Source organism: Mobula birostris, chromosome 20 (assembly GCF_030028105.1).
Source record: "Mobula birostris isolate sMobBir1 chromosome 20, sMobBir1.hap1, whole genome shotgun sequence".
Classification (NCBI taxonomy): Eukaryota; Metazoa; Chordata; class Chondrichthyes; order Myliobatiformes; family Myliobatidae; genus Mobula; species Mobula birostris.
Genome location: NC_092389.1, coordinates 9,226,555 through 9,292,115, shown reverse-complemented (window position 1 = coordinate 9,292,115; position 65,561 = coordinate 9,226,555). Strand labels below are relative to the sequence as shown.

General features: G+C 41.4%; 2 protein-coding genes across 5 annotated transcripts; one reads left to right on the top strand and one right to left on the bottom strand.

The window, feature by feature from the left end:
• Window positions 1-5,477: 5,477 nt before the first annotated feature.
• LOC140212773 (coatomer subunit delta-like) lies at window positions 5,478-51,834 on the top strand. 4 transcript variants are annotated; one of them, XM_072283997.1, is made up of 11 exons: window positions 5,478-5,646; window positions 13,645-13,752; window positions 20,677-20,940; window positions 25,238-25,417; window positions 34,484-34,683; window positions 36,313-36,471; window positions 43,408-43,573; window positions 47,574-47,721; window positions 49,641-49,749; window positions 50,099-50,303; window positions 51,201-51,834. In XM_072283997.1, the coding sequence occupies exons 3-11, from the start codon at window positions 20,743-20,745 to the stop codon at window positions 51,288-51,290; spliced, it is 1,455 nt and encodes a 484-aa protein (XP_072140098.1). In that variant the 5' UTR covers window positions 5,478-5,646; window positions 13,645-13,752; window positions 20,677-20,742; the 3' UTR covers window positions 51,291-51,834. The 4 variants fall into 4 exon arrangements, with proteins under 4 accessions (XP_072140098.1, XP_072140096.1, XP_072094214.1 ...); XM_072283995.1 differs by lacking the exon at window positions 13,645-13,752; XM_072283996.1 differs by lacking the exons at window positions 5,478-5,646; window positions 13,645-13,752 and adding an exon at window positions 7,384-7,401.
• A 3,549-nt stretch (window positions 51,835-55,383) lies between these two features.
• LOC140184915 (interleukin-18-like) lies at window positions 55,384-63,718 on the bottom strand. Its single transcript, XM_072238114.1, has 4 exons — window positions 63,374-63,718; window positions 61,362-61,511; window positions 57,747-57,904; window positions 55,384-56,168 (listed from the first exon to the last, which is right to left on the bottom strand). The coding sequence occupies exons 1-4, from the start codon at window positions 63,384-63,386 to the stop codon at window positions 55,971-55,973; spliced, it is 519 nt and encodes a 172-aa protein (XP_072094215.1). The 5' UTR covers window positions 63,387-63,718; the 3' UTR covers window positions 55,384-55,970.
• Window positions 63,719-65,561: the final 1,843 nt, after the last annotated feature.

Sequence of the window (65,561 nt, the reverse complement as noted above, 5' to 3'; positions counted from 1 at the left end):
TTACCTAGTTTTTTGAACCTTTTGTAAGCTCTTCTTTTCTTCTTGACTAGATTTCCAATAGCCTTTGTACACCACGGTTCCTGTACCCGACCATCCTTTCCCTATCTCATTGGAAAAAACCTATGCAGAACTCCACACAATTATCCCCTGAACATTTGCCACATTTTTTCTGTACATTTCCCTGAGAACATCTGTTCCCAATTTATGTTCCCAAGTTCCTGCCTGATAGCCTCATATTTACCCTTACTCCAGTTAAACGCTTTCCTAACTTGTCTGTTCCTATTCCTCCTCAATGCTATGGTAAAGGAGATAGAATTGTGATCACTATCTCCAAAATGCTCTCCCACTGAGAGATCTGACACCTGACCAGGTTCATTTCCCAATATCAGATCAAGCACAGCCTCTCCTCTTGTAGGCTTATCTATATATTGTGTCAAGAAACCTTCTTGAACACACCTAACAAACTCCACCCCATCTATACCCCTTGCTCTGGGGACATGCCAATCAATATTTGGGAAATTAAAATCTCCTGTCCCACCTCTTTTGCCTCCCTGTCCTTTCTGAAACATCTAAAGTCTGGCACTCTAAGTAACCATTCCTGCCCCTGACCATCCAAGTCTCTCTAATGGCCACAACATCATAGCTCCAAGTACTGATCCACACTCTAAGCTCATCTGCTTTGTTCATAATACTCCTTGCATTAAAATAGACACATCTCAAACCCTTGGCCCTTCTCTATCACCTGCCTATCCTCCCTCTCACACTGTCTCCAAGCTTTCTCTATTTGTAAGCCAACCGCCTCTTCCTCCGTCTCTTCAGTTCAGTTCCCAACCCCCAGCAATCCTAGTTTAAACTCTCCCCAATAGCCTTAGCAAACCTCCCTGCCAGGATACTGGTCCTCCTGGGATTCAAGTGCAACCCGTCCTTTTTGTGCAGGTCACTCCTGCCCCAAAAGAGGTACCAATGATCCAGAAATCTGAATCCTTGTCCCCTGCTCCAATCCCTCAGCCATGCATTTATCCTCCACCTCGTTCTATTCCTATACTCACTGTCATATGGCACAGGCAGTAATCCTGAGATGACTACCTTTGTGGTCCTGCTTCTCAACTTCCTTCCTAACTCCCTGTAGTCTGCTTTCAGGACCTCCTCTCTTTTCCTGCCTATGTCGTTGATACCAATATGTACCACGACTTCTGGCTGTTCTCTTTCCCACTTCAGGATATCGTGGACACGATCAGAAACATCCCAGACCCTGGCACCTGGGAGGCAAACTACCATCTGTGCTTCTTTCCTGCGTCCACAGAATTGCCCCTCTGACCCCCTAACTATAGAGTTCCCAATCACTGCTGCCATCTTCTTCCTTTCCCTACCCTTTTGAGCCTCAGGGCCAGACTCTGTGTCAGTAGCGCAGCCACTGTTGCTTCCCCCAGGTAGGCCGTCTCCCCCAACAGTGCTCAAGCAGGACTACTTATTGTCAAGGGGTATAGCCACAGGGGTACTCTCTAACCTCTGACTCCTGTCCTTCCCTCTCCTGAATGTTACCCACTTATCTGTCTCTCGAGGCCCCGCCTGCCTATAGCTCCTCTCTATCACCTCCTCACTCTCCCTGACCAGACGAAGGTCATCGAACTGCATCTCCAGTTCCCTAACACGGTCCCTAAGGAGCTGCAGCTCAACGCACCTGGTGCAGATGTGGCCATTTGGGAGGCATTTTGTGTGTGTTGTTTGGATTCTAGCATCTGCAGATGTTCTGTTCTTTATAGTTTCCTGGTTTCTGTTTAGAGCATTTTTAAAATGGTGGAACAACATTGGCTATCCACCAATTCTCTAGTATTTCTCCTGTTGCTAAGAATTTTTAAAATATCTCTGCTAGGACCCCAGCAATTTCTGATTTGCCTCCCGTAGGGTCTGAGGGAACACCTTGTCAGGCTCTGATATGCCTCAGGGTACCAAGCACCTCCTGCTTGGTAAACTGTACAGGGTCTATGAAGTTGATGCCACTTTGCCTCACTTCAATAGACTCAGTATCTGTCTCCGAAATAGCAAAAGTTCTGTACTTGTTTTATGTCTTCCCCGTTTATTCTCAGCCTGCAGATAGGATTCTCCTTCTTTTTGGATATCACCATACATTCTGTCTTTTTGCAATTGATTGATAGACCCATTTTTGCACTTTCTTCAACAACTACATCAATTAAGTTTTGCAGTTCTTCCTCCGTACTTGCAATTAACACAGTGTCATCCGCATATCTGAGATTATTGATGTTTTCACCGCCAACTTTAATTTCCAAGATGTCTCTTATTCTTTGTAATATTGTTTTACTGTACACATTAAACAAATCAGGGGAGAAAACACACTCTTGTCTAACGCCTCTTTTGATTTTCGTAAACTGACTCATTTCTCAGTCTATTCTTACAGCGGCAGTTTGTTCCCAGTACAGATTTCTGATTAGGCGGAGGGCTTTCGAATCTAGATCTAGAGTTTCCTGTAGTATTTCAAATAACTTATTGTGCTTCACTTTATCAAATACTTTTTTATAGTATCTTGATGGGAACGTAGAAAGGATAAAAATAAGATTAGTGTAAAAGGATGCCTGACTGTTGGTATGGATTTTAGTACTATTGTTCTGTTTGGTGAGTTAGCAAGCACCAAACAAAAATGGTTAATGTTATGGTACCTTTGCATTCATGTAAATCTCATTTAATCTCATTTTTTCACTTTCAGATTCAGACTGTATTAATATTTGACTCATTTTGTTTGCATGGCAAATTTTATACTTTATTTTACCATTTTCAATGGTTTTGATCCGACATTTTTATTCATTTTGGCATAATAGAGATTTCATTTTCTCAACTACAAATAAAGTACTTAATGCAAACATACGTTGTTATTTAATGTTCCAATGTTTTGGACTCAACTATGTGTTTTTCTGCATTTTCAGCACTAGCACAGGTTTTCATTTTAAATTTTCTTCAAAAAAACACAAAAATATTCATTGCAAATTTATCCTTGAAATTCTTTAGTATTTTAAGTATTGGGTAAAGGTACAATTTTAAATAAAAATACAAATATTTGTAAAAATATACAAATACAATGAAGACTATTAAGATCTGGCTGGAAGGTGCTGACTCTGCTCTTCAGCACCAATTCCAGCACACAGACTGGAGCACATTTGCTGCCCGTGCCACCACAGACTCTCAGATTAACATTGATTTATACACCAACTCTGTCCTTGAGCACATCAACAAGTGTGTAGATAGAGTGACATCACAGAAACAAATAAAAGATTTCCCCAATCAGAAACCATGGATAAACAGAGAAGTTTGCCTCCTGCTCAAAGCCAGAGATTCAGCCTTCAGGTCTGGAGACCGGGAGGCTTACAGCTCAGCCAGGGCCACCCTGAGGAGGGGAATCTCTCAGGCTAAACACATATACAAACAGAGAACTGAGGAGTATTTCAACTCCCCGGACCCCCGGTGCATGTGGCATGGCATACAGGTCATTACAGACTTCAAACCACCTAGTACTGTGCCCCCTCCCAGCTCTGCTTCCCTCCCTGATGAGCTCAATTACTTCTACGCTCGCTTTCACCGAGAGAAAAGGAGGTCACCCTCAAAGCAGATCTCCCACTTGGTGAACTGCCTCTCTCACTTTCCACCTCCGATGTTTGTGCCACCCTGAGCAGGGTGAATGTACGGAAGGCAGCTATTCCGGATGGAATACCTGGCCGTGTGCTCAGAGTCTGTGCAGGGCAGTTGGCCGAGGTCTTCACGGGCATTTTTAATCTGTTCCTGGCCCAGGCAGTTGTCCCCACAAGCTTCAAGATTGCCACCATCGTGCCAGTGCCGAAGCATTCCACTGCCACAGGCCTAAATGACTTCTGTCCAGTTGCATTCAACCCCATCATTGCAAAGTGCTTTCAGAGACTGGTTCTATCATATCTGAAATTCTGTCTGCCCACTACGCTGGACCCCCATCAATTTGCCTATTGCACCAACAGGTCAACAGACGATGCCATCTCCACGGCACTTCACTCTGCCCTGACCCACCTGGACAGCCCCAACTCTTACGTCAGAATGCTGTTCATTGACTTTCATTTGGCATTCAATACTGTGATCCCCTCCAAGCTGATCGCCAAACTTCGCCAGCTTGGTATCAGTTCATCCCTCTGCAATTGGACCTTGGACTTCCTGACTAACAGACCCCAATCAGTTAAGTTAGACAACCTTTCCTCCTCCACTCTCAGCCTGAACACCAGCATGCCTCAAGGCTGTGTGCTGAGCCCTCTTCTGTACTCCCTTTTCACCTATGACTGCGTTCCTGTACACGGTTCTAACTCCATGATCAAGTTCGCAGATGACACCATGGTGGTTGGCCCAATCAGAGGGGATGACGAGATGGCCTACAGGGACGAGATCCTGCACCTAGCCGCGTGGTGCACCGACAACAACCTGGCCCTTAACACCCCGAAGACCAAGGAGATTATTGTGGACTTCAGGCATGCCAGGAGTCACACTCACATCCCCATCTACATCAACGGATCTGTAGTGGAGCGTGTATCAAGTTTCAAATTCCTTGGTGTCCACATTTCTGATGATCTCACCTGGTCCCTGAACTCCTCCATCCTGATCGAAAAGGTACAACAGCACCTTTATTTCCTGCAGGGCATGAAGAAAGTTCACCTCTGTCCCAGGATACTGATGGACTTTTACCGCTGTACCATTGAGAGCATACTCACCAACTGCATCTCAGTGTGGTATGGCAATTGTCCCGTATTGGACTGCAAAGCATTCCAGCATGTGGTGAAAAACTGTCCAGTGGATTATCGGCACTTTATTGCCCACCATTGAGAACATCTACCATAAATGCTGCCTAGGCAGGGTGAAAAGCATTATCAAGGATGCATCTCACCCTAACCAAGGACTTTTTACTCTCCTCCCATCCGGTAGGTGCTACAGGAGCCTCCGCTCCCGCACCAGCAGGCACAGGAAGATCTTCTTCCCTGAGGCTGTGACACTGCTGAACCTCACATCACAGCGCTAAGCAGTACTGCACCCATATTGTACTGGCTCAGTATTTTTATATTTGTGTGCTGTAGCACTTTTTATTTGCAGTTATTTTGTAAATAGCACTATTCTTTGCATTTCTGGTTAGATGCTAACTGTATTTCATTGGCTTTGTATCTGTACTCGGCACAATGACAATAAAGTTGAATCTAATCTGATCTAAAAATATTATATATGTTGGAAAACTTTGTTATTGGGAAAGGGGCAATTTTTAACTAAAATTACAAATACCCTATATATTGCAAAAGCTTATTTATATCGGGAAAACGTGCAATTTAAAAAATAAAAATGCATATATTTCAAATATTGTAAAGACCATTAAGCAAGTCACTCTATTTGCACTTTTGCGCTACGTGTGCAATAAGTAGGAATTTGCTTGCGTCCTTTGACCTGACGGGCTGTGCGCTTCCGGTTGGAGACGTGGCTGCCGCTGCCATATTCCGGGCGCTCGGTAACGCTGTGGAGTTGCTCTGCTTTCGTGCACAGTTGTCAATTGTGGTGTTTACGGCCGTTAGTTGTTTTTTTCCGGTTAAAACTGGTATTTTAACGCCTGTAAAGAGGCCCCCCGACGTCGCGAAAATGGTAAGGAATGGAAGCGTGTTTTTTTGAGTTAGCGCTTTTGGTGAGGAAACTGAATCGGGACTCGGCCTTTGCTAGGCCACACTGACTACAAAGAGTTTCGCCACTTCCTTGACTATTACCGGCCTACACTCTCTCCTACTCTACGAAATGGTTAATAACGATTGTTATTTCAACTATTTTTATGCAGCTTGTGCGTTTTAAATAGTGGGTTATAGAGGTCATAATTGTGCTTGTCTGAAGAATTGTGTAAAATATGGAACCGATCCTAGACTCTTCCCCTTTTAGGAAAGGAGGCGCTTTTATTAAATTCTTTTTCATTTTGTTTTGTTATTTGTACTTGTGTAGAACTGAACTCCAGCCCGTTGTCAGGGTTAGGTTGAATAAGGCTTTCACGTTTTAATCACTTGCTTCTTCAGCATTTTCCTGATGCTAAAAAAAAATTAAGTTGCTCTGCAACAGGATTTTTCCTCTCTAGACAGGCCGCGGTAATCCTCTAACAGTGAAAGATTCTGAAATATTGCAGCTGTTGCTGTATTTCAATTATTGTTTTATTTTGGATGTTTGTGCCTTTTTAGCTTACTACAAAGGATCATTTTCTGTTTTGAACCCTTGCTCGCCACAACCCTCATCCCTTGCACCCCTTTCAGCATAGACTAGGGTGCTGATGTAGCAAAAGGACTGTCAGTTTTTTTTCCACTTGTGTGGATATGACACATCATCATATAGCATTCTGTAAAGGTGGATCTAATCCTGCTGAAGATAAAAGTAACAGTTTGAAATTGAATGTTAATTTATGTTACAGGCCGTTTATTTTTTAAGAATGTTAATTTATGTTGTAAAACAGGCTGTTTAAAAAAAATTAAGTTCTGAATTTAAGATGTAATGCCTTTATTTTCTGTCACAATTTTATTCTTGTAATAGAAATGTATGGAGATGACTAAATACTATCTGTTTGTCACTTGAAATAATGTATTTGTGATACAGTGATGGTGCTTGTTCAATACAGTCCAGATATTTGAAATTATGTTTAGATTGATTAAAAGCCACAATTTGGAACTTTAATAAAAGGATGCAGAGCTAGATTTACATATTTAAACTTCAAAGATCAAATTATTGCTTGTTTGTAATTCTAAATTGCAAATGCTTTTCAGCAGGAATTGATGTATATTTTTGCTTTATTTTAATACTACTGTTGTTTCCTACTATTCATGGCAAATTTAGATGGCTCCATGGCAGCATTGTTCATTGTATTGGTATTCTAATTGACATTTATAATTCCTAGTTGGCCTTTAAAAGTGTGCGAACTACTGTAAATATTTTCAAGCAAGTGCTCTTTGTCAAGTTTTCTATTTTTCTTTTTTAAAACAAACCCTTCAATTATTTTTCTGAAACCATTCTGAAATGGATTTCCTGCTGAAATGCTGAGCATCAAGTTTATAGGTTTGATGCCTGATTTGTATGATAGTTGTATCTCATCTGAAAGAATAATTGGCCAAAAGTGTCCCCTGCCAGTCTTGGCTAATATTTTTAAACATATTTGATTTTGCAGTGATATTCTACCACTGAGTTTCTACAGTATTTGAATAGCCTATTTCTGCTAGAGGGATCCAATGAGAAAGATGTCAATTGAGTCAAGTACTGAAGGGTTGTTGCCTTCATAGAACAGAGCACAGGAAGAGGCGTGATCTGTATCCCTCTGTTCCCTCCCTTTGTGCCTGTTTAAATGTTATCATCACTTCTAGCTGCACATTCCAGGTACCAACTACTGTGTGTGTTAAGAGAAATAAACATTATTCGTCTTAAGCATATGTACTTTGGTATTTGACATTCTGATCCTGGGAAAAAGGTTATCTATCTTGTCTGTGCTTCTCTTAATTTTAATCTACTTCTATCAGCTTCTGATGCTCCAAAGAAAAGAATCCAAGTGTGTCCAATCTCCTTTTGTAGCTCATATAATTTTAATTCAGGCAGCATCCTCATGAACCTCATCTGTACCCTCTTCAAAGCTTCCACATCCTTTCTATAGTGTGTGACCAGTACAGCATACAATATTCCAACTGTGGCCTAACCAAAGTTTTATACAGCTGCATTATGACTTTGCTGCCCTGTTCAATGAATGCAAACATGCCATACATTTTACCACCTCATCCACTTGTGTTGATGCTTTTATGTAGCTAAGGACATGCAAATCTGTACATAAAATCTCTCAAGATCTTTCCATTTACTGTATACCATCTGCTTGCATTTGATCTTCCAGTATGCATCACCTTACACTTGTCTAGATTAAACTATTTCTCTGTCCGTGTTTTGGACTTGTCAATATCCTGCTCTAACCTTTGCCAGTGTTCCTCACTATCCATATCTACACTAATTTTCCTTTTGCTTACAAACTTACTAATTATGCCACCTACATTTTCATCTAAATCATTAATATATATTGCATATATCTATGATGAAGTCAATTTTTATCCAACTCCCCATGGTTTCTATGTGATTAATCTTTCGGACCAGCCTACCATGGGTGACTATGTTAATTTGTATACTAAGGTCCATGTGCCCTACTCATCATTCCTCTTCACTTCAAAAAAGACAATTACATCTGAGAGACTAGAGCAACAAGCGATCTACTGGAGGAACTTGGGTTGAGCAGCATCTGTGAGATGAAAGGAATTGTCAAACTTTTGGATCAAAACCCTGAATCAGAATGGAGTGTGTGGGGTGGCAGGAGAAAGGGAATAGTGAGAGCAATGGACCAAGGTGAAGGGTCAGCCAGGACACCATACGTGCATACACACTCATGTATACCTACAAAAAAATTTTCAGTAGTTTCATGAAAGGAGCAACCTTGGCTATTCTCCAAGCTTCTGGGTACAAAGGTCTCTGCTAGGGCCCTCTGCCTTTAACTCCCTCAGTATCTTGGAATCAATTCTATTAGGCCTTGGAGAATTGTCCACTTTAATGATTTTCAAGACATCCAGAACCACTATCACTTAATATCGACATGCTCTTGCACAGGGTTTCTCAACCGGGGTTCCACGAGATATCATGATAAAAAATAAACATAGTTTCTTAAAAAAAACCTTCACAACATGTGATGCTAGCGCTTGCAGTTGTTGGCAGTGACCAGGCAGTCCTGGTAGCAATCTCAGCCCAGTATGATAGTGCACAGTAGGACCGTGTTTATTTGGTTAAGTCTTTTCTCAGTTTTTGACGTGAGATGGGGAGGTTGATAATTGGTGAACGCTATATTACACGGAGGGTAGGACGGTAGGCTGATGAGCGTAAAGTGCATTTTCTGAGCATTGAATGGACTCGCCCAACTTGGACTGTCAGTGTCTTCCTCCCAAATTACCTCCCCAACTTAGCCTTGCGCGTTGCTGATTGTCTTACGGAAGCGAGCAAACTACCAGTGTAGTGGAAAATTGGAGGGAAATTTTCATTCCAAAGATGGTCCAGTATGGCGATTTTCTTTTTTCTCCCCCTTTTTGAAGAAGAGGTGAGATGGAAGAGGAGGATTCTAGGCCTTGGCCTACGGACAATTCTGATAAGGTTAATGATGAAGAATTGCAATCTTCTGAGTCATTTTACTGCATTAGTGCAACAACAGACACAAAAAAGTCGGTCTTTACAATGAAAGCTACTTATCAAGGGGTTTTACGTGGACTGGTGATCCAAGTTGTCTGATTCCATTGTGCCTATTCTGTGGCAAACAACTTACAAATGTAGCAATGGCTCCAGCAAAGTTGAAAAGACACAACTATAAATCACTGCCAACAACTGTAAATCACTGCCATATATTTAATTTTATTGTTTTAAACAACTGTTGGAATCTCAAAATAAACAGATTAAAGCTTTTGAAAATAAAGTCACAGTCAATAAAAGGTCTCAGGAAGTAAGTTACTTAGTAGCTTTAAGACCTGTTCACTAGAAATTTTTTTTTTAAATGAAGACCTTGACAAAGAACACATCAACTTGGAAAAACTGCAGAACAAAATTTAACAGTATTCTTCCTCCCTTTTAACACAATTGTATGACTGGGTGAAGGACACTTTCTCTGAATCTTCTGATTAGCCTGAGAACTTGACTTTGAGAGAAGAGGAAGACTTTTCTGAGCTGCGCTCTGATCATGCACTCAAGATGACATTTATTGACTTGCCCCTGGGCAAGTTCTGTATTTCTGTTCCTGCCATTCATAAGAAAGCAATAAAGATCTTGCATCAGTTTTCAACTTCTTACATGTGTGAGCAAGCTTTTGCTTGTTAAGCAAGCTTTAAGAACAAGGATAGAAATAGTCTCATTTCAATTGAAGGTGAAATCCATGTGTACTTATCTTGAGTTTGACCCAGAATTGATACATTTATCATGTTTGCCTCATGAGTTTTTAAAATTTATGAAAGGGAAAGAAAGATTAATTTCAAGAAGGGTAAGCCAAAAATTTATTCTCTACTCAAAAGAACATTTGATAATTATTTATGTATTATTATATCTACAACTTACTGATCATGCTAATGTACCATGAGCTATAGATATAATTTATATGCAGAGGTTCCCTGAGACCTGAAAATTATTTCAAGGGTTCCTCCAGGGCAAAAAGGTTGAGAAAGGATGCTTGAGTATATTGATTTGCCCCTCTTCAAAGCTTGCCATCTTCTATGTCCTTTTCTTCAGTCTACTAATGTAAAATACTCATTTAGGGCCTCACCCACTTCCTTTGGAATTCTTTATTAATTCACTTCTTTGTCCTTGACTGGACTTTCCCCAGCTATTGTTTTGTTCCTAACATATGTGTAAAGTGCCTTGAGATTCTCATCAATCCTACTTTCCAAGTACATTTCATGGCCCCTTTTAGCCACCTTAATCCCTTGTTTAAGTTCTTGTTTCTTTTATACTCCTGAGGGTATTGTCCAATTTCAGTATCCTTTTTTGCATCTTTTTTTAAACTAAACTTAAAACATAATTTGTCGTACAAGGTTTCCAAACCTTGCCATCCTTTTCATCCTTGACTGCATGCTGGTCTTGAATTCCAACCACCTGGGATTGAATTTGAACCAGCTCACCTTTGAGGGCTGTCAGATGTGGATTTACTCACAGGCAGCCAACCTACTTTCTCCTAAATCCTACCTAAATACTATTGTAAAGAGAATCCTACCTAAATATTAAAGAGAAGAGGTTGGCAATACAGGATTCTTTTCTTTGTGTCATTTGTAAAATGCGTTGGTCTTCATGACTGAGCTTAGTTGAACAATGGGAATTTGTATATGGATGCAGGGCAGTAAAATTCATTCAAGATAACCCTGAAGTTGTAGAATTGCAGGTTAGGCTCAAGGGCAAGGTAGCAGTTGCTATTTTTGTATTCCTGTCATGCCATAATATCAGGAGGAAATGTTTAGTGTTATAATTAAGAAGGAACTTGATAATGTTTCACAAAAATTTGAGGACTGTGAATGTCAAACCATTGTTATCAGTGCAGATTTTGATTTTTTTGTAAATATGAGATGTGGACAGGTAGCTGGGTTTACATATTTTGCTTTGCATATATTAGATGACTGCTAAAAGATGATGATAATCTGACTCTGAATTTATCTAGCTGTGTTAATTAACTTTAACAAAGCTGCAAAAAAGAAAAATATAAGCTTGCAATATAATGGCAAAGTGAACCGCCTAATATCCAGAGCAGCATATAATGCAGATGACCCTTTTGTTGTAGTTGAATAGAATAGAACATTGGTTTCTCCTTCTGGGTGAAAACAAAATTCTCTCTTCTCCCCCTCCCCCCCAATTCCCCACTCTGACTTGTACCTCTTCTCACCTGCCTATCCCTTCCCCCGGTTCTCTTTCCTCCCCCTCCCCTTTTCTTTTCTCCCATGGTCCATTCTCCTCTCTATCAGATTCCTTCTTCTCCAGCCCTTGATTATTCCCACAGTCCTGACTTCACCTATCACCTTCTAGCTATTCTCCTTCCTCTCCCCCCACTTCTTTTTATTCTGGCATCTTTCCCCTTCCATTCCAGTCCTGAAGAAGGGTCTCGGCCTGAAACGTCAACTGTTTACTCATTTGTATAAATGCTGCCTGACCTGCTGAGTTCCACCAGCATTTTCTGTGTGTTGCCTTAGGTAGGATAGATTTTACATTCTGAGAAAAGGTCTGTATTATGATAGTTTTTTCATAACCTCAAGCTGCATCATGTATGGATGTCAAGAAATGTAGCGGTTGGTGGAGAATGATTTTTTTTATTCTTTATCCTGTATGGTAATGTACAAAAGTCTTGTGCATCCTAGATTCTTAATATAAATTTTGTTTTAGATGATCTTTGGTCTTCTAAATTAATGTGCCAGTAGAAAAGAGCAAATTTTAGATTTCCAAACACTCATTTTCCAAAAAATTAAATCTTAGGGAATTTTTTGTATTTAATTAAAGAAAGTAACATATTACGTAATAGACCACTTTTCAAATAAAAACCTGATTACTTTGTAGGTATATACCCCAGTGCATGATTAAACATAGAAAACAAACAGGATGCTAATGATCAATGACATTATGAGTTGAATGAACTAAACTGATTAATTGAAACAGGAATCAAACTGGGTGAAGGACAACCAAACTAAAAGGTGAGGGTGTGCCAGATGTGACAGTTTGCTCTTCAAATCATCAATTTTTACACCATGGCAAGAGTGGGCATAGCAACAAGACACAAGGTAGTCATCCTGCATCAGCAAGATCTCTCCCCAGCAGAAATTTCATAGCAAGCAGGAGTTTCAAGATGTGCTGTCCAAGCTCTTCTGAAGAAGCACAAAGAAATGGGCAAGGTTGAGGACCAGAAACGCAATAATTGGCCATGTAAACTGAGGCAGCGGACGAGATATATCAAACTCTTGTCCCTTCTAAATCGGAAGAAGCCCAACATTGCTTTCGACGCTGAACTCACAGAAACCACTGGAACCCAAGTACATCCCTCTACAGTCTGGAGAAGTCTTGTCAGAAGTGGTCTTCATGGAAGAGTTGCTGCCAAAAAGCCATTCCTCTGAAGTGGAAACAAAACCAAGAGACTCACCTATGCACAGAAACACAAAGACTTGGGTGCTGAACAGTGGCAGCATGTGCTTTGGACTGAGGAGTCAAAATCTGAGCTTGGACAGTTTGTCTGTAGAAGAGCTGGAGAGCGCTACATGGATGAGTGTCTGCAGCCAACAGTGAAGCACAGCGGAGGTTCCCTGCAGGTTTGGGGCTGCATTTCTACAAATGGAGTTGGTGATCTGGTCAGAATTAATGGAATCCTCAATGCTGCGAAGTACAAACAGGTTCTCATCTATCACAATACCATCAGGAAGAGGCATCTGATCAGTCCCAACTTCACTCTGCAGCAGGACAGTGAGCCCAAGCACATGGCGAAGATCATGTGAGATTCTGTGGATGAGCTAAATAAAGACTGAAAGATGCTCATTTAATGGATTATGTTCCATTAGTGTAAATATTAATAAATTTGCTCTGTAGCTAGAATGTGGAAGTTTTGACTAAACACCAATGTAATGCCCCAAATCCCCAAATGAAATGGGGTCATAAGGGTGCAGGTTAAAGGATAAAATTTCTTTTGGCGGCAAGATCAAATCTTCTGGTGGAGGAGCATTTTATATCCACCCAACTTCTAGAATTCAAATTTAACTGCTCCTATCACACATATTCCATTCACTGATGGTGATTCTATTTTTCTTATCTAAATGTTGGAAGGTTGGAACATGGTTGAGACCACCTCCTAATATTTTGTCTTCCAGTTTGCTGTCATTGAGACAAGTTAACAGTGATATAAAATATGCAGTTCACATCGAAGTACTTTTTAAAAAAAAAACATTTGTAAAAACACCTTTTGCACTGTCTGGACTGAACATGCAATTTAGTGATTTAGTAATTATTGAGATTTAGCTTCAATATTGCACTGTTAATGTAGGTAGTTTTGTGCCCTCCCTTTTATCTTAAACTTGACTGTTTGTTTTCGGATTGGAGCTCCAGATTCTCAGAGTTTGTTTAGGTGGCATCATCATTAATTGAGAGCATGATGGAAATGAAAGCAAGTCATTCTCTGGATCAACATGTTCTTTGCAGAGTAGAAAGGTCAGTAAGTAACAATTTAAGAGATGCATAAAATTAGAGTGTTTTAGCATATTAGTGACCCAACCTGAATGTATGCCAGCCAGGAAAACTATTTTCCAAAAATAGAAAGGATGATAGTGATAAGGAGTTATACTTAAAACAAAATTCTTATTGCAGTTTTTGTTGAAAGGTGGTTGAGTGTGTTAGATGTCACTTTAATAGTAATTTTCAAGAAGACACCACTCTGCTCCGTCTAGCGGAATTAGTCCTTACTCTTAATAATTTCTCCTTTGTCTCCTCCCACTTCCTCCAAACTAAAGGTGTAGCTATGGGCACCCGTATGGGTTCTAGCTATGCCTGCCTTTTTGTTGGCTTTGTGGAACAATCCATGTTCCAAGCCTATACTGGTATCTGTCCCCCACTTTTCCTTCACTACACCGATGACTGCATTGGCGCTGCTTCCTGCACGCATGCAGAGCTCGTTGACTTTATTAACTTTCACCCTGCCCTCAAGTCTACCTGGTCCATTTCCGACACCTCCCTCCCCTTTCTAGATCTTTCTGTCTCTATCTCTGGAGACAGCTTATCCACTGATGTCTACTATAAGCCTACTGACTCTCACAGCTATCTGGACTATTCCTCTTCTCACCCTGTCTCTTGCAAAAATGCCATCCACTTCTCGCAATTCCTCCATCTCCGCCGCATCTGCTCTCAGGATGAGGCTTTTCATTCCAGGATGAGGGAGATGTCCTCCTTTTTTAAAGAAAGGGGCTTCCCTTCCTCTACCATCAACTCTGCTCTCAAACGCATCTCCCCCATTTCACGCACATCTCTCACTCCATCCTCCTGCCACCCCACTAGAAATAAGGTTCCCCATGTCCTCACCTACCACCCCACCAGCCTCTGGGTCCAACATATTATTCTCCGTAATTTCTGCCACCTCCAACGGGATCCCACCACTAAGCACATCTCTCCTCCCCCCCCCCCCCACTTTCCGCATGGATCGCTCCCTACGCGACTCCCTTGTCCATTCGTCCCCCCCCCATCCCTCCCCACTGATCTCCCTCCTGGCACTTATCCTTGTAAGCGGAACAAGTGCTACACATGCCCTTACACTTCCTCCCTCACCACCATTCAGGGCCCCAGACAGTCCTTCCAGGTGAGGCGACACTTCACCTGTGAGTCGGCTGGGGTGATATACTGTGTCCGGTGCTCCCGATGTGGCCTTCTATATATTGGCGAGACCCGACGCAGACTGGGAGACCGCTTTGCTGAACATCTATGCTCTGTCTGCCAGAGAAAGCAGGATCTCCAGGTGGCCACACATTTTAATTCCACATCCCATTCCCATTCTGACATGTCTATCCACGGCCTCCTCTACTGTAAAGATGAAGCCACACTCAGGTTGGAGGAACAACACCTTGTATTCCATCTGAGTAGCCTCCAACCTGATGGCATGAACATTGACCTCCCAAACTTCTGCTAATGCCCCACCTCCCCCTTGTACCCCATCTGTTATTTATTTATATACACACATTCTTTTTCTCTCTCTCTCTCATTTTTCTCCCTCTGTCCCTCTCACTATACCCCTTGCCCATCCTCTGGGTTCCCCCCCCCCACTCCCCCTTTTCTTTTTCCAGGCCTCCTGTCCCATGATCCTCTCATATCCCTTTTGCCAATCAACTGTCCAACTCTTGGCTCCATCCCTCCCCCTCCTGTCTTCTCCTATCATTTTTGATCTCCCCCCTCCCCCTCCCCCTTTCAAATTTCTTACTAGCTCTTCTTTCAGTTAGTCCTGATGAAGGGTCTCGGCCTGAAACGTCGACTGTACCTTGTCCTAGAGATGCTGCCTGGCCTGCTGCGTCCACCAGCAACTTTTATGTGTGTTGCTTGAATTTCCAGCATCTGCAGATTTCCTCATGTTTGTGTTTTTAAATTCACTACTGCAAAGCCTCTTCTGTGATGCCTACACTGAAGAAGTTTGAATCTTCTTTTTGACGGGAGTTCAGTGAAACCATCTCTCACTGCTCCCCATCTGTAATTTCTTCGGATATTCAACATTTTGTCTCAGACTCGCTATCACAGCCATATATCATTTCTTGGAATGTGCCTCCGCCGCCAACTTACTCCAGTTGGCTTTAGGATTCGTTTCCGAGCCTCTCAATTTGGACCTTCTGAGGATCCCAGGTACTCACATTTTATTGACTCTGCCTCTCGTCGCTTCTCCCGTCAAGCTCTGAAGGCGACTCTCTCCGCCATGAGGAGGTACTTGGTGTCCCTATCCCAGACCCTTCCACACCTTCGGGACACTTTCTTCGCCGTCTGTAATGGACCTGCTCGTTATTTCATCCTCCGTCGGATTCACGCCTGCAATCGCCGTTTTTTTGACTTTGTCATGTTAGGCAAAGATCACAAGATCTTACATCTTACATCTGCAAACCCCAGAGCCTGCTGGCCCTGACGCTAGCAGGCATGAACTTCAGATTGCGGCCACTGCCATTGATCTCGCCGGCTCCAACACCTCAGGGCATATTCAAAACCCGGACTCCAGCAACAACCATGGACACCTTCAAATCGATTGCGCGACCACCAACTGCGACTCCAGCCTTGAACTCCAGGCCGGGTCTTTATGTGCTGCTATTGTGACTCTCGTCTCCCCTTCCCCCACCAATACTCTGCAACCCCGTCTCCTTCAGATCCCATCGTCAGCTCCTGGGCCCTCAGAGGCTCCATCGTCCTCTCACCCCAATCCTCCCCTCAACATTGACACCCCCAGCCTCCCCCCTCCCCCCTCTGATCCCAGCTGTCATCCATGCCGGGTCTTTACCATCCCCTTTGACCTTCAACTCTCTGAGGCAGAACGCTCTGTCCTCAGTAAGGGCCTCACCTTTGTCCCCCTTCGCCCACACCTCAGCAAGTTCAGCGTTCGCCATGACGTGGAACTCTTCTTCCGCCGGCTTCGTCTCTGAGCCTACTTCTTCGGCAAGGACTCTTCCACCCCCACCAATGACCCCTTCTTCTGTCTTCAACCCTCCTCCTCTTCATGGACACCCTGCTCTGGATCTCTTTATTGCTAACTGCCGACGGGACATCAACTGTCTCGACTTCACCGCACCTTGTTCCCATTCCAACCTCACTCCTTCTGAACGCTCTGCTCTCCACTCCCTCCGCACTAATCCTAACCTTATTATTAAACCCGCCGATAAGGGGGGTACTGTTGTATTCTGGTGCACTGACCTCTACCTTGCCGAGGCACAGCGACAACTTGCGGATACCTCTTCTTATTTACCCCTCGATCGTGACCCTACTAGGGCCGTTTCTACCTCCTACCCAAGATCCACAAACCTGCCTGTCCTGGCAGACCTATTGTCTCAGCTTGCTCCTGCCCCACCGAACTCATTTCTGCATTCCTCAACACAGTTTTATCCCCCCTTGTTCAATCCCTTCTTACCTATGTTCATGACACTTCTCATGCTCTTAAACTTTTCGATGATTTTAAGTTCCCTGGCCCCCACCGCTTTATTTTCACCATGGATGTCCAGTCCCTATATAGTTCCATCCCCCATCAGGAAGGTCTCAAAGCTCTCCGCTTCTTTTTGGATTCCAGACCTAACCAGTTCCCCTCTACCACCACTCTGCTCCGTCTGGCGGAATTAGTCCTTACTCTTAATAATTTCTCCTTTAGCTCCTCCCACTTCCTCCAAACTAAAGGCGTAGCTATGGGCACCTGTATGGGTCCTAGCTATGCCTGCCTTTTTGTTGGCTTTGTGGAACAATCCATGTTCCAAGCCTATACTGGTATCTGTCCCCCACTTTTCCTTCGCTACGTTGAAGACTGCATTGGCGCTGCTTTCTGCACACATGCTGAGCTCGTTGACTTCATTAACTTTGCCTCCAACTTTCACCCTGCCCTCAATTTTACCTGGTCCATTTCCGACACCTCCCTCCCCTTTCTAGATCTTTCTGTCTCTATCTCTGGAGACAGCTTATCTACTGATGTCTACTATAAACCTACTGACTCTCACAGCTATCTGGACTATTCCTCTTCTCACCATCTCTTGCAAAAACGCCATCCCCTTCTCGCAATTCCTCCGTTTCCGCCGCATCTGCTGTCAGGATGAGGCTTTTCATTCTAGGACGAGGGAGATGTCCTCCTTTTTTAAAGAAAGGGGCTTCCCTTCCTCCACCATCAATTCTGCTCTCAAATACATCTCCCCCACTTCATGCACATCTGCTCTCTCTCCATCCTCTGGCCACCCCACTAGGAATAGGGTTCCCCTTGTCCTCACCTACCACCCCACCAGCCTCTGGGTCCAACATATTATTCTCCGTAATTTCCGCCACCTCCAACGGGATTCCACCACTAAGCACATCTTTCCCTCCCCTCCCCCCCCCCCCGCTTTCCGCAGGGATTGCTTCCTATGCGACTCCCTTGTCCATTCGTTCCCCCCCCATCCCTCCCCACTGATCTCCCTCCTGGCACTTATCCTTGTAAGCGGAACAAGTGCTACACATGCCCTTACACTTCCTCCCTCACCACCATTCAGGGCCCCAGACAGTCCTTCCAGGTGAGGTGACACTTCACCTGTGAGTCGGCTGGGGTGATATACTGTGTCCGGTGCTCCCGATGTGGCCTTCTATATATTGGCGAGACCTGACGCAGACTGGGAGAGCATTTCGCTGAATACCTACGCTCTGTCCGCCAGAGAAAGCAGGATCTCCCAGTGGCCACACATTTTAATTCCACGTCCCATTCCCATTCTGATATGTCTATCCACGGCCTCCTCTACTGTAAAGATGAAGCCACACTCAGGTTGGAGGAACAACGCCTTATATTCCGTCTGGGTAGCCTCCAACCTAATGGCATGAACATTGACTTCTCTAACTTCCGCTAAGGCCCCACCTCCCCCTCGTAGCCCATCCGTTATTTATTTATATACATATTCTTTTTCTCACTTTTTTTCTCCTTCTGTCCCTTTCACTATACCCCTTGCCCATCCTCTGTGTTCCCCCCCCCGCACTCCCCCTTTTCTTTCTCCCTAGGCCTACTGTCCCATGATCCCCTCATATCCCTTTTGCCAATCACCTGTCCAGCTCTTGGCTCCATCCCTCCCCCTCCTGTCTTCTCCTATCATTTTGGATCTCCCCCTCCCTCTCCCACTTTCAAATCTCTTACTAGCTCTTCTTTCAGTTAGTCCTGACGAAAGGTCTTGGCCCGAAACGTCGACTGTACCTCTTCCTGGAGATGCTGCCTGGACTGCTGCGTTCACCAGCAACTTTTATGTGTGTTGCGTAAAGAATATAGGATTAGACCATAACCGTTTATTCAGGCGGTAACATCAGAGAAAGCAGTTCATCAATCAGAGGGCAAAGGTGTAGAAAGCAAAACATTTTGCTGCAGATCAAGTGGAAATTTCAAAACGTGGTTTGAAAATACTTCTTAAATCCTTTATCAAAAAAAAAGTAAAAAGTTCAAAGGTACATATATATGAGCAAATATTATTTTACAATAGCTGAGGATGGAATGACCATTCATATCAGTTTACAATGGAGCCATTTTCAAGCAAACACGAGGAAATGTGCAGATGTTGGAAATTCAATCAATTCCCCCTCCTGTCTTCTATCATTTTGGATCTCCCCCTCCCCCTCCCACTTTCAAATCTCTTATTAACTCTTCCTTCAGTTAGTCCTGACGAAGGGTCTCGGCCAAAAACGTCGACTGTACCTCTTCCTAGAGATGCTACCTGGCCTGCTGCGTTCACCAGCAACTTTGATGTGTGTTGCTTGAATTTCCAGCATCTGCAGAATTCCTCTTGTTTTCCTATATTCTTTATTAGGGTTATAATCCTATATTTGCTTATCAGTGGAAGTTATCTTTTACCCCTGAATCAAATACTTAATCTCAATTATCGTTTAACCTTCTATATTCACGTTAATTGAAACCCAGTCTGAAAACAAGCCTTCATTTAACCCTTGGCTTGCTATCTTTCTGATAATTAGTGCCAATTTTTTTTTCCCTGGGTTTTGATTGTAGTCAGAATTACATGAAGTACTCTGGTGGCAGTCTAACCAGAGCTTTATGCAGCTGTTGCAGGTTTCACTGTGTTCTCTTGCAGTTTGATGTAACAGCTGTTCCACTGTTTTATTTCTGTTTATTAAATTCAGGGCTTGTAGTTGTAGAATTTGAACTAATGTATAACAGGCATTTATAAGAATGTTTCTCTATCTTCACATTATAGGCCATCCCTACGTTATCCCCACGTTCTGTCATTTAAAAAAAATCACAGAACTTGCCCAAAAATTGATAGAAAATTGTTTTCTTTCAGAATTTGTGATGGAAATGTAGTTAAAGTATAAACACATTTTTTCAAAATTTTTTTAACAAGTGAGTTGACACATCTTTGCATTCTGGAAAATTCCTATATGTACGGTTTTCTAGGAACACAACCACCCCTGAAGAGGTGAGGCAGATGTTCTCAAAACTTTTAAACATCTGGACAAATACTGGATAAGTGCAATCTTAGGAATTATTAGTAGGCTATCAATGTGGATTTTATCCTCTTCACCTTTATCTTTTTTTTCCTCCTCCCGACATAAAGTAGTAGCCTAATTTAATGTGATGAACATGTGATAGCAACTTAATATTTTTCATAATATTGAATAGTTGTGCTCAGGTTTGTGCACAAGGGTATGTTCCAAACTTAGAGCACTGCTTTAGTGCAATAGAATGAAACAAAATGACAGTCCATAATGAAGTCCTTTCCATAGGAAAGAACTTCGGGTTATATTGCTTTCATCTGTCATGTCATAAGCTTCCTCTTTTCCTGGACACAATGCTATATCTGAGTTGGGGAAGAAAAGTTTATCTAATCAATGCCATTTTTCTGAGTTTATTTCAAGCTGTAATTTATTTATTTATTTTTTGCATTCCACCCTCCACTCTAGGTGCTGTTGGCTGCAGCTGTTTGCACCAAGGCTGGGAAGGCAATTGTGTCACGCCAGTTCGTGGAAATGACAAGGACCCGAATTGAAGGCTTGTTGGCAGCATTCCCTAAACTAATGAACACTGGGAAACAGCACACATTTGTGGAGACAGAGAGTGTGCGGTATGTTTACCAGCCACTGGAAAAACTCTACATGGTGTTGATCACAACCAAAAATAGTAACATCCTGGAAGATTTGGAAACACTCCGTCTATTCTCCCGAGTGGTAAGACAAATAAACAAGCTAAGGATGTGCACAAACTTGAATGCGGTGAATTGATTTTCAGAGTACACCACTGCATTAATTGGTGCTAGTCATCCCTGACAATTGGGAGACCAGCAAGATAGACTTGTCAGTTCTGTGGGGCTACAGGCATCTTCTCCCACTTGAGAATTCAGATTAAGGCCAGATTTCCAACTCGTGAAATGTTCAGGTTAAGAACAATTCATAAGTTTGGAACCCTGGATGTTTTGTACAAATGAACTTGTAACAAATCCAGCTAGAAGACTGTCATTGCCTTTCTTACTGTGCTACATGTGAGATGTTCAAGGGATTTTATAGAATGATGTACCTCATCCAGTACCAGAAAAAAAGTTTCCTTTGTTTGTAACAGGCTTGGTTGAAAGTGTTAGGTGAGAGAGGTCAGTAAGGTGCAGTGGGAGTACTGAGGCTGTTGGCAGTGACAGTATTGAATGGATCAGCAGAATTGATTGAAGTTTATTTTTTTTAGTATATGCTGGCAAGTTTTAGATGACTTCATGTATAACACCAACCAAATGATTACATTGGCCATCTTGCCATTCCTGTGAATGTGGAAAAAAGCAAATAATACTGAACAACAATTTATTTTTTTTTTTTTTTGGAAGTGTTGCTTCAAGTTTTTTTTTTGGTTATGATAGACTGCTTGAAGCTGAACACAACTGTCTTTTCAGACTACTTGTATCACACTGGGATTGGGAGAAATAAGAAATTAACTTTTATTGAATATAATGTGTTTAATTGCATAACAGTGCTGATGCTTTGCAATTGTTCAACTAAGCTTAAAATGTTTTGATGATTTTTATTTGTACTCTGAGGCTTTTCGCTAAAGTGTCCAATAATAATCAGCCAGTATTGATGGATTCTAATTGCCCTGATACTGTTTCTCCATGACCGCAATGTCCTGGTGAAACCTTTCACATTGCTCATCACTGACAGCGCCAAGATTTGCGAGGAAGATGTCTAAATGGGAGTGCAGAAAATGAATCTTTCGTGACATGTTGCATTTCGTGGTTTTGTACGCTTGAAACGTTATCAACCAGCTGCACGTAGTTTGGTGCTCTGAAGTTGCGAAAAAAATTTTCAGCAGCATCCTTGAATGCCTTCCGTGTGATTTTCTGCAATCCCACGAGAAATTCTTCGAATTGCCTGTCATTGATGATCTGTTAGAAATGCCTTCCTAAATCTTGGCATCAGTTATTCTGGGGAAACATCTGTCATATTTAAATCCTTCACAGAAATTTTTGTGCCTGGTAACAACAGATTCATTTCAACCTTGCAGTATTGAACCCAGTAATCCTACTTTTACCTTTTGACAAATCCAAGTCTCTGACCAGGTCATTTAACTCAGATTGAATTATCAGATGAGACTCACTCGACATAAGGGGTTAAAAATCTGTATCAGTGTTGTTTTCCATTCCTGGCTTGTGCACCATGGCATCTTCATTTGCCTCCTCGACACTCCATGTCTCTGGTGTCTTCAGTATCATCATGTGGCACAGGTCTCACGGGAGATTGGGGTATTTTTGGCAGAGAAACCAGACATACTGGTCAGACAGAAGGAGCAGTCTGTCACATGATCCTTTTGCTCTCACTATCATCAGGGCAGCGAACGGCATTGACTTCCAAGTACCTCTGAGCCAGGCTCTTAAAATCAGCAGTGCATGTTGCGCAACAAGTCTCAGGAGCCCAGGCCTTGTCTTGGTCTCCAATCTTACACCTGAAATAGCGCTCGTAGGCTTAATAGCAGTCATGCTGCATCTGAGATTTAAGCATATACTCGCCACAAATATTACAGGAAGTATTGCGGCTGTTGCAGCATTGGTGAGACATTTTGCTATCACAAGTACTTCTGAAAATAGAATTACTTTATTGTAATGAGCGCACGCAATATGCTATGTATGCGCAATGGCATGTGCATCAACGTGATCGCAAACAGATATACATGGAAACGCAATGCATAGAATGGTGTGTGCGTGATGCTTTTATAGCCATTCTAAGACCTGTCCTGCCACGCAGCATCCACCCTGCCTAAGCATGTCCAGTCATTCCTGGACGAGATAGAAAACCTTTCAACTTACATTGTGTGCAACATTTTAATTGACTTGAATTATGAATTGAAATAACAAATATAGGCATTTTTTTTAAAAAATGGTGTGTTATCGGGAATTTTCATGGTGATTTTCATGATCAACGGCACAAAATCCATAAGGTACACCCAAAAGTACTCAGGAAGCAAAATCTTTGTTGTCCAGTGTAATTTGCAAGGAATTTTAGCAGTTAGTCCTCTTATTACCATGACGAGTTTGGTCATTCATGAGCTACCAGAGCAATGGGATTTATTTTATAAGTAAATATCATTTAAAATATTGTAATGCACATTATAAAGGTAGAGATGCTGGCCCTGTCCGAAGGGGTATGTAGTGTATTTGATGTTGTACAACTCTCTAAACTGGTGACAAATGGAATAATAGTACTGTTTATAGTTGAACCAAGTGATTAAGCTGGAAGCAAGTAGATGGTTTTTAAGGTAAATGTGCATTGAAAAAGGTGCTAGATTTACACCTAAGTAAAATTAAGGGTAGCTGTCTAAGTCTTGCTGTCCTGTAGTGTATTATGTGTATTTTGAGTTTTGGGAGAACTTCGGCTTTTCAGAAGTGGCAGGCTGTGAGCAGCCCATTCAGGAGATCTGAAGCATCATTGCTGACACTTCAGTTGCTGACTGAGCGAATATTGCACTGATGGGCATGCTGTCTTTAGGAAGTGTCTTTAGATGGGTTCCATCTTTCTTCAGGTTGAGTGAAAAATCCCTCATTACTATTTATTAAACTGCCTGAGAGTTTGCCTGATATCATCGATAACACGTTCTTCTGCCATTAAATTCTGGCCACACATCCCAATTATTATTTTAGCTTATAAATTAACTGAACTTGTAAAGTGTTACCCCTTAAACGTTTGAGAGAAAGTTAGTGATTCATGATTCATTGGTTTTCCTTGCAATCCCACTGCTTTGACAAAAGATTTATATTATTTTAAGTTACAATACAAGGATTTTGCTTTACAAACATTGTTTTCTTTGCCATCCAATTCAGCTCCACTTTGTGTAGGTGACAGTAAGGATTTTCTGCTTGCATTTCTCAAACAGTTCCTTTGAAAATAGGAATACTTTGTATACATTAATCTATTTCTGACTACTTGTATGTTCACTATGTAGTGAATACTTCAGTTGCAAACTCAGAAAATTGTATAACTTGGAATTCACTTTGACTCTATCCCAATAAATTTCTCTTGTTTAAACCTTTTAGTAAACACATCAGTGATGTACTCCTACAGTAGAAATGTCAAATCAACTAAAATTCAACATCAATGCATTAATTGGGTTAGTTGAGAACAAGTTGCTCCTCTGGTTGGAGTAGCTTTGAGGCCAACGGTTATTGTAAGGTATAAAGAGGATAGGTATTCAATGGATGTGAGTAAAAATAATCCTTATGACTGATCCCGAAAATCCCCGGATGGACCAGTAATCGGGTACTCAGGAAACACAGGTGTGTTTACTCTGAAAAGGTAACTGGGAAAACATTGTATGTACTTCAAACAAAATTCAAATATGTTTGATTTGAAGAACGCATATAAGATGTGCCAGTCTTAAATAAGGTGTTTTATTACTTAAAGTTTGTAAAAGTAAAGTTTAAGTTGCATGTTGGGAAGAACGTGCATGATTGGGATATAGAATTGTTTTAGGAACAATGGTAATATTAGATATTTTGTGTTTAATATTAGAAACTTTATATTGGGGCTTTGGTTTAGGTGGATGAGCTGCAATACCTTTAGCCTGCTATGTTTTTATATCACAATCTCGTAATTATGCAAGCATATAGTTTAACTTCTGCAATCATCTTAACGCTTTTTAAGCAAGTAATACTGGAGTATAATGAACAGAAAACATGATTTCTCCCACACCACCCCTTTCCACCTATGAATTTCGTAGTATTACTTATATTAATGAGGTATACTGGGAATCTTCTAAACTGCATCATTTAGTAATACTGTACAAAAGTTTAAAAACTTCATAATTGAAGAAGTCATTTGTCCTGTATAATATTTCCTCAATTGGTATAAATTATTGTTACAAACAGAAGAATTTAAATCCTAAGAAAGCTAGTGGTGAGTTTACAAGCCATGGACATACTAATATTGTGATTAAATTCTGTTTGTTATCTACCTTACAGGCACTTGCTGGTTAAAACGCTCTTTTGTCTTGTAGATTCCAGAGTATTGTAGAGTTCTGGAAGAGAGCGAGATATCAGATCATTGTTTTGATCTCATCTTTGCCTTTGATGAGATTGTGGCACTGGGTTACCGTGAGAATGTCAATCTAGCCCAGATCAGGACATTCACAGAAATGGATTCCCATGAAGAGAAAGTTTTCCGTGCTGTTCGAGAGGTAACTGAGATGAAAATGAACAATACTAAGGGGTTCAGTGAAAGTATTTAAAAAAAACTAAGGAAAAGATTTGGTATCAAACGCTTGATCAACTTTATTGTAGTATTTACTGGCTTGTAATTTAATGTAGTGCTTTGTGACTCAGTGGATAAAATAATCTTGCCTCAGGCAATCATTTATTTGCTCCGGTCCCCATCTGCATGATTTGGCATTTAGCATACACCAATGCCAGTATCATTCCCATTGCATAATTAGAGTTATGGTTGATGAGCACGAGATTTGTTCAAATAGACATGTCTTTTCAAATGGCAGATTGTTATATCATTTATTGTTACAGAGGACTTGTCCCCACATCCCATCCAAGATTAATCTGATATATTGCTAAAAGGATTAGCTCCCATTCATCTGCCTAGGAATTTGCTGGTTTGTTAGCATGAAGCAGGGCATTAGCTTCAAAGCTCTTCTGGTTACTTGAGATGGTCCTTTTCAAAACCTTTAGCATTCATATTTCAATTGACCAACTATTAAAAACGTGCTTAGTGTTTCATACTATGTAAAGGAAGATCTCTCAGTAAATTGAGGTCTGGGACATCTCATTGTGTGAGACAACATTCAGAAAACATTCGTGTAAAATCTGGAACAAGTTAATTAATCACCTAGTGGTGTTTTGTTGCTTGTGCCTGTTGAAATCCAGCATAGATTTTCACAAGACAAGACAAGAGCGGAAGTAGGCCATTCGGCCCATCGAGTCTGCTCCGCAGCTCCCGCATGAGCTAAACTATTCACCTATCTAGTTCCAATTTCCAGCTTTTTCCCCATATCCCTTGATACCCTGACTAACTAGATACCTGTCAATCTCCTCCTCAAACACCCTCAATGATCGGGCCTCCACAGCTGTATGTGGCAGCGAATTCCTCAAATCCACGACCCTCTGGCTAAAAAAATTTCTCCTCATCTCTGTTTTAACTGGGTACCCTCTAATTCTAAGACTATGGCCTCTTGTCCTGGACTCACCCACCAAGGGAAACAACCTTTCCACACCTACTCTGTCCAACCCTTTCAACATTTGAAATGTTTCTATGAGATCCCCTCTCATTCTTCTATACTCTAATGAATACAGTCCAAGAGCCGACAAACGCTCCTCATATGTTAGCCCCTGCATTCCAGGAATCATCCTCGTAAATCTTCTCTGAACTGTCTCCAACATCAGCATCATCAACACCTCCTTACTCTCATACACTATTCCTCTTGAAATGAATGCCAACATAGCATTTGCTTTCCTTACCGCCAATCCAACTTGGTGGTTAACCTTTAGGGTATCCTGCACGAGGACCCCCAAGCCCCTTTGCACTTCCGATTTTTGAATTTTCTCCCCATCTCAATAATAATCTGCCCAATTATTTCTTCTTCCAAAATGTGCAACCGTACATTTGTCAACGTTGTACCTCAGCTGCCATTTCTTTGCCCACTCTCCTAAACTGACTAAGTCTCTCTGCAACCTTTCCGTTTCTTCAACATTTCCTGCTCCTCCACCTATCTTGGTGTCATCCGCAAACTTGGCCACAAAACCATTTCTACATTTGACCTATACAATCAATAATCTACCTTCAGCAACCAGCCTTCATTACAGAATACACTTACTGTTGTTCATGGCTTGCTGGCATGCTCTCTCGGTGTCCTCTGCCTTGGCATTTGCCCTGAGTCCGTTTCCATTAGGTGTGGTCAGATCTGATGCAGCTGGCTAGTGTTCATCACTTGGGGTTCTCTGCAAAGACACTGTTATGGGGCACACTGGACCTCTCGCTCTGTGGGAGTGACAAGAAGGTGAGTCATGCAGTTTAACCTGAGTTCAGTGTTTCCACTGGCTACCTTGCTGGGACCGTACACCAACACAGGTGTCATTCGTCCAGACCACCTCCTGTGGGTCTATCCACCCGGGAGTGAAACCTGTCTTTTCAGCCAGCTCCTTAACCATAACTTGGTCACATGGCTGTGGGAGGACTATCCTCTCTCCCTCTGGTTCTCTGATCCGCAATATGTTGCTGCTGCTTTGGTTGATCCATCAATGCATTACCCTGGTTACAGTGGTGCTTCACATCTCCATGTAATCTTACTATCTTGGTATTTGTAGTTTCTTCCTATACACTTGAAATTTCTGTTGCTGCTTGTTCTTCCGCTGCCCTGCTCTCACTGATGTCTGCCCACTTGTTCCCTTTATGCTCCTTACTATCCCCTTCTGGTGAGCCTTTACTTAAATCACTGTTATCTCCACAGGCAGCTGCACTGTTTGTAACAGCTCCTGGCTGTGCTTGGTCCCAACCCTTGGGACCTCCTGACATGATTTCCATATATCACCCTGTCTCTCCTCACTGCTTGGGGCTGTTGTCTCTCTGTGGGCCATGTTAGCTGCACTGCAGTCCACACATGTTCACTGTTCCTGTCTTGTTCATGTTATTTCTCCTTTACCTGAACCTGTGATAGTGCCTGCCTTACTCAGAGTGTCTATCCACAGGATAGTACCTTCATGGTTTGGGCACACCCAAAAATCTGCAGGAAGCTGCAGTCCCTCAATCTCAAGTACCTTGGGCTGACTTCTCTCCACTCTCAATTGTTTCGCCTTCTGCACTGGTAATGTGAATCACCTCTCCAGTCGTGGGCAAGGGTAGATTAGTTATTGATATTACTGATTATGTGTCCAGTAACATTTTACATTGCTGGCCCCTTAATAAACTTTTGTGTACATCTGTGGATGACCACCACTGGCAAAAGAGGTTGCCGTCAGCCATTTGTCTGACCTCACCAGCTTTATTATCTGGTCAGTATTCAAATTGGAAAGAGGAGGCGCTACTGTGGATTCTGCCTTTGGTGACTGATTTTTCACACTTTGCTTACTTTTCAGCCACTGCCTACAGCCATGGCTGAGACACTGCAGCTGTAACAAATCATCTCCACCCTCCCACATCTATTCCAGGAGTTCCTTGCTCTCTGCTCCAGCTGCTGGCCACAAAGCAAGTTCTCTGCGATGTCACAGCAGCTGCATCCACTACAGCCATAATACGACTTCTCTTCCCCCTCCTCTGGTCTATCTCACCGGCCCATGATACTATTGTGAAGTAGATCGGTCCCACTGCTATCCCCAAATCTAAAACTTCCTGGGCTGAGCTCAGGTCTTCCTTTAGCATTTTCAGGAAGACTGGGTCAGGTCATCCCTCCCTGGATTATCCAAACCTGTATATTCATATGCTCAATATTTATGTTCTGCGTAATCTATGACAGGCTCATCAGCTCTCTGAGTTACTGACATTATCATTCCCAGTTACTCTCTCTTCTCCCCAGTTGTTGCCTCACTTCCCCCTTAAAGAAATGATATCTCTCTTTATTGCTGGCATTCCCTGTAGTTGCCCATGTACCACCTGGAACCCCCTGGGCTAAACTGTCCTACATATTCCTCGGGCACTTCACTTTTACCAACCTATGGATGTCTTCAGGGTGCATCTGGTGAATTTCAATCATTTCCTTGAGCTTGACCAGAATTCTGCATTCCTGCAGGCAACATTAAGTGAGGGCAACACTGACAAAATGCTCTGCTTTTCCCTGGGATGAAGGGCTTATGAATGGTCATGATCAAGATCAGGGGCTGGCTTGGGTCATCAGGGTTCTTGACCTGATGTTGCCTAACGTTAATTGGTGCCAGCTTGGCAGATATATCTTGGTATAAGCTCTCCCTCAAATATCTCTACACTAATTCCCACACTACGCAAAATATAAATAATGGATAAAAATTTTAAAAGTTCATAGTTAAAACCACAGAGTACATACTCTGCAAACTGCCACTTGTGTTTCTGAGTTGATTATGCCTGCTGTATTACTTTGCATTTAAAACTAACACCAAGGTTACAGACTTATTTTTTAAAACACAGAAGCACACTCGTAAATGAGTCTACAGTTCCCCGAACGAGTATACACACACTCCACTGGCGTCCCATATGGTTAGTAACCACCCTTCGCAACTGGTGGCCCTGTCTCACCAAATTAATATGAAAATATGTGTCTCTTACATAAACACATACACATACACACACACACACACACACACACACACACACACACACACACACACACACACACACACACACAGTTTTATATCCACCAGTTCAGCTCTCCACCATAGAACATAGAATAGTACAGCACAGTACAGACCCTTCGGCCCACAATGTTGTGCCGACCCTCAAAACCTGCCTCCCATATAAGCCCCGACCTTAAACTCCTCCATATACCTGCCTAGTAGTCTCTTAAACTTCACTAGTGTATCTGCTTCCACCACTGACTCAGGCAGTGCATTCCACACACCAACCACTCTCTGAGTAAAAAACCTTCCTCTAATATCCCCCTTGAACCTCCCACCCCTTACCTTAAAGCCATGTCCTCTTGTATTGAGCAGTGGTGCCCTGGGGAAGAGGCACTGGCTATCCACTTTATCTATTCCTCTTATTATCTCGTACACCTCTATCATGTCTCCTCTCATCCTCCTTCTCTCCAAAGAGTAAAGCCCTAGCTCCCTTAATCTCTGATCATAATGCATACTCTCTAAACCAGGCAGCATCCTGGTAAATCTCTGTACCCTTTCCAATGCTTCCACATCCTTCCTATAGTGAGGCGACTAGAACTGGACACAGTACTCCAAGTGTGGCCTAACCAGAGTTTTATAGAGCTGCATCATTACATTGCGACTCTTAAACTCTATCCCTTGACTTCTGAAAGCTAACACCCCATAAGCTTTCTTAACTACCCTATCCACCTGTGAGGCAACTTTCAGGGATCTGTGGACATGTACCCCCAGATCCCTCTGCTCCACCACGCTACCAATATCCTGCCATTTACTTTGTACTCTGCCTTGGAGTTTGTCCTTCCAAAGTGTACCACCTCACACTTCTCCGGGTTGAACTCCATCTGCCACTTCTCAGCCCACTTCTACATCCTATCAATGTCTCTCTGCAATCTTTGACAATCCTCTACACTAGCTACAACACCATCAACCTTTGTGTCGTCTACAACATCCAGGTCGTTAATAAAAATCACGAAAAGTAGAGGTCCCAGAACAGATCCTTGTGGGACACCACTAGTCACAATCCTCCAATCTGAATGTACTCCCTCCACCACGACCCTCTGCCTTCTGCAGGCAAGCCAATTCTGAATCCACCTGGCCAAACTTCCCTGGATCCCGTGCCTTCTGACTTTCTGAATAAGCCTACCGTGTGGAACCTTGTCAAATGCCTTACTAAAATCCATATAGATCACATCCACTGCACTACCCTCATCTATATGCCTGATCACCTCCTCAAAGAACTCTTTTCAGGCTTGTTAGACACGATCTGCCCTTCGCAAAGCCATGCTGACCATCCCTGATCAGACCATGATTCTCTAAATGCCCATAGATCCTATCTCTAAGAATCTTTTCCAACAGCTTTCCCACCACAGACGTAAGGCTCACTGGTCTATAATTATCCGGACTATCCCTACTACCTTTTTTGAACAAGGGGACAACATTCGCCTCCCTCCAATCCTCCGGTACCATTCCTGTGGACAATGAGGACAGCAATCTCTTCCCTCGCCTCGTGGAGCAGCCTGGGGAATATTCCGTCAGCCCCTGGGGACTTTATCCGTCCTAATGTATTTTAACAACTCCAACAACACCTCTCCCTTAATATCAACATGCTCCAGAACATCGACCTCACTCATATTGTCCTCACCATCATCAAGTTCCCTCTCGTTGGTGAATACTGAAGAGAAGTATTCATTGAGGATCTCGCTCACTTCCTCAGCCTCCAGGCACATCTTCCCACCCTTATCTCTAATTGGTCCTACCTTCACTCCTGTCATCCTTTTGTCCTTCACATAATTGAAGAATGCCTTGGGGTTTTCCTTTACCCTACTCACCAAGGCCTTCTCATGCCCCCTTCTTGCTCTTCTCAGCCCCTTCTTAAGCTCCTTTCTTTCTTCCCTATATTCCTCAATAGACCCATCTGATCCTTGCTTCCTAAACCTCATGTACGCTGCCTTCTTTCACCTGACTAGATTTTCCACCTCACTTGTCACCCATGGTTCCTTCACCCTACCATTCTTTATCTTCCTCACCGGGACAAATTTATCCCTAACTTCCTGCAAGAGATCTCTAAACATCGACCACATGTCCACAGTACATTTCCCTGCAAAAACATCATCCCAATTTACACCCGCAAGTTCTAGCCTTATAGCCTCATAATTTGCCTTTCCCCAATTAAAAATTTTCCTGTCCTCTCTGATTCTATCCTTTTCCATGATAATGCTAAAGGTCAGGGAGCGGTGGTCACTGTCCCCCAGATGCTCACCCACTGAGAGATCTGTGACCTGACCCGGTTCATTACCTAGTACTAGATCTAGTATGGCATTTCCCCTGGTCGGCCTGTCCACATACTGTGACAGGAATCCATTCTGGACACACTTAACATTAACTTTGCCCCATCTAAACCCTTGGAACTAATCAGGTGCTAATCAATATTAGGGAAGTTAAAGTCACCCATGATAACAACCCTGTTATTTTTGCACTTTTCCAAAATCTGCCTCCCAGTCTGCTCCTCTGTATCTCTGCTGCTACCAGGGGGCCTATAGAATACCCCCAATAGAGTAACTGCTCCCTTCCTGTTCCTGACTTCCACCCATACCCATGTTCGTGATACTTCATGATTCTCATGGTCACCAACCTGAGCAGCACCAAGTGAGAGTTTAAAGTTTTAAAAATACTCACCCAGTTAGACTGAAGGATTAAGGCTGTGCCTGAAATGACGACAGTTCACTCTTTTCCGTAGATGCTGCCTGGCCTGCTGAGTTCCTTCAGCATTTTGTGTGTGTCACCCAGTTAGACTGCTGAGATGGGTCACAAATGTATCCTGGTCAACCCTGAAATGTTGTGATGTTACCAAAGTCACCGGAGAGACACTGAAGCTGGTGGCTGTAAAAGTGTTTTATTCAGCAAAAATGAGCAATGTGCATCATAATTGAGCCACTCTTGTAAGAAGAGGCCAGCTTGACCCAATATTACTTGACACTTTTATGTGCTACAGATCAAGGGTAACAGCTGGACAATTCTCTAGTTACAATCCTTACTTTGAATTACATATAGTTTTCCAACAAATCCTTTATCACACCCACACTCCAGACACCCAAAATGAATGTTAATCCCCTCTAACTCTCTCTCTCTGGATTCATGCACATGCAGACATCAAGTGAAGATTGGTTGCAAATTAATATTTGCTATATACCCTAATTCCAGAAAATGCCCTAACATCGTCCACATTTTGCTGCTTCATCCTGAGAGTCCAGTGGTCTCCAGTTAGTAATGGTAGAAAGTAGGATTTTTGCTCATTGACAGCAAAGGAATGGAAAATGTTGTCTTCAAGGTGACCTGAACTTGAGTCAATAGGCATCAAGGAGGTAACATTCTAGTAGTTAGTATCATAACTTATACAAAGAATAGTGGTACTTGTTTGGGTTAATCATCTAATCCCTAGGACATCACTGTGGGAGTTCATCAAGGCATTAATTTTGGCCCAGTCATATTCAGCTACTACCTTTTGATCTTCCTTCCATCATAAGATCGGAAGTCAGGATGTTCATTGATTGCTTGTGTTCACTGATTGCAAACAATTGAACATAGTGCAACCCAATTTTAAAAAAGCAGTAGACTCCTGAAAGCAGAAAGTCTTAACTTTGGCATAGGCTGTTAAGTAACAAGTAGAATGCACAACACAAATGTTAAGCAATAGCCATATTCAGCAAAAGGAAGTGCAGCCACCTCACCTTGACATGCAATGGCATTCCTCCTCCAATTTCTCCTCTAGTGGAATCCTGTAGATCAGAAACTCCTCTGGACCAAGCACAAACATGTATGTGGCTGTAAGATAGGCTTGAGTCTTCTAATACTCTAAAACCTTTTTACCGTCTACAAGGTACAAGCCAAGAAGTTTCTTTTCTGTGGCAGCAAAAGAAGTTGTTTGCAAATATGTGATTGTAGTGGAGAGTGTGCAGAGGAGATTCACCGGGATGTTGTTTGGATGGGAAGACTTGAGTTCTGCAGAGAGGTTGGATAGGCTAGGCTTGTAAGTAAAGGGCACTGAGAAGTATATAAGATAACAAAAGACATAGACATATTTAAGACATATTTAAAATCTTATTCCCATGAGAAAGGGAGAGGAAAGAGGTTTAAGGAGGATCTTGGGGAAGGGTTTTTTAACCCCCCTCCCACACAAAAACAAACAAGCAAACACGCACACACAGCAGTTGATATCTGTAACATAGTGCCATGTGGTAGAATCAGATCAAGTTACTATGTTTTAGAGACATTTAATACTTCAGCAAGGTATAGGGGATGTGGTTTTAATGTAGACAGATGAGTAAAAAGGTTGTCATGGGTATGGTGGACAGAAAAGCTCATTTTGGTATTGTACAATTTTATAACTATGCTATCTGCCTCTATGAATACCACTCAATAATAAATCTAGAAACTTGGCACCTTTAGAGGACCAACATTCATTTGATTGATAGTACTTTCACTACTCTACACCACTAGCATACCATGCTGCATTGTGTACTCGACAAAATCAACTACAGTTTCTTGGATAGCTTAATCTGGCAGTACCTATAAAACCTGCAGGCATTACTGCCAAAAAGGACAAGGGCACTGTAACACTTTTGTCTGTATTACCTCCAAGTGGCATACACCTCTGACTTGGAATTCTCGCTGTTCTTAATCATTGCTAGGTCTAAATTGTGGAGCACTCCTGGCGATGGCACTGAGTGGTTCAAGAAAGCACACATCAGCATTCTGAAGGCAGTTAGAAATGGGCACTATACATAGGCATTGCCAGTGTTGCTGGAATCCCCAAAAACGGAAGATTTTTTTTAACAGTGCCCTAAAAATACCCCAGTTGTTGCATTCTAGATGCATTTTTAAAACAAAATTCATATTTATGGTAATATTCTGTGTAGCCCTCAAACCTTTTAATAGTGGGCTGTGTATTTCCTTTTAAGACACAAGAGCGTGAAGCAAAAGCGGAAATGCGCCGAAAGGCAAAAGAATTGCAGCAAGCTCGCAGAGATGCAGAGAGACAAGGCAAGAAAACTAGCTTTGGCTTTAGCAGTGGAGGAATCTCAAGCAGCTCTGCAGCTTCCATGATAACAGACACCATTGTTGAACCAGAGAAGCCAAAGGTGACACCAGCAGTAATGAGGTGGGTTTTTTGCTGCTTCATGTGGTCTAATAATACAGAAAACTTCTTTTCCTTGAGGAACATTGTATCTTAAGAATGTATGTCATGAGTCTTGCATGGACGTGACTGATTCTTGCTTTTTTTTGTATCAGTGCTATGTGAGAGTATGAGGGCATTCGCACCATCACTGGTGTGTGCTTCTATACTACTGTCATGCATTGTGCATTTTTCATTTATTAACTGCAGTTTTTAATTTCAATGACAAGGATAGTGACCATTAATTTTATAATAAATTTGCTATTTCCTGCCTATCTGCTGCTTCAAGATAATGAATTGAAATGTTGGAGAAATGTGCCAGGCTTGGTCTTCAAATCTCATTGGAGTAACAGGAGACTTGAAGGAAAGAAGCTGCATTTTGTATGATACTGATAATACTGTAAGGTGGTGACTTAATGATTCATATTGTCTTAGTTTCAAAAGTAAGAATTTGGAGTGGAAGTGGCCCCTGTCCAACAGACATTTGGACTGTGAAGATGAATAATGAAATATTTCAACCACACTACTCTCAAGTTTCACTTTCCATGATTGATGTGGAGAATCAGATGAAGGCTGTATGTTTTGAGTGTCATTAGTTTTACTCATAAACATTTGATTCGTTGCTTTTGTTTGTTAGAATAGTGATGGAATAGTAAGGCTGATCTTCTGATTTCTGAGCCACTGAGTCGAATTGACACCTATTCACAATATGTAATGGGCTCCAATTTGGCAATGATTTTCCATGGCATGTGCGTCATTGGGCTGAGGACCATTTGATCTCTATTTCCTTCCTATTCAATTCCTTTGACTTGTAAATTTCTGAGTTACATAGGTCAAACAAATTTATCTTGAAATTCTGGCCCCTGACTACAGGTATATTGGCAAGTATTTTTTTTACAAGCACAATATTTTAAAGAAATATTGAATGTGTCTGAAATCACTTGAGTAAAGAGATAATAGTGTTTTATCTGCAGCTGTCCTTACCTGCCAGCTGAGATGCTGTTAAATCTATTATCATGGGGTAGTCTGTAGAAGTTAATCATTCCTTGGCCTGTTTCAGTTTGTAAAACAAAATGTTAGCTGTGATATATACTATGGATCAAACCTGTGCCATTTTAAACCCATTATCACTTGTGTTCTCTTATGGATTAAGGGCTGATGCAGCAGGTCTTGCGTATGAAGCTGGTTTATATATAATCAGGTACGGTGTGCTTCAATTGCTCTCAGTAATGCATGGGAAGGGGGCCCTTCCTGCAGCATCCAGTACACGGTAGCCTATTGAGTTGAAGGCCCTTTTTGTTTTCATTATTCAGATTGCTTCCGCTTACCTTGGCTTGATTGTGGTGTCACTGTGTGCATAGTAGTCTAAAATATTTACGGATATACATTGGTACAGCTGTATAGTTTATGTACTGAACCAAGAAACATTTTGGGGAAAGTACTGCAGTATGACCAAAGTTAAAAGTTAAAATGTTCTGTTTGGGAAAAACAGTAAATTACATAGGTAAATATGAAAGTATCGGCATGTTATATGGTTATCTGATTGAGTTCATTGTTAAGTTTGGGTTTTAATTCTCCAGTTTAAAATATATGCATTTCCATTTGTTTCCTTAGACCTTCTGGTCCAAGCAAAGCCTTAAAACTTGGAGCAAAAGGAAAAGATGTGGAGAATTTTGTAGATAAACTGAAATTGGAAGGAGAGCAAATCAGTTCCTCAACAAAACGTTCATCAGAAGTGGCTAAAGTGCTGTCACCTCCCATTAACATAGAAAGGTGGGTTTTGATCTTTCTGTTTAATTGATTTTTTTTCTATAAATGATACATTTTAATAAATAGTTTCTTGTCACTGCCAAGCTATTCTTATCAAATCAATCACAAACGCAATCTCATTACCCACATTTGGGAAGAATTGTTATTCCAGGGCACTTCAGACTATGGAGTCATGACAGTTTTCAAGAAAGAAGATGGTCTTGACAGTGGAACTGCAGAAGAGTTTCCCTATCGACAGCTACGAGTAAAGTTATTGCCACCCATGCTTGTTGCCAAGCCAGTGACTGAAGAGCTGTTTCTGGATTCTGCTCGTTCAATAGATAGTGGACATGTCCTTAATGCAGCAACTCCACGAATAAAGCAGGAAGCAGCATAATACATGTTTTTTAAAAAATTTTATCTCAGTACAGTTTTTGACTGAATTCAACGGTGGAAAACCATCCTTAAATTTGCACTTGCTCTTTGATGCCATATAGAAACATAGAAAGCCTACAGCGCAATACAGGCCCTTGGGCCGAACATGTACTTATCTAGGGTTACCCATAGCCCTCTATATTTCTAAGCTCTATGTACCTATCCAGGAGCCTCTTAAAAGACCCTATTGTATCTGCCTCCACCACAGTTGCCAGCAGCCCATTCCACGCACTCACCACTCTCTGCGTTTTTTTTAAAAAACTTACCCCTAACATCCCCTCTGTAACTACTTCCAAGCACCTTAAAACTGTGTCCTCTTGTGTTAGCCATTTCAGACCGGAGGAAAAACCTCTCACTATCCACACGATCAATGCCTTTTTTCATCTTATACAACTCTTATCAGGTCACCTCTCATCCTCCGTCGCTCCAAGGAGAAAAGGCTGAGTTCACTCAACCTATTCTGATCAGGCATGCTCCCCAATTTGGGCAACATCCTTGTAAATCTCCTCTGCACCCTTTCTGTAGTTTCCACATCCTTCCTGTAGTGAGGTGACCAGAACTGAGCACAGTACTCCAAGTGGGGTCTGACCAGGGTCCTGTAACATTACCTCTAGGCTCTTGAACTCAATCCCACAATTGATGAAGGCCAATACACCGTATGCCGCCTTAACCACAGAGTCAACCTGCGCAGCAGCTTTGTGTGTCCTATGGACTTGGAGTCCAAGATCCCTCTGATCCTCCACACAGCCAAGAGTCTTACCATTAATACTATATTCTGCCATTATAATTGACCTACCAAAATGAACCACTTCACACTTACCTGGGTTGAACGCCACCTGCCACTTCTCAGCCCATTTTTGCATCCTATCAATGTCCCGCTGTAACCTCTGACAGCCCTCCAGCTATCCACAACACCCAACCTTTGTGTCATCAGCAAATGTACTAATTTACAAAATGTACTAATTTCATCTCGACCATGAAATTAAGCAACAGATCTGCAGCAGAATTTTCCCATGGGAAGGCTAGTGTAAAACAAAGCTGCATTTATTAATTTTCTCTCTTTGTATTTGCACAGTTTGTAGCCCTTTGTACCCTGTTGCTGTGGTCTTTCATTGATTCTATTATGGTTATTGAATTTATTGAGTATGCCTGCAAGAAAATGAATCTCAGGGTTACAAATGGTGACATGTATATACTTTGATAATTTACTTTGAACTTTGATAATTGCTCTAAAGCTTTTTTCCCTCATACCTTTTGCCCAAGTATTGCTGCTAACCGGCAACAAACTCTCCTTGGGAATGAAGATGGCTTTTGAAGCTGTTGGGCAGCTGTTCATTCCGTGGGATTACTCCAGCAATGATTACACAAACCTCAATGACTGAGTATGCCTTTGAAGTTTGTATTTGTGTGTCCAGAGGCCACAACCCCAAGACATGTGAGAGAATGGGCCTTACATTCTGCAGCGCACAGATTATCTACAAACCTGCACCACACTGTCCTCAATAAAAGCTCATAGACCCTGCTAATCCTGGACTACTTCATTTAATTTGGAAGCTATCCCACAATGAAGGCAGACTTTGCTCAAATTTGTGCTTGTCTTCAATGTGCCAGTTCAGCCTTGGTCAATTTAAGGAAAAGTGTTTTGAAGTCTGAGACCACAGATCTGGTATTAAATTTCTGGTTAACCAGACAGCCCTAATCCCTCTCTAATATACTTGAAATGTGGGCTTCTCTGAGCAGGCAATGTACAAGCAAAATATCGTCAATACCGTTTCTACAAAATCCTCCAAATTCTCTGGAAAGTGAGCCACCTTTGGTGCTTTCTAGGCTAACATCCAAAGCAAGGAAACCTAAGATACCTGTTCATTTTAAGAGGGAGTTCCTGAGAAGATGGTTCTTACCTATTTTGACAGTAAGATAGTAGAATTGGATGTACATTTTTTGGATATCCTAAGTTATGACTTAACTTTTGGTGTTGTGCTGAAAAGGAACCAAGCAGGATGAACTTTATTGCTGTCTCACGAGTGTCAAATACCAGCCACTAAAGTACGTGAGTACAGAAGTATAATTGGTGCTGGGTCCAAGGTTGCAAAGGGATTGATGCAGTGGCTTACATGTGTTATTGACATCAATGATCATAGTCTCAAAGCTGTAAATGCTGTCTAAGTTTCACTACATTCAATGGAAGGAATGTTTTAAAGTCATTAAAGGCTGCCTTAGAATCCCCCTCTGTTATCCTTGTACCTGGTAATTCAGTCTTCAGCAACAGATTTTTGCAGCAATATACAATGTCTATATAAAAAAAAATTTGCCCCCCTTTGAAAGTTGTCATGATTTATTGTTTTACAACACTGAAGCATAGTGGATTTAATTTGGCTTTTCTGATACTGATCAACAGAAAAGACTCGTGTCAAAGTGAAAACAAATTGGTCTAAATTTATTACAATTGTTAAACACAAAATATTGATTGCATAATTACTCCCTTCAAGACAGTATTTAGTCGATGCACCTCTGGCAGCAAGTACAGCCTTGAGTCTGTGTGGATAGGTCGCTATCAGCTTTGCACACCTGGACACCGCAATTTTTCCCCATTCTTCTTTACAAGACTGCTCAAGCTTTGTCAGATTGCATGGGGATCGTGAGTGAACAGCCCTTTTCAAGTCCAGCCACAAATTCTTAATTGGATTGAGGTCTGGATTCTGACTTGGCCACTCCAGGGCATTAACCTTGTTTCTAAGCCATTCCTGTGTAACTTTCGCTTTATGTTTGGGGTCATTGTCTTGCTGGGGAAAAAGGTCTTCTCCCAAGTCGCAGTTCTCTTGCAGACTACATCAGGTTTTCCTCCAGGATTTCCCTGTATTTTGCTGCATTCATTTTACCCTGTGCCTTGACAAGCCTTTCAGGGCCTGCTGCAGTGAAGCATCCCCACAGCATGATGCAGCCACCACCATGCTTCATGGTAAGGATGATGTGCTTTTGATGATGTGTGGTGTTTGGCTTACACCAAACATAGCATTTAGTCTGATGGCCAAAAAGCTCAATTTTGGTTTCATCAGACCATAGAATATCCTATCAGCTGACTTCTGGGTCTCCCACATGCCTTCTAGCAAACTCTAGCTGAGATTTCATGTGAGGTCCTTTTACAACAGTGGCTTTCTCTTTCTCTTTCTCAGCCACTGAAGCTTGTAACTCCTCTGGAGTTGTTATAGGTCTCTTGGTGGTCTCCCTCACTAGTCCCCTTCTTGCACGGTCACTTGTTTTTTGAGGACAGCCTGCTCGAGGCAGATTTACAGCTGTGCCATATTCTTTCCATTTCTTCATGATTGACTTAACTGTACTCCAAGGGATATTCAGTGACTTGAAAGATTTCTTGTATCTATCTCCTGACTTGTGCTTTTCAGCAACCTTTTCATGGAGCTGCTTGGAGTGTTCTTTTGTCTTCCTGATGTAGTTTTTGCCAGGAAACTGACTTACCAGCAGTTGGACCTTCCAGATATCGGTGTATTTTTTTTACTACAATTAATAGAACCACCTTGACTGCATACAGGTGGCCTCCTTTTAACTAATTATGTGAATTCTAAAACCATTGGCTGCACCAGTGATACTTTGGTGTGTCATGTTAAAGGGGGTGAATGCTTAGCAATCAATTATTTTGTGCAGAGAGTCCTCTTCTGTTGATCAGTGTCAAAAAAACCAAATTAAATCATTGTAATTCAATGTTGTAAAACAACAAAACATGAAAACTTCCCTGGGGTAGTGAATACTTTTTAATAGGCACTGTATTAACCAATTTGATTCAAATGAAGTTGGGATATCTAAGGTTTGAAACCATGTACACCCTGGAAGATAAATCTGTGTGAGTCCTCTGCATTTCAATGCCATTTTGACAGTCTTAGCAACTTTGATTACTTCAGCCAGTGTTGTATTGCAAGACCAGTAATCTGTCATGTATTCCAATGTTTTTTGTTGAGCATAAATTCTGCCTGCATGGTTTAAAAGGAGTGAAAAATTGTCTATTAACATGTATTCCTCTAAGCCAAGGGTTCCCAACCTTTATTATGACATTGACCAAAACCATTAAACAAGGGATCTATGGACCCCAGGTTAGGAACCCCTGCACTAAACAAAAACTTCTAATCTATCACTTGCATTTCCTGCTTATGGAATTTTCCAGTGTGGAAATTGGCTGTCAGTGTGAATGTAAGTGCTGAAGTCGAAACTAGAATTGGTCCAATAGCCATTCAAGGTTTAACTGGCCTGTAAATTCATAGGAGATCCTCGACTTTGTCCACCTTGATTATTTTGATCATCCCATCTCTTGATTCTCCTAAAGAATAAGTGATTGTTTTTGGGATATTAAATATTTTTCAGTAACTGACCACCCAGAGTAGTAATGTCAAAAAATGCAGGAGACAAATGACATGTTGAACAGCTTCTATGTCAAGAGGAGCATTCAATATCTCAGGTACCAGAATCTTTGCACCAAGTGGGAAAGAGGAAATAAATTTTCCAGGAACAAGTGATGGAAGGAGGGGTAGAATTAAAGGAATATCTCTGGGATGAGACTAAATGTAGCAGTTGGAAGCAGCATGCTGCTTTTATCTGTGTAATGTGTTCTTAATAAGAAAGCTGTGGGATGTGTGCAGTAGAAAATTTAAAAATTGAATCAAAATGTTGACTGGTAGCTGGTAGGGATAGTCTGTTTCGATACAGGCAAGAGAGGATGGTGTTTATGACAAAAACAAAAGAGTTCAATGAAATCCCGTGTTGTGTGAAGGTTGCAGAATAAACATAATACATAGTAGTAGTAATTATAATTACAAGACAAGCACACAACAGAAGACTGGTGCAAAGATTGTCATGCAAGGAAAAATAAGTTTATGTAATATAGTAAAGGCTGAGCTGTTGGAGAATTATATAATTTAGAAAGCTGCAGCCTATCCAATGGATGATGAGGTGCCACTCATTAAGTTGTATTGAGCCTCTTGTTGCAGTGCAGAAAGTAATGGATGGATCAGAGTCTGATGGAAAATTAAAGTGGTAAGCAACTGGAAGCTTCAAAGTTCAAAGTACATACATGTCACCGGATACAAAACTGAGGTTCATTTTCTTGCAGGCAATCACATTAAATCGCAAGAAACATAATAGATTCCCACTGCTGTCTGTAAGGAGTTCTTCCTATGAATGCATAGGTTTCCTCCCGGTGGTCCGATTTCCTCCCACAGTCCAAAGTGGTAGTAACGGTTGGTAGGTTAATTGGTCATTGTAAATTGTCCTGTAATTAGGCCAGGGTTTTATTGGGGATTGCTGGGTGGCCTGGCTTGAAAGGCCACCAGGGCCTATTCTGCGCTGTATCTCAATAAATAAGATAATGAAAGACTGCACCCAACAGGATGGACAAAGAAGACAACAAACTGCAAATACAAAGAGAAAACATAGAAATAATAAATAAACAATAAATATTGAGAATGTGAGGTGTGTTCTTGCAAGCTATAGTCCATAGGTTGTGGGAACTGTTCAGTGATGTGGTAAGTGAAGTCATCTCCTAGCTCAAGAGTCTGATGAATGAGGGGAATAACTTTCGCTGAGCCTAGTGATATGGGCCCTGAGGCTCCTGTACCACCTCTTGCTGCTGCCATCAGAGGGAAGAGCGCATGACCTGGGTGGTGGAGGTCCTCGATAATGGATGCCGCTTTTCCTGCGACAGCACTCTATGTAGATGTGCTCAGTGGTGGGGAGGGCTTTACCATGATGGACTGAGCCGTATCCACTACTTTGTGTAGGCTTTTCCATTTTAAGGGCATTTGTGTTTCCATACCAGGCTGTGATTGAACCGGTGTATTCTCTTCCACACATCTATACAGTGTGTGGTGGCGAGTATATTCCTTCGGACTGAATGCAGGTGCTACACAAGGCCATTACTCCATCTGTATTGGTTTCTCCATTAATAATGGAGATTATGTTATAAACATTGAAAGTAGTACTCTAGCTTAGAAGAAGTTGATTGCTGTTTCACATGGAAAAATAGTTGGTTCCCTGTACGATAGGAAAGGAAGAGGTGAAAAGACAGCTGTGATTGCTTGTAAGTGCTAGACACAGAGTGGTTGAAGTTGTGAAGGAAGTGATCTTTTTAAAATGCTAGGAAGGAAATGGGTTGGTTGAATCTTTTTGGAGCTGGCAGAAATTGCCAAGGACAACTTGTTGAATGCAGCAGCAGGTGGAGTGGAAGGTGGGAACCAAGTGTGTTCTGCTGTTGTTCTGCCGAAAGCAGAGGTGTGGGAAATGAATGTGCTCAGGGTATCTGTTATTATGATAGAGAAGGAGCCACAATTAAGAAAGAAAATCCATATGAATCTTGGGTCAAGAATTCCAGGATTATGTACCTGTTGTCAATTACATTTAGCTTGTATGTAAAGGTATTACCCCCTATTGCTGCAATTTAGTCTTCTATAATAATAATTAAAGTTACCATCTTAATAATGTAAGATCTTCATAACTGGTGAATTTTTCTTCCAACCTATACAGTGTACATCTGAAGATTGAAGAGAAGATATCATTGGTATGTGGCCGTGATGGTGGTTTGCAAAACATGGAGGTACATGGCATGATTATGCTGAGAGTTACTGATGAAAAGCAAGGAAGAATTCGTCTTCAAGTGGAGAATGATGATAAAAAGGGAATTCAACTGCAGGTAAAAATAATAGTTGTGTGTATGATGCATCTTTTAATCTTTTACAGCTGGATTTGGTGTTCCAGGCTGTTTTACTGTCACATATGATACCTTATGGAGTTAACGGAGTCAGGCAAAGTAGCTGCATTTTTTGTATATCACAATCTTACGTTTGCATAAACAATTTAGCATCAAACTAAAAGGATGACAGACTAAAGTGTAGATACCCTACATTTTAGTCTGGGATAGATTTTCATTTGTTTTAATGGCACAGGAACAGCAAGATAGAGGGAAAGAGCTCCAGAGCTTTTCAGGTGAGGGTATAGTTACTAACAACAGAGTAATTAACATCACTTGGGTCTCCTGACCAAAATTGGAGTGCAGGTAATTCTTAACATTGGAGATTGAGAGGAGTTTGGTTGATATGAAGAGATTAGAAAATTTGCTGGGAGAAATGGTTGGTTCAAGAGCACAGACCTGGTGGGTAGATAGAAGTAGAAATTAGTCAAGTCAAGTTTATTGTCATTTAACCATAACATGTATACCGACAAATGAGACGTTTCTCCGAACCAGGGTGTAAAGCACAGTAGTACATGCACTAACTTATGAAAGTAAGGATAAAATCTACAAATGAATTGCGCAGTAAGCAAACTGAAGTGCATAAATTAAATATTGTAAATAGAGAACAGATTAACCAGTGGCACACTTCAAATGCGATGCGGCAGGGAGTTTAAAAGGCTGATGGCATGAGGGAAGAAACTGTTTCCCACACTGACCTGTAATCTGTCATTCTTGTTTTTATGCATCAGAGTCTCCTACCTGATTTTAGAAAGTCAGAAGAGATTGCTGGGTGAGATCCTTAATAATACTAAGGGCCCTGTGTATGCACTGCTAAATGTCCCTGATGGATGGGACATGCTCCTGTGATCCTCTCAGCTGTTCTTACTGTAGGGACTTCTGGTCTGATGCTCGACTGCTTCCATACCAGATGGAGTTGCAACTTGTCAGGATGCTCTCAATGGTGCTCCTATAAAAATGCAGTTAAGATGGGGGTTTTGTGGGGCTCGCTTGCCTCAGTGGAAGTGGAGACCCTGCTGACTTGTTCAGAGAGGTGATATTAAGGGAGTAGGTGAGGTCATCTGTGATGTGAACTCCCAGGAACTTGGTACACTTAACTCTCTCTACAGAGGAGCCATGTTTGTCTGTATCTTCTTGAAGTCCACAATGCTTTCCTTGGTCTTCTCCACATTCAGACTTAGGTTGCTGATTTCACACCAGTCCGCCAGCTGCTCTGCTTCCTCTCTGTGCTCTGACTCGATATCATTGTAGATGAGGCCAATCACTGTTTTGTCATCCGCAAACTTGATGACATGGTTTGAGTTGAATCCTGTGACACGGTCATGTGTCAGCAGTGTGAACAGCAGCAGACTGAGCACACAGCCTTGGTGAGCACCAGTGCTCAGCGTAATGAGACTAGAGACGTTGCTGTCCACACGGATTGACTGTGGTCTTACTGTTTAGAAGTGCAGCATCTGATTGCAGAGGGAGGTGTTAAGACCCAGCAAGGACAGTTTCCCCACCAGTTTCCGGGGTGTGATGCTGAACTGAAGACTATAAACAGCAGCCTGGCATGTGAGACCCCATTTTCCAGGTGAGACAGGATAGAGTGGAAGGCAGAGGCTAATGCATTGTCAGTGGATCGATACAAGCAATAAAGCCAACTGGAAAGGGCCCAATGTAGCCGGGAGAAAGGTTTTAAATGTGCTCCATGACCAGCCGCTCAAAGCATTTCATAATGGTTGATATTAATGTCACTGGACGATGGTCATTTAGGCAGGTTGCTCTCACCTTCTTTGGCATTGGAATGTTGGTTGCCACCTTGAAAATTGAGGGGACAGTGAACTGTTCCAGAGAGATGTTGAATATATCCGTCAGCAGCTCAGTTAGCTGGGCTGCGCAGTCTTTCAGTCAGATGGAGTGTCTGCTCCCCTGCCTTCCTTGCCAGCACTTTCTTCTGTGCATCAAACTGGGCATAAAAGACATCCAGCCTGTCAGGGAGTGAGGCAGGGTAGACTTATAGTCTGTAATCTTCTGAATTCCCTGCCACCTGCGCCTCGTGTGTCTGGTATCACAGAAGTGGCTGTAAATTCTCTGAGGATGCTCCTGTTTCGCCTTCCTGATGGAGCAGAAAAGCACAGTTCTTGCTTTCCGGAGGTCTGTTGCATCCCCCGATTTTAAGGCAGCATCACGATCCCTCAGCCGTGCACGGACCTTTGCAGTAAGCCATGGCTTCTGATTTGCACTCACCCAGATGTGTTTTGTGATGGTAACATCCTCATTTCACTTCTCTATGTAGCTGGTCACAGAATCGACATGTTCTATGATATTAACGTGGTTGCCATAGTCAGCCTTCCTGAACATTCTCCAGTTTGTGTTTTCAAAGCCGTACTTGGCCCATTTGATCAGTGGTTTGTATGCTGGAATCAATATTACAGATAAATGATCTGAGAGCCCAATGTGGGGCCGAGGAACTGCTTTATATGCACCTGGTATGTTAGTATAAATCAGGTCTGGTGTATTTTCACTCTGGAAGCAAAACCAACATACCGCTGGAATTTTGGCAGGACTATTTTTAGTTTTGCATGGTTAAAGTTACCAGTGACAATGAAGATACCATCAGGGTGTTTGATTTGAAACTCACTGGTGCTGTTGACCTCACGTAGTGCCTCACCGGTGTGCGGGGGCGAGAGCAATATACACAGCTCCCAGCACAACAGCTCAACAGTAATGAACTCCCTCGTTATATAAAACAATCTGCACTTCACAAAAATGAACTCAATCACCGGTGAACAGTGGGATACCACTGCTAAAGCCTTCATACGGCAGTTGCAATTTATGTAAATACAGATGCTACCGCTGTGGGTCTTGCCTGAGATTGCTGGGTTCCTGTCAGCCTGATATGATAAATGCTGAAACTCTCCAGCTGAATGGCCACATCTGGTATTAAGTCCTGAAGCCAAGTTTCAGTGAGAATGAGTGCACAGATGTTCATCATCTCAGTGAGGGCATGGATAGAATTCGAATGACTTCTGAGTTTGTGGCAACAGATTCAAAGTTATGTGTTGATGTTGGACATGATAGTGCAGATAGGTTGTTGAAATTCACTTTCGAGTTAAAAGCACCAAGTTTGTAAACAATTTTGTTTAATGCCAATCAGACCATGGCAAAAAGGATGGAATATGTATCTCGGAAAAGCTCTTTGAAATAACTTGAAGAGTTTGGACTTGATCTTCTAAATTTAGTTACATGGAGAATCTTTTAGTCACATGGGAAATCTTGTCTGGACCATGCCTGACAAGAGGTCTGGCATTTTGCAGCTTGTGTAAGGATGATGAGAAATGGTCTCGTCAATCTTCATGTAGTTGTGTTGATTGAAGGCTTTAGAAGGTGGCGTATTGGTGAAAAATGGAAACCCGAAATTGATAACGCTGGTATTTCCAATGCAAGTGATCTTTCTAGCTACAACTAGGTAGTTAAGAATAGAACCAAGGAGTTCCATTTGGCTGGTCAGTAATGTAACAATGTGGAGGAATACCTGATGAGGCACAGCAGCAGCTATGGGAAGGTGTGGAGGGATATTTTACTTCAGCCAAACTCAAACAATGTCACTAAAATTTTAAAGGTTTTTTTTCCCCCATACTGGTTGAAGAAACACTTTTAGAAATTCAGCTATGGAACTCAAAAGCTTGGAGTGGTGAGCAAAGACTTAAGAAAGAAGTTGGAAGCAAGATGTTTGTAGGGCCGAGGTATTAAATACTTTTTAGAAAAGGGAGATGGCACATCCTTTTAGAAATGGGTTGTGATGTAAAAGTGCAAACATGGCACAAGGCAGTGAATAGACTTCATTTTGTGTCTTTATTCAAAATTATTCTTTGGCTCCTGGTTGAGCTCTCCTTTAGCAGAAACTCAAATTGCATTAAGGTCATGATATTTGATTTTATACTTTTTTTTTTGCATCCAGACTCATCCAAATGTAGATAAAAAGCTTTTCACTACAGAGTCATTGATCGGCTTAAAGAATCCTGAGAAATCGTTCCCTCTGAATAATGATGTGGGCGTCCTGAAGTGGAGATTGCAAACTACTGATGATGCCTTTATTCCCCTTGCTAGTAAGTACTGAAGTTTGAAATAGCAATTAGTGCATGGGGCCTTTCCTATCTGGAAGAAGAAAATGTTCTCAGTCCATAAATGATTATCTTTTTTCCTTTAACTCTAGAATTCCTCTGGTTTCATATTTCTTCCTGCTTGCATCTGAATTTTTAATTAAGCATCTAGTCGTTATTCCTCCTTTCTTGCCACGGTGTCAAACTGTTTGAAAATACCTTGGGGTTTCTGTCCTTACAATGCTATATAAATGCAAGTTATCAGAAGATAAACACTTGTTTTAGGAAGAAGAATTTGAATAGTGTTCCAGTGGTTGATTTTAATTTCAGGTGTTGCCCAGGTTAGGAATGTCCTGATTTATGGAAATCAAACTTTACACAGATACTCTCACGCAATTTTAATAATACATTGCGTTAGTATAGATAAAGGATGACCATAAGACATAGGAGCAGAATTAGACCATTTGGTCCATCGAGTCTGCTCCGCCATTCAATCATGGCTGATTCTTTTGTTTTTTACCCCCTCCTCAGCCCCACTCACTGTAATCTTTGATGCTGTCGCCAATCAAGAACCTATCAATCTCCACTTTAAATACACCCAATGACCTGCTAGCAATGCCTGTGGTAATAAATTCCACAAATTTGCCACCCTCTACCTAAAGAAATTTTTCTGCATCTGTTTTAAATGGATGCCCCTCTATCCTGAGGCTGTGGCCCCTTGTCCTAGACTCCCCCACCATGGGAAACATCCTTTCCACGTCTACTCTGTCTCAGCCTTTCTACATTCAAAAGGTTTCAATGAGATTCCCCCCCACCTCATCCTTCTAAATTTCAGTGAGTACAAGCCCAGAGCCATCAAACATACCTCGTATGATAACCCTGTCATTCCTGGAATCATCCTTGTGGACTTCCTCTGAGCCCTCTCCAGTGCCAGTACATCTTAGGTGAGGAGCCCAAAACTGTTTCCAGGTGAGGCCTCATCAGTGCCTTTATAAAGCCTTAGCATCACATCCCTGCTTTATTCTGGACCTCTTGAAATGAATGCTAACATTGCATTTCCCTTCCTCACCACCTACTCAAGCTGCAGGTTAACCTTTTAGGGTGTTCTGCACAAAGTTCCTTTGCATCTCAGATTTTTGTATTTTCTCCCTATTCACAAAATAGTCTGCATATTTCTTCAACCGGGATGTTTCTGGTTTAGGGAGAAATAAGCTTATGGACAATTCCCAGGAACAAACCCTTTGTGTAACCTGGAGAAGGCCCTGTCTGGTGATGCTACTAAAACCTGGGAACCTTTCCTTCAGTATCTGACACAAAACTGTGATAATAAATAAATCCATCAATGAGTATTAAGTGTATTCTTAAATGTTAATGGTATCAGAGTTTTGAAAGAAAAAGATCCCTAAATACATTAATTAAAACAATAGGCGATGAGACATTCACTTGCAGATCCAGAATTCACCAAATTTCTTGACTGACTTCATGAATGTGACCTACATTCTCCATCCAAGAATTCAATTTTAATTGTGCATGTAGCTGTCTAAGTCATACTTGAAATCCATCTGCCCTTTTTACTGTTTCTGGTCTTCTTTAAATATCACTTTGGCTCTAATTTTATTTTTGTCACTTAATTAAGCATGATCTCCAAAACAGAAAGATATCCCAAATTAATCACCTATCAATTTGTAAGCAGAACTATAGGTTGTGAAGTCTGCACTTGGGATTTAATCAACACTGGTTTCCTGGTTATTGATTAAAGATCCACTTTCAATGGAGGTGATTGGATTCAACTACTATAAAGGTTTTGTTGGTTGATTGGTTATTCAGTAAAGAATTCATTGATCTAATAGTTTAGGCAACTTCTGTTCAAACTTGGGGTATTTCCATTATTTTCAAGCTATTTTCATTACTTTTTTCTAAATTAGTTAACTGTTGGCCTTCTGAGAGTGCTACCGGCTGTGATGTAAATATTGAGTACGAGTTACAGGAGAGCAATCTGGAACTAAATGATGTTGTTATCGCCATCCCTCTTCCGTAAGTGGTTTTCCAACTGCAAAAGTTTATTCCTTGTTTCTTCTGCTTATTCCCTTAACTTTATTTTCACCAGTTAATGTGTTTTATTCAGCTTTATGAAATTTTAGAAGTGAAAATATTTTGTTATGTCTACTGAGCTTCAAGCCAGTCAGAGAGCTGATGATTGTGCAGTTTGGTGCCTTGCTGTTTAAAATCTACAAGTACTCAGCAGGAACTATGTCTTATTTAAATTATTTTGTAAAACATTGAGGTGACAGTGAAGGTATCCCTGACATTGAGGCAACTGTATACATGTAATAATTGTTTCTCTAGTACTACTGCATTCAAAGTTTACTTCTGTTGTCCTTAGGGCTGGTCCTGGGACTCTATTAATTAGTGAACTGGAAGGCGAGTATCGCCATGACAACCGGAAAAACTTGCTTGAGTGGTGCCTGCCAGTCATAGATGCCAAAAACAAATCTGGTAGCATGGAGTTCAGTTTTCCAGGACACCCCAATGATTTCTTTCCAATCCACGTGTCATTTGTGTCCAAAAAGAACTACTGCAATATACAGGTATGAATTCTGATTAAAATGCCTTACCAATTCAGGAAGGTTTCAAGTATACCTTGAATAGGATAGAAATTGGGTGGAATTTGTGCTGAAGGAGTTGTTAGGATTCATTTGGGTTTAGTAGAGAAGCTGTTGGGTTTGCAGCAATTTCCCAAGACTCAACATGTATTTATCAACGACATGTAAAGTTAACACTACTATACACTTTGAATTTCTTACACATGGTTAAGTTTGTTCAACCAACAGCCCAGACATTTGGGCTCATAACACAGAGAAGCAATTTCAAACCTCACCATAGTAGTTGGGGAGTTTAAATTTCTTTATATTATTTTGGTGATCATGATTATTGCTAAACTCCATCTGGTTTGTTAACTTTATAGTGAAAGAAGTTAAGCATCCTTGTCCAGTCACCCATCATGGCTCTTAACAGTAATATGATGGGCTCAAATACAGTCTGACCCAGAACATGGAAAAGGCAATAAATGCTGTCCGTGCCATGACACTTGCATCCTACACAGCTAATTTTTAGGAAGCATCAAATTAAACCTCATGCTGCTGCTACTACTATAACAGCATGAGCTTAAAACAAAGATTCAGTGTTGCAAGTTTAACATTCGTGTCTTTCAGTGGAATGAGGTACAAATTGAATTCCCCCAATAAAAAAATTACTTGAAATTAAAACTTGGTCTTTTCTCTTGGTGTCACTAACCAGTGGTTCCGTTTTGTTTATGGATATGTGATTGCCCTTACCACCTGTATTGAGATTTGCTGCTTAGACGCAAGTTAAAGCCGTAGCTGAAATCAACAGAAACCATCTGATGGGCATGTGATTATCTACTGTGTTTTTTGGTGAAAAGTGGGTTAATGTTGGAAATGAAAGCTTATCCTCTTCATCCACAGGTGAGCGGAGTAAATCATGTTGACAGCAACAGTCCAGTGAGGTTCTCTCTGGAAACCATGTTTTTGGTTGACAGATATGAAATACTGTAAAATCAACACTCAAGAAATATCCAGAGTTCCCAAGAGCAGGTATCACTGAGCTGCATACAAGAACAGAGACCATAAACTTCAAAAGTAAAATTGCACAGTGTATAGGGGGAAGTTTCTAAATGCTTAAAGAGCAATGTGGTTTATTATCTATTGTCCAAACATGCTGACTATTCTCAGATCACAAAAGGAGTTTGATATTAATACTTTAATTAACCAAGTAAATGTGATTTTGTTTTGGAAGGAGGGGGTGGGAGGAATGACATTTGGTAGCATTTGCAGCATCTTGTATGTCAACCACAGCACCCCTTATTCCCTATTGTATTGCCTCATTGGCTGTAATTATCATTTTAGGCCTATTTTTGTTGAGTTAGTATTAAGGTGAAGTGATTTTTTTCCTTTTCTTTTGTTCCTTGATTTGGATGAAAACATGATCAAAACAAATTTTGTAACCCTGTAAAGTGTATTGAGGGAATATGACAACATTCCAATGTAAAAAGACTTAAAAATGTAATCTTTAAGATGATTAAAAGTATATTGTAAAACAGTGTGATGTTGCTTTGTTTCTCTGTGGACACAGGGCGCGTCATAACTACAACACTGAAATCTACACCTAGAAGGCGTAGGGAAGGATGAATAAGTGTAGTGCACCTGATAATTTCCCCTAAACTGTGGTGCAACACGTGGTAGGGTTGAATTGGATGTGGTCTGGTCATTGTTATGACAGCCAGGGAGTTTAAATTCTTACTACTTTTTACTCCAGAATTATGAAACTACCAGACATAAAGAACATAAGAAATAGGAGCAGGAGTAGACCATCTGGCCTGTCGAGCCTGCTCTGCCATTCAATAAGATCATGACTGATCTGACCATCTCCACCTACCTGCCTCTTCCCCATAACCCTTAATTCCACTACCATGCAAAAATCTATTCAACCTTATCTTGAATAAATTTACTGAGGTAGCCTCTACTGCTTCATTGGGCAGAAAATTCCACAGATTCACCACTCTTTGGGAAAAGCAGTTCCTCACCTCCGTCCTAAATTTATTTCCCTGAATCTTGAGGTTATGTCCCCTAGTTCTAGTCTCACCAACCAGTGGAAACAGCTTTTCTGCCTCTATCTTATCTATCCCTTTCATAATTTTATGTTTCTATAAGATCTCCTCTCATTCTTCTGAATTCCACCGAGTGTAGTCCCAGGCGACTCAATTTCTCCTCATAGTCTAACCCCCTCATATCTGGAATCAACCTGGTGAACTTCCTCTCCACTGCCTTCAAAGCCAGTATATCCTTAAGTAAGGAGACCAGAACTGCATGCAGTACTCCGGGTGCGGCATCACTGGTATCTTATACAGTTGCAGCATAACCTCCCTGCTCTTAAATTCAATCCCTCTGGCAATGATAGCCTGCTGCGCCTGCAAACCAACCTTTTGCAATTCATGCACAACCACTCCCAAGTCCTTCTGCACAGCAGCATGCTGCAATCTTTTACCATTTAAATAATAATCTTATCTTCCATTTTTTCTTCCAAAGTGTACTCCATGTGCCAGGCCTTTGCCCATTCACTTAACCTATCTATATCTCTGCAGACTCTTTGTATCCTCTGCACAATTTGCTTTTCCACTCAATTTAGTGTCATCAGCAAACTTAGATTCACTACACTCGGCCCTCTCTTCCAGATTGTTAATGTATATTGTGAACAGTTGCGGACCCAGCACCGACCCCTGTGGCACACCGCTCACCACTGATTGTCAACCAGAGAAACACCCATGTATCCCAACTCTCTGCTTTCTATTGGTTAACTAATTCTCTATCCATGCTAATACATCACCCCCAACTCTATGCATCCTTATGGCTAAGTCTTTTATGTGATTCCTTATCGAACATCTTCTGGAAAGCCAAGTAAATAACTTCCATTTGTTTCCCTCTGTTGACTGCGCTTGTTTTATCCTCAAAGAACCCTAGTAAGTTTGTCAAACAGGACCTGCCTTTGCTGAATCCATGCTGCGTCTGCCTGATTTATCCATTTCTTTCCAGATGCCTCACTATTTCTTCTCTAATGAAAGCTTCAAGCATTTTCCCCAAATGCAGATGTTAAACTAACTGGCCTATAGTTACCTGCCATTTGCCTACATCCCTTTTTGAACAGTGGTGTGACATTTGTCTCCTTCCAATCTGCCGGGACTTGCCCAGAGCCCAGGGAATTTTGATAAATTATCACCAAAGCCTCATTTCTTTCGGTACCTTGGGATGCATTCCATCAGGACCAGGGGACTTGTCTATCTTTAGGCCCACAAGTTTGCTCAGCACTACCCCTTTAGTAATAGCTATTGTATCGAGGCCTTCACCTCCCATCGCATCTATATCACTTCTCTTCAGCATATTAGATGTGCCCTCCACCGTGAAAACCGACCTTAAAATAGCTAGTCAAAGCTTTGGCCATTTCCTCATTACCCAATATCAATTCCCCCTTCTCGTCCACCAAGGGACCTACATTCACTTTGGCCACCCTTTTCCACTTCATATAATTATAAAAGCTTTTACTCTCCCTTTTTATATTTTGTGCTGGTCTATTTTCATAAATCTTATCTTCCCTTTATTGCTTGCTTAGTTATCTTTGTTGCTCTTTAAAGTTTTCCCAATCTTCCAGTTTCCCACTACTCTTAGTGACTTTGTACGCATGAGCTTTTAGCTTGGTGCCGCCTTTTATTTCCATGGCTGTCTCTCCCCATGTCTTTGCTGAATGACCTTGCTTTTAACTGGACAGGTGAATACCATCTACTGGTTCACTTTAGAGATGGAAATCCCTAGTTGGATAACTGTGACTCAATATTCACAATGCTATGATTGGCTGCTAATCAGCCTCAGAAGCCATTCAGCTAAAAAGGGGTTGCTAATAGATGTTAAATTGCTATTCCTTATAGCATTAATAACCAACTTAAACAATTATTTCTTGTCTGGAGCAATTCCAATTGTCCTGAAAAGTGGTAGACTACTAACCTGCAAGAAGTATGGGGAGAAAAACTGAGGGAGTTTGGGGGTGCAATCTTAAGTGCTTCTCTCCCATCTTGTACTGGAAGTGGGCTTCTTGAATATCCTCTCAACAACCCTAAGCAAACAATTAGTGGATGAGCAGTGATTTGTGCGGGGAATGGGTAGGGGTGTGGAGAGAACTAAAGGACTGAGATCTTACGGTAAGGCAAGATGAAAAAAAAATCGGAAGTATCTGTCCAAAAAAAAAGACTGGTTGATTCATAGATTAGCTTCCCCTCATTTCATCCTTCTGTTAAACTAGGTCTGGTAAAACCTTTCCATAATGTTTAGGTAATTACATTGCATTGAATCAGTATTTTGTCAGCAGGTCAAAATCCAGTTGTTTTTTTTTTAACATTTATTACTGTTAATCTTGATACGGAAATATAGCCCAGAATTGGGAACTTAATTCAGTAGCTCCCACTTCCTAATCATCTCGTCTTCATTTGCTTTCCCTTGTCTTTTGTGCATGTTTAGACTCAACATGAAAGTTTGAAGGATTTAATTGTGTTTTAATTTAAACTTGGGGAATTTGATAGCAGCATTTTGCAAGTCAGCCTTTTGTGACTATAAAGTACTGTTAATGAGCATAAGTGGAAGCTTGTTAGATGTAAGCCGTCACTCAAGTTTCAAAGCAGCACACAAAATGCCAGAGGAACTCAGCAAGTCAGGCAGCATCTATGGAAATGAATAAACAGTTGATGTTTTGGGCCAAGACTCCTTCCAAAAGTTTCAAAATTAAAATGTATTTAATTGTTTAGGAAGTTGGCGGCCTGAAGCTTCATTCTGTCAATATTTTGAGCAGCTAACATCCTGGATGGACTGCCCCCATGGCCCCAACTACTGCAGATCATGGCAGAGGAAAGAAATCTCTGTTCTGTGCATGAAAGTGAGTTTATATAGTCAAACACTGCCACCATATTATAAAGGGCAGTTGAAAAGCACATTCCTCACATGTCTGATTTGCTGTTCCCGGCATTCTTCATTACAGAGATTGACACAAAACAAGTTTTCACATATTCACATTTGCTAAAAATGTGTGAAGATATAATATACAGGCTAATTACAATAAATAATTATAAATTTATTGGTTTGCATTAGCACTCCCAGTGCAGCACTTCAGTAGTGTTGCTCTGTTAAAAAAGTTTTTTTTAATCATGTGAACAGAACTACATGCTGGATATGTGATTTTTAACTAGTGTTACAAAACATTCCAGCGTAACCATCCTGAGGGAGGGGGTACTCATACGGGAACAATCAACCTCATTGTCCCAGTCTACAACTTTTATGGTGCTGGCATCCAAAGGTGCTTCTTTTTCTTCACTCGATGTTCTCCTTCTTAGATGTTCCCTTGCCTCATTGTGACTCCCTAACACTCTTAGAATTAATCTAATTGATTTGCGATTTGACATTTAAATTAGTTGAGTAGTAATTTCTTAGCTTATCATTTCCAACATTTTGAATGGTGTTAATACCGAAGCATATCGGGGATCACTTCTAAGCCCTGATGTAAAAATGATTTTAGCAGCGTGGGATCGGGATTATCAATGTTGACAAGTTATCAGTAAACTTAATATGTTATTTGAAAGTGTTAATATCAGCAATATCATAAATGGTTGATTGCACAAGCAAGTGGAAGAATCTTATACTTTATTCTAAGGAGACAGCTATTGTTTCATCATCCCTTGCCTGAACTTCCTTCAAAGTGAAAGTGCCATCTTGCTCAGTGCCCAAGAACCAGCCACGTGCCCATGCAGATTCGAATTTGTAATGGATATCATCAAAGACCTGCTGGAAAAAGATTAAGTTCTTCATATTCTCTTGCAGCCTGATTGGAGCACGACCTTCCTAAAATTAAAAGAATTTTTGTTTAGAGTCTCATTGCACAACAAATTGCTTCCTTGTCCTGAGTGCTTATTAGTTAAGGTTATATACACATACTGTGATTTTTGTTAGAACTATATTCTGACCTTGGCATCTTTAAGTAATGCATCTAGGACTTGGTGAATCATAGAATCAAGCCCATCCGTGTGACAATTCTAATCAGCCAATCGGGTGGCAGCAACACTATACATAAAACCATGCAGACCTGTTCAGCTGTTGTTCAGACCAAACATCAAATGGAGAAGAAATGTGTTCTAAGTGACTTTGACTGAGTAATGATTGCTGGTGCCATATGAGGTGGTTTGAGTATCTCAAACTGTTGAACTCCTGGGATTTTCACATCCAACAGTCTCTAGCGTTTACAGAGAAAGGGGTGGGGGTGGGGGGGAAATCCAGCGAGTGGTAGTTCTGTGGTCAAAAATGCTTTGTTAATGAGTGAGGTCAGAGGAGAATGAATGGCCAGATGGGTTCAAGCTTACAGGAAGGTAACTAACTGAAATGACTATGCATTCCAACAGTGGTGTGCTGAAGAGCATCTGTGAACACACAACATGTTGAACCTTGAAGTGAATGAGCTCATCGGGTTCCACTTCTGTCAGCCAAGAACAAGAAACTGAGGCTAGAATAGGTATAGGCTGAACAAAACTGGACAGGTGAAGATTGGAAAAACATTACTTGGTCTGACGAATCTTAATTGAGAATAATGTTTCACATCCTACCACTAACTGAATCTATCTGCATATTTCTTAAAAATGTTTATAGATTTTTTTTTCCTGGTTTGAATTATAACCACATCTTACACTATCTAAACTCTAAGCAGCCCATCATAAAGTCTATTGCAAGAGTTACTTAACATCTTGGATAATATTTTCTTGAAATAGGCCCAATCTATTTTTTAATTTAAGGTTATTTCAAATTGCTGTTTTCCACATCCAATAATATGCAAAGTAGTTACATTTCCAACTCTGCAGTAGTAGACTAAATCACTGATGTTTGGGCTTACATGATGGATGTAGAAGCTGTAGCTTAGAAATATCTTCGTCAGTAGGGACTTTGGATGAGTGCTATTCAGTCGTGTAACCACCTTCAGTTTGAGACTTCTAATTCTATACGCTCGTGTAATTTTTCCCCACTATTAGCTCTGTAAATAGTGGGGAGGAGGAATTTCTTTAGCTATAGGGTGGAGAATATCTGGAGTTCATTGCTGCAGATGGCCGTGGAGGCCAAATCATTGACTATATTTAAGGCAAAGGTTAAGGTCTTGATTAGTAAGGGTGTCAAAGGTTACGGGAGAAGGCAGGAGAATGGGATTGAGAGATAATAAGTAGGCTATGCTAGACTAGGTGGAGCAGACTCAATAGGTCAAATGGCCTAATTCTGCTCCTCTGTCTTATGGTCCTATGCAGCTCCCTAGACATTAAGCCCTTAAACACTGTAAATATCTACTCTTCTGTTATTTTTTAACTCTGATAACATTTAGTTTGTGACACCCATGGTCATCTCATTGTATGAGGTCTGTTAACTAAATACAGTTTTTTTTACCTTAAACTTCAAGACTTTCCTGTTTCCTTCTTCAGTACAGTACATGTGATACACCAATCCATTGACTGTAATCTCGAACACAATTGGGATGCCTTCTGGTGTTTGGATATTCAACAGTTTTTTGTAGGACACCAGACAAAAATTTACGCCATCGCGATCTGTTTTTTTAAAAAAAATCAGTTACAACAGCTGTTAAAATTATGTTCAGAGACTGCTTGAAATCAAATTAGCAGGAGTTGTGCTGGAGGCAGCCCACAACTTACCAACTCTAAACCTAATGATACATCTTTGGAATGTGGGAGGAATCCAGAGCACCTGGAGGAAACCTTCATGGTCAAGAGGAGAGCATACAAACTCCTTATAGAAAGCAGCGGGAACTGAACCCCAATCAGTAATTGCTGGCACTGTAAACAGCCACACCACTGTGCCACCTTCTAAAAATATGGAACGCTTCACAAATTTGTGTGTCATCCTAAGTTTATTGTCCCATGCACAAGTACATGTATATACAGCTTCAGTGAAAACATTCACTGAAACAACTCTCAGAGCACTTGTTGACGTGGTAAAATCCTTAGAGAGTTATATAATACAATGGACACACTTACAAAGAAAGTTATAAATGTTTGGGGTTCTCCACTAGTGAAGTCCGCAGGTGTCCAATCACTGAAATTTTGAATTCTGAGAGAATCAAGAGATGTGGGAAATGTAGAGTTTTTGATCAATTTTAACACTGGTAATGGTTATGGATGAGGAGGGGTGTAGAGTGCAGAGAATAAACAGTATCAAAAATAAAAATTATATTCAAGGCAGAAGGCAGACTGAGTGATAGCATGTCATTGTCATTGGTTTTCCCAAGAGAAGTCCTGTGCAGGTATAGAGACTGCCAGTATAGGATTCTCCATCTTAAAACTTGTCACAAATCCATTTGGTCTTGAAGTAAAAATCCTAACATAATCAAATTGGAAACCATACCTGGCACACTGATCACATGAAGCTACACAACTTATCAAGCAGTATGAAACTTAATCCTTTCCACCCTCTGCAATGCTGCTCTGCTAAAGGGAAGTACTTTCCCAACCCTAGAGTGATTTGCATTTGTTGTTCCTGCTGTACTCCAGTGGGAAGTTGTGAAGCTATCTGTAACATTGTTGACAATGAATCCCAGGATGCCGAGAACTGACTACTAGTCCATTCAGAAATATTATAAGACATCCCTTTCTGTGAGATGGGTGAAAACCTGTGATATAGTCTTTGACTTCTACAGTATAGAAATAGGCCTATCGGCCTACCATGCCTTCGCTGACCTTTTTACCCATCTACACTAATCCCATTATCCCACATTAAGACTATATCCTTCTAAGCCTTGCCTATTTTAGTATATGTCTGAACGCCTTTCAAGTAGAAATTGGATTTGACTCCACCACCTCCTCCATTCCAGAGATTAACTGCTCTCTGTCTAAAATCCTTTCCCTCAGATCCCCTTTAAAACTCCTTTTTCTCATCTTAAACCTATAAGAGCAGACCCTAGGCCCAAAGTGTTGTCTGTTCATTTTCCTCCACAGATGCTGCCTGACTGACTGAGTGCCTCCACAATTTCCAGCATCTGCAGTCTCTCTTGTGTCTCAGTTAAATTTATGTTCTCTTGTTTTTGCTACCCTTTATTACGTGGGGAAAAGAGGTTTGGACTATATACCCCATCCATGCCTCACATTTAATTATATACTTCAATCATATCACCCATCAATTGTCTTGGGAAAACAAACCCAATTTATCTAATCTCTCCCCATAACTTAAGTTCTTCAGTTCAGCTAATATTGTAAAGAATTTCCTCTGCATTCTCACTAGTGAAACCACATCGCGTGACAAGCAGAAGTACATAGGGTACTTAGAGTGCTGCCTAACAGTTCTGTAAAATTGCAACTTAACCTCCCCAGTCTTGTATTCTATGTCCTGACCTATGAGAAGAATGCCCTATACTTTGTTCATCACCCTTTATATTGGCTTGTTTAGTAATCCGTGCACTTGGAGCTCTGGGGCAGGAATGTCAGGTCATCAAGTTAGAAAAAAAATTCACGGGGTTTGAAGAGGTAATGGAGATAAGAGAAGATAAAGCAAAACGAATGGAATTGAAATCAATGAAGGGTTATTTTGCTCTTTTGGTTGGTCACTGACAGTTATCTGGAAGACAGGACGAGCAGCCACACAAAAAGCAGGAGGAACTCAGCAGGCCAGGCAGCATCTATGGAAAAGAGTACAGTCAACTTTTCGGGCCGAGACCTTTCAGCAGGACCCAACCCTAATGCATCCAGTCCTGATGAAGGGTCTCAGGCTGAAATGTACTCTTTTCCATAGATGCTGCCTGGCCTGTTGAGCTCCCCCAGCATTTTGTGTGTGTTGCTTGGATTACCAGCATCTGCAGATTTTCTCTTGTTTGTGATAGGACAAGCAGCTAGGGAGTATTTGCAACCTGTCAGACACTCTGTGACAAGAAACACTTGGCAGATTATAAATCTCAGATAAACATTCTGAGAATTTAAGAAACAAATGGTTAAAATAATTGTAGGATAGCACTGTTTGAAGGTATTATGGAAACACATGCACATGCATATAAGGACTAGAATTAAGACAATAAATAACCAAGCATTGTTTGGGAGGTCTGTGAAGAAGTGTATGAAATGTTACCTTATGAGAACACCAACAGCAGTGCCTTTGGAGGACAACCATTGCACAAGACAACTCTGAGTCAGGGGCACAGAAAAGAACTCGCTGAGATCAAATTCAGACCAGGTTCAAAAGTGGGTAACAGAATACAGACTGTGTTTTGAAAGGTGAGAAACTTAAGAGTTGCACAAGTAACTAAAACATTTGTAAAGCTAAAGAGTTAAGTGATTGTTTTAAATGACATGATAAACATTTGAGTTGTATGAATCAATTATTATCAATAAAGAATTATGTGACAAAGTCATTGTGTGATGTGATTTTATTTAATTGGCAACACAATCTAAACAAAGAACATTTGAGAAGTGTTCTTATACCACCAGATGTGATCTGGAAGTCCTTGCCTGAACGAAATAACTTCCAAAATGGAATTTGATAAATGGTAGATTTTTTTAAATTTTGGGTGACATCAGGAAAGAAAGGTGAAGTTGGACTAATGAGATAGAGTTTTCCAATATTCTCTATAAACTGTAAATTTTTGAGATGCATAGATAAACAAGTTACTATCTTGTTCCCAGCACCTAAATGTCTAGTACTAAAGGATATGCATGTATTTAAGGTGGTGGAATTCAAAGGAGATGTGTGGGGAAAGTATTTTAAGCAGAGACTGGTGGGTGCCTGGAATTTGCTGCTGGGGGAGAGGGAATGTTGGTCCCTCTCCCCCAGCAGCAAACAGAGGTTTTTGAGAGGTTCTTAGCTACACACATGAATATGCAGGGATGGAAAGAAAAAGACCACGAACAAACGGAATGGATGGGATGTTTAAAGTGTTGCACTATGTCTTATATTCTAACCAGATGGCACTGATAGAACATCCAAAAAAGGCTTCCCTCTGCTTCATTCTACAGAGCAAATTCATGTTCAACTGGTTTAAGTATATTAAATAAGTATACTAACCTGTTTCTGATTGAGGAGATGGATAACTATGAAAGTACGCCACAGGTTCTGGCCTCCCATGGCTATCAACCTTGAGAATCTCACCATTTTTATTTTTGATAATTATGAAACGTTTAATTGTAGTATATATTTTGAAGCAAACAGGCGGACCTATTAAGAAAAAACAAAACAATGACAAGACCTGCATTAATTATGGTCAGAAACAGTGAAACATGACCTTAACTGCATGAGTCAGAAAGTTCCTATCAACAAGTAGGGCTTCTAGGCCATTTCCTCCTCTTGCATCAGGTACAGGGTATAGAAGCTTTAGGTCCCACATTAATAAGTTCAGATATAAGTATTAACCTACAACCATCAGGCTCCTGAACTAGCATAGATAACTTCACTCACCTCAACACTGAACTGATTCTCTAACCTACAGTCTAACTTTCAAGAACTCTTTACAACTCATGTTCTCAGTTTTATTTATTTGCACAGTTTGTCGTCTTTTGCACTTTGGTGTTTGTCAGTCTTAGTTTATGCACAGTTCTTCACAGTTCTTCCTACTTTTTTTTTCCTACAATGCCTGCATGAAAATGGATCTCCAAGAAAATGGAAAATGGAGTGTGGTATATGTGCCATAAGGCAAGGGGTGGGGTCCTTTGGGAGGGGATGCAAAGATGGTAAGGGACATGGGGCAGGGGTCATGGGAGTCGAGGGGAAGTGATGGGGAGGGGGCAATTGAGGGGAAGAGGTCTGTGGGAGGGCAGAGGAGTGTCAGTGGAAGGGGAGTGAACAAGGAGGTAAGAGGAGGATAAGTGAGGGGGAGGTGAAGGGTCAACTGGAGTGGGGTTAAGGGGTACCAGTGTCTGGGAGGGAGCAGTAAGAGGAGTGGTGATGAGAAGTTTATGGGAATGAAAGGGTTGGGACGATGGGAGGGAGCTCTGTGGGAGTGGCTGGGGTACTCTGATTTTGTGGGTAGGAGAGTTAGAAGGGCACGGGATTGAAGGGGAAGGGCTGAGGGAAGGAAGTCTGGGGAACGAGTCCACGGGAGTGAGCTGTGGGAGCATCTACTGGAGGATGATAACCATAGAGGAAAGCGGGGTGGAGATGTTTCATCAGTCATTAGGCGCGGAGGGGGAATGATTTAGACGTAGGATAGATTCTTTCTAAGACGGTTGAATATTGATTACTGACCGCAGTCTCGAAAATTCCCGCACACAATGTATAGTTTATTATTCCAAATTTTGCATGAAAGAAAAGATGGCGGGTTATAATTTATCGCATCTACAATTCACGCTCATCTGCCAGGCGACTGCAGGCTCAAAACGCAGTTTCCTTTTTAAAAATCCAGTTTGATTACTTAAAATTATTTTGATAACTTTGTAACAGGTTATAGCGCTTTCTGCTGTGACAACGTCAGGCACCCTTTGCTGTTTTTCTGCTCAGTATTCAGGGAATGGAAAGTTATTGTTTTAACACTTTACAAACACGATTTTTTCAAGTTGCCTAACCTAAGTAAATCCTTGGCTAAAAACAGTGGATTAAAGAGTGGAGAGGATACTCGTTCAGGCTGACATCGGGGAGAGTTAAACGTAAGCAAATGGAGAGAAACAGACAAAACTACAGAAGGGAGGAAAACAATTCAAAAAAGGTAAACTGAGTTCTGGATACAAAAGGGGTTGGCGAATAAACAAAGGGAGAAGCAGAGAGGTAGATATAGAGATTGCCGCGGAGGGAGAACGGCACGTGGAGGACAAGTAGGGAGAGAGACGTGCACAGACCGCGAAGAACGGCAGGGCATTTCGAGCCGAAGACGTGAACGGAACCATAAAAAAAACTTTCCTCTGTCGGTTTGCGGCTCTTTTCGACTTGCTGTGGATTTTTGCGCTTCGGCAGGATTTTTAACATAAACAGTGGTTGTTTCCTTGCTTGAGCATTTTGCTATCCGGCAATGGCAACGCCTTCCTTCAAACTGTTATTTTAATGATGAAAGAAATACTTAAAGAAACTAATAAAGTCAAGAAACTCACCTCTGCAGGACATCGTTGCTGCACCTGTTCTGACGCGAGTCAATACTGACGCTTTGAAACGTGCCGGAATGGTTTTGAAAGACTCCTCAGTGTTTAGTTCTCCTTTTTAATACTATTGGTAATCATCTGATTCATCGCCAAGAGGGCATTTCTCTCGCTGAGGTGATTTCTCTTAGGCGGGGCTTTGTTCTGTACGACAAACTCGGGGGAAACAATTCATATAGGAAGTTACAAATTGGAGCTTTATCTCATATTTATTCCTATAACACATTTACATCAAATCAATCCCTCCCCCAAAGTGTTCCCATCTATTCATCATCCCCCCTTCATCTGGCTCTAATGACTAATCTTTAGACTAATCATTGTCTAATGACTTCTAACCATCCCCCCCTGTACTGCCATACCCTGGCAAGCTTCCCTGTGTCTCAGAGCTGAAACGTCAGCAAATACCTTTTGCTTCCACAGATCGTGCTTGATAAACTGAGTTCTTCCAACGCTCTGTTTTTGTTGGAAGCAGGGAAAGGCTGGTTGTAAAATTCACTGATGACACAGATAGGTAGGAGATTAAGTCGGAAAAGGACATACGGAGGCTACTATCAGGACAGAGTAGTGTAAAAATGCAAGTCATTACATCCATTAATTCAAACTGTATCCTACAAAATTCTCGCACGTATCTGACAAGTATTAGTGTTTTTCAGAATGACAAGGACTGCCTAAATAACAGTTGTTATACGATGGAAGAGTAGAATATCAGCTTACAGAGCAAGACCACTTAAAGATATACAGTTTGCAACTGACATGACCATCAGAGATCCTGGTATGCAGTGTCCAAAGTTCGGAGCACATCCAAATCCTAGCCTAGATGAATCAGCTTACAGGAGGGAGTTTTGAAAGCTTGACTGAGTGGTGTAATAACAACCTGTCACTCAGTGTCAACAAGACCAAGGAACTGACGGTAGATTTGAGGAGGTGGAAACCAGAGGTCCATGAGCCAGTAATCATCAGCGGTGGAGAGGGTCAGTAACTTTAAATTCCTGGGTGTTACTATCTCAGAGGAACTGTCCTGGACCCATCATATAAATATTATTGCAAAGAAAGCACAACAGCGCCTCTACTTCCTCAGGAGTCTGTGGAGGTTTGGCATGTCATCAAAAACCTTGGCAAACTTCTGTAGATGTGTGGTGGAAAGTGTGCTGACTGGCTGCATTATGGCCGGGTCTGGGAACACCAATGCCTTGGAGCAGAAAATCCTACAAAAGGTAGTGGATTTGGTCCTCCCAACCATTAAGCACATCTACGTGAAACGCTGCTGTAGAAAAACAGCATCCATAATTAAAGATCCTCACCAGCCAGACCATACTGTTTTCTCGCTGCTGCCACCAGGGAGAAGGTACAAGATCCTCAGGACTCGCACCACCAGGTTCAGGAACAGTTCTACCCCTCAACTGTCAATAGGGGAGAGCTATACTCATTTAAGGACTCTGTTATATTGTTATTTCATGCTTGTTAGTTATTGCTATTTATTTAAATCTGCATTTGTGTAGTTTGTTTACAGTTAACAGTTCCTGATGTTTACAGTTTAGTTACTGTTCTATAGATTTGCTAACTATGCCCACAGAAAAAGAATCTTAAGGTTGTATGTGATGACGTGTATGTACTCTGATAATAAATTTTACTTTGAACTTTGAATGATCAGAGTTTATGGCTTTTAAGACATAGAAGCAGAATTAGGCCATTTGGCCCATTGAGTCTGCTCCACCATTTCATCATAGTTGATACAATTTTTCTATCAGCCCTAATCTCCTGCCTTCTCTCCGTATCCTTTAATGCCCTGACCAATCAAGAATCTATCAACCTCTGCCTTAAATGTACATAAAGGCTTGGCCTCCACAGAACGCCACAGATTCACCACTCCCTGGCTAAAGAAATTCCTCCACATCTCCATTCTAAAAGGACGCCCAACTATTCTGAGGCTGTGTCCCCTGGTCTTAGACACTCCCATCATAGGAAACATCCTCTCCACATCCACTCTATCAAGGCCTTTCACCATTCAGTATGTTTCATGAGGCCACCCCTCATTCTTCTGAATTCCAGTGAATACAGGCCCAGAGCCATCACACGCTCTTCATATGACAAGCCGTTCAATCCTGGAATCATTTTCGTGACCCTCTTTTGAACTCTCTCCAGT

What these genes read in the sequence shown, in the direction of transcription:
- LOC140212773 (XM_072283995.1), top strand. An exon ending in GTGACACCAGCAGTAATGAG is followed by an intron (nt 34,684 to 36,312) that starts GTGGGTTTTTTG and finishes TTGTTTCCTTAG; the next exon opens with ACCTTCTGGTCCAAGCAAAG. An exon ending in AGAACTACTGCAATATACAG is followed by an intron (nt 50,304 to 51,200) that starts GTATGAATTCTG and finishes CTTCATCCACAG; the next exon opens with GTGAGCGGAGTAAATCATGT.
- LOC140184915 (XM_072238114.1), bottom strand. An exon ending in ATCTCCTCAATCAGAAACAG is followed by an intron (nt 57,905 to 61,361) that starts GTTAGTATACTT and finishes TTAAAAAAACAG; the next exon opens with ATCGCGATGGCGTAAATTTT. An exon ending in GGAAAGTCTTGAAGTTTAAG is followed by an intron (nt 56,169 to 57,746) that starts GTAAAAAAAACT and finishes TTTTAATTTTAG; the next exon opens with GAAGGTCGTGCTCCAATCAG.